Consider the following 72089-nt stretch of genomic DNA (forward strand, 5'->3'; position numbering starts at 1 on the left):
TCAACTGAGAGCAACCCATGACTGAGAAAGCAGAACATATGGCAGCCTACATATAGAACACGGCTCCCTCTGGTGGCTGTGTTACTCTGGTAGCACATATACTAAAATTGGAACGATACAGAGAAGATTAGCATGGCCCCTGCGCAAGGATGACACGCAAATTCGTGAAGCGTTCCTCATTTTCCTCTTCAAATGGAGTTTGTTATGTCAATAAACGGCTGAGATGTGATGAGAGTTTTCCAGGTGTTTTTGGCTTATTTGTGTGACAGCACCCCTAGTGGCAGCTTATTTACCTCACTGTATTAGCAAAGGACAAAGAACGGTGTTCCTTTGTGAAAGAATGACTGGGAAATGATTTTTTCAAAAGATATTCCATGTGTGTTTGGCTTTTGAGTGTCATTGCGCCCCCTGGTGGCAACAGGCAGGCCTCGAGGCAACAGACAAAAATCTAACTGAGATTTGAATTCTTCATGAGACATTCCAAGAAATCTCCTCTTAATGCAGATGCAGAAAATTTAGCCAATAAATCTGTCCCGACAGCAACACAGCATCGAGCCGGTTGGTTCTTACCGTCTCTTTTTAATGAAAAAAAGTCAATTTGAAGAGCAAAATGAGGAACGCTTCACGAATTTGCGTGTCATCCTTGCGCAGGGGCCATGCTAATCTTCTCTGTATCGTTCCAATTTTAGTATATGTGCTACTGAAGTAACACAGCTTTTGGGCGGAGCCAGGTGTCATATAAAGGCTGACATATGTTCTGCTTTCTCAGTCATGGTTTGCTCTCAGTCGGGCCACCACCAGCATTTTCCACAGAAAACGTCTCCGCATCACAATCAAACTGGAGGCCACAAAGCATGCTGGGACTTTTATGCAAAGCAGCTGTGACATCTTCTTTCTTTTCTTTAATCAGATTAATCACATGATTGTACATAGTTAATCATGATTAATCGCAAATTAATCGCATTTTTTTTTTATTTGTTCTAAATCTACCTTAAACAGATATTTTTCAAGTTTTGAATACTCATATCAACATGGGAGTGGACAAATACTTACTTTCTGCTAATACAGCATGTTTATTATTATTGCAACAATGACAAATACTGTCCAGAATCTCCAAGTAACAAAAGATGTAACAATAAATAAATAAATAAATAAATAAATAAATAAGGTGCACATACTAAAAAATTTAAGAAAAGGCTGAAATTATAAACTCAAGCCCAACAAATAACAGATGGGCATAACTGCAATATTACATTGTAATGATGTAGCCACACATCTGGCACCACTGTGGAAAGTTTACGGGTGGTAGAGGTGTCCATTGGCAGGGTTGCCAACTCTCATGCATTGGCCGTGACATTCAGCCTCAATAACACGCTCAAGAGAGAAATCTCACGCCAAATCTGACTTTTCTATTGTAAATTTTACCACTCATCATGTGTACTCATTTGTGACTATAAATAAGCTCAAGTCTTACATAGGCTCTAAACCACTCCAGTGTCTGATGTGTTCTCTGATTGTTGATTTGCTGAAAACATTACCGTCATTACGTCGGTGACGTCCGTCTGCTGCTTGGGTGCTGCTACTTTGCTGGTTTCAGTTGAGTTGTTTTTGTGTGAAAATGTTTAGTTGGAATTGAGTTTCAGTATTGCTCTTAGTTGTTTTATTCTAATCTTTATTCTAATCAGATTAGCTCTTCACTTTGTGAAGGCAGTGACTCCCAGTCATGTCCACATCCCAGTCTCAATAACCATCAGCAAAACTAAGCACACTTTTTGTCTAGTTTAGTAAGAACATCGTATGGCTTCAGTTAGTTTTCTTTATCTGTCTAACATTTATTTTTTATTTTTTATTTCAGTTAAATTTTTTTACACATAGTCGTAGTTTTTAGTTTAATTAACTTAGTTTAACCAACTTAGTTACACCTGCAGAGATGCAGTCAAGTTGAGACGACACCGAGATGAATCCTCCAAGATGAAGCATGACTTCTGGTTTGTTACTCCACAATGTAGTAAAAAAAAAAAAAAAAACATCATAATAATTATAAAATATCATTATATTTGTTGTTGTTGTTGGTGGTGGTGTTTTTGTTGTTACTAATCATAATGATCATGTATTGGAAAATGATCACAAAACAAGTAAAACATGGCGAGTTGAGGTAAATCAAGATGTAGAAAAAGCTAGATTATATCAAAAATCATAGCTGAAAATAAATGTTTTTTTAGGGATCTATAAGAAATGAAGGAGGATGAGGAAATCTTTCTACAAATTGTCCTCTGCTGCTGCAATGTGCAGGGAGGTGAAGATCTGACTGCTGTCTAGCTGAATACGAATAGAATGAATTAATGATTTTTTTTTAAAAAAGTATTTATTTTAATGTTATACCACCTAAATAGCTCATTCCACATGGGATTGCATTACACAATTATAGCAACACAGACAACACACTTCCAGATATTATTCCTATTTAAACAACATACAGTATATTTTCTTTGTTACCATTGGTCACCCAAACATTCTGCAACAGCAAATATATAAATAAAAAAGGACCTTCCCCATTAATCTTATCAAACAATTACTTCTTTAAATCGTGACATAAAGGACAAAATAAAAGAAAATGCTTTTAATTTTCCATTTCATTAAATCCACATCAGCGGCTAAGCCTTTCCATCTCTTCAGTACCAAAATAACGTGCAGTTTCCACTTTCTTGGTTCATACAGACGGAGAGGAAATCCAGTTCCAGAGGCCGACCAAGACTGGAAGCCACTGGCGCCCCCTACCTGGAAGGTGGAGCTGCACAGCTGCACACGAGGGATGGGCAATACCACACTTTTAGGATTCGATACGATACCGATACTTTTTCTTGCATTTTCATCGATACCGATACTGATACCGATATTGATAATTTCATACTGGCAATTTTTTTCATTCAAAATATTATTACATTTAAGACAGGTCACATAACAAATACAGACCATTTATACCATATATTATGGAAAATATATAATAGAAGTTTTGCCTCTTACTTATCCACATAATCAAATAGGGATGTACCTGGGTTAATCAAGTGTTCAGACTTCTTAAAATAAATGCATATTCACATAAACTGTGCATGATTACTTAAGCAAAATATTCAGTAAACATTACTAAAAACCAAAGCATGTTTTAAGTAATCAGTAATTATACAATACTGGATATAATTATCCTCTTCAGCTTAAGTGTCTGTTAAAATTAGATTGAGATTTCAATATTTATTGTCCTTATCACTACACTGGCAAAGGTAACTGTCTGTACCTGGATACACTTGGCCTTTTTGCAGACTCTCTTGTAGGGTCTTTTGCCAGACAGCAGGTGGTGCTATAGGCTGGATGTTAACGGCAGCCTGCCTTTTTTCAAGCTCACTGTGGCTCTCCGCATGTGTGGTCTTAACATGCTTGAATAAATTACTTGTGTTGCTGCTATGTGAAACTTTTTTTTTTTTTATCACACACTTGGCACCTTGCCGTCACTTTGTCGAGTGGTGAAATATAACTCCACACCACGCTTCTTTTTCTGTCTGCCATTATTTTCTGTGTGTTCCTCCGGCTCCCACATTCAACAGGAAACCATGTCTCAGGTTTCCTGTCACGTGACACGGGCCAGCTCAATACGCCGCCAGGCACAGGGGTGTCTCGGCACATAGTAAGTGAAGTAAGCTATCTAAAACAGCTGAAAGTTATGCAGGAACCCCCAATTCATATTTGTTAGTATCGACATTTGTTTAAGGAAACTGATGCCAAATGAGTAGCGCATGAATATTGATATATCAATACCACAGGAAAGATACGCCCATTCCTACTGCACACACACAAATCTCACAACAGATCCACACATTTTTCCCAAATGTTATAATTGACAAGACAACCACAGCATTTCTATGACCAAGTTGAATATTCACGAGATATACATAACCACATGACCAGACAAGCCAGTTCAGGTTATACTGAACCACCCAAACCAAGAACAGAACTACTTAAATCTACTGTTATCTATCGAGCTATTACAGGATGGAACTCATTGCCTAATTATATAAACAATACTAGTACAAAAATTAATTTCAAGAAAAAGTTAAAACAACACTTAATGCAAATAAGCCTGCACTAATCCCCAGACGCACAAAAAGTTCTTGTATTGTACGTGATTTTGGTGTATTTCAAATTGATTCTATCTTTATTTACTGTAGCATCTTTTTTTTTCCTATTTTTATTCAATTATTTAGAAGACTGGCGATTGCATAATCGTTAAATGAATGTTAATAGCTAACGGGGATCCTAATAAACAATAAACAATAAACACACACCAAAGCACAACAATATCAAATCGCTTGATGCTACTTTACAAACCTGTGTACAAAATTTTAAAACCGACTTAAATGACACATTAATGAGCCGTTAAGTGCATGTGTTCAAGCCTGGAAAAACATATTTACAAACCTCTGTATACATTTGAAAATATGGTATTATACTTGCAATAATAAAGTCCTGATTGTTTTTTTTTCCCCTCACAGAGACTGCCTGCTCTCTCTCTCTCTCTCTCTCTCTCTCTCTCTCTCTCTCTCTCTCTCTCTCTCTCTCTCTCTCTCTCCTAGTTTAGTCCAGATGACTGAAGGTCACTGTCCTCTCCTGGTCTTCAGGATCACAGCGACCACAGCGGCACACAGCACCAGCAGGACACCACTCAGCACCAGGGACCTCACCAGGTAGAAGGTGGAGTAAACCCCAAAAGGGTCTCTGTGGACCAGCAGCGTCTTGGCGGCTGACTCACACAGCTCCTGGCCGGTCCTGTTGACAGCTGCACACCAGTACTCCCCTCCGTCCTCCAGCGAGACGTCAGAAATAATGAGGCTTTTGTCAGGGAAGGACATCTTGACTCTGCCCTCAAAACCTTTGTCCTGCATGAGATTGTTTTTGATGTAGGAAGGATCTGATACATAGACGAGGCCCTCCACCTGGTCCTTCTTCCTGAACCACAGGACCAGGATGTTGTCACCGTGATCGTGGTCGCATCTGAGAGTGACCTCATCTCCTTTCGAGAAGAGCTGTACATCAGCTGGGGCAAAGTCAGGGCACACCACCAGGAAGTAAACTGCGTGTTGAGCACTGATGGAGAAGCACATGTTTACACTTGTATGTTTGAGTGTCAAAGATGGAAAGACCAGGGAGAAGTTCTGGTTGATCTTTACGTCCTGCGAATTCATCTGTGCTCCTCCTCGGTCGGTGACGTTACTGAAGAGCCCAGGGATGTCCTCACACAGCCTGCGCACCCTCTCACTGAATGTATTCCAGCATCTTTGCTCGTCACTAAAATCAGAGTTGTCACATTGCAGCACAGCACTGTCTCCCACCCGGTGGTAGATGATCTCCACCTGAAACGTTACCTCGACAGGATGACTGCTGATGCACTGCTGCTTGTCCATCACCAGACAGGTGTAGAGTTCAAACAAACTGACTCTGTAGTTGGTGAAATGAAGAGAGGAGTGGTCCTTCACCACCTGCGGCTTTTCTCCTCTGTTTTCCATCAGAAGTTTGTCATCATCCCCAAATAATCTGGTCCAACCAGAAAAACCCTCAGACAGCCACTGGACCATCAGGTTGTCATTTGCTCCTTCACATGTCAGGTTCACTGTCCCATCAAAACTCGTGTGGGCAGTTCTCATTTCAGTTATGGCACCGCAAACAATAACCTCGGTGATCATCTGGTACGTCATGTTGCCCTCGGTCCAGCACTCCATTCGGTACAGGCCGGAGTCTGAGAAAGTCAGATTGTGGATCACATAAAAGGAGTCATGTACGTCTTCACTGACCTGCAGGCGTTCCCTGAGGTCTTCAGGTAGCATCGAGTTCCTGGGCGACAAGTGCGAGGTGTTCCACAGCATCAGCGTCTCCTCACCGGTGGATCTGGACATCACACAGAAGTTGGCTGCACGGGGGGGCCTGAAGACATAAAAGTCATCCTTTGACATGACTTCGATGGTTTGCTCTGCACCAACGCCGTCAGTGAGAGCAACAAGCAGGAAGACGAGCTGTGCGACTGCGGCCATTCTGCTCCAAGGGTCAGTCGCAAATACAAGAGTGATTGTGCAAACCGCTCATGAACTTCACTTGACATGTTTATCTCAGCAGTATGGAGGTGCTTTCCATAATCTGACTCTGAATCAGCTATTTCCTGTTGAAATGAAAATCCTGTGTAGCTGAACTTGTGGTAAAACTATTTTGATGGCTCAAAGCTAAATCTGTTTCAGAATCAGAAACACTTTGTTGATACCAGAGGGGAAATTGGGTCAGTTGCAGTTGCTCAAATTATAAAGAGGAGAATTAAATTAAAAGAAATAAAAAATAATAAGAAATATAAAAATATGTGCCTTGCAACTTTGTAAAAATTGTGTGCATTATGTATAAAGCTGTATCAAAAGCATGTGCGTTATGTGCATTAAGTCTACATATGTGCACTCATCCAACAAAATATTTGCAGCAACAAATGTAGAAATAAAAAAATGAACATATTTAGGGCTGCGGAATCCGTGTATAATTCGTTCTTTCTATTTTCAATTGCCAATCAAAAATTTAAAAAATGAAAAAGTGACTGGTTATTTTGTTATTTGTTTTTTAATCTAACACCAAAATCCAAAATATGCCTGGTTTTTCACAGTTCAATTTTAGGCTCGGATCAAAAATATGAAATGGAAAAACGGGAATCAGGACTGAATTTGATGTCATTATTTATTTGGTCCGGTTTACGTGACCCGGAAGTTTGGTAATGAGTGGTAGCTTGCTAGCATCCATGCTTGCTAGCCACCACGATCGATCACAGCAGCCAGGAGCGTTCAGTCCCACCACCCTGATCACCCCCACCATGGATAGTTATTACGTGTTGTTTAATTGCAAATTAATTGCATATTTTTGATCTGTTCTAAATCTACCTTAAACAGATATTTTTCAAGTTTTTAATGCTCATATCAACATGGGAGTAGACAAATACATGGGCCTACTTTCTGCTAATGCAGCATGTGCACATAATAAGAATAAAGGCTGAAATTATAAACTCAATCTCACGCTCTCACGCTCAAGAGAGAAATCTCCCCCCTGTCCCATCTGATAACACAGAGGGGTGTAAGGTTTATGACCTATACTGCAGCCAGCCAGCAGGGGGCGTTTCTTTAAAACAGAAGTGGCTGAACTTTTAAAATGATTGACCAAAGTGGCAGTGTTGCTTCACGTAAAACTGTGGCTTATATAGCTTTCAGACTGACTCATGCATCATGAAACCTGGAGGAGAAAATGCATCATGGACTAAAGACTAACATGGCTGTCACAGAGATGAGCCACAAACACCTGAAAAAACCTTAAGAAAAAAGTCAGGTCTTAGCCACTTTTTGATGAAAAAAGGTCCATTTGAAGAGGAAAATGAGGAACGCTTCACGAATTTGCGTGTCATCCTTGCGCAGGGGCCATGCTAATCTTCTCTGTATCGTTCCAATTTTAGTATATGTGCTACCGGAGTAACACAGCTTTTGGGAGGAGCCAGGTGTCATATAAAGGCTGACATATGTTCTGCTTTCTCAGTCATGGTTTGCTCTCAGTCGGGCCACCACCAGCATTTTCCACAGAAAACGTCTCCGCATCACAATCAAACTGGAGGCCACAAAGCATGCTGGGACTTTTATGCAAAGCAGCTGTGACATCTTCTTTCTTTTCTTTAATCAGATTAATCACATGATTGTCCATAGTTAATCATGATTAATCGCAAATTAATCGCATTTTTTTTTTATTTGTTCTAAATCTACCTTAAACAGATATTTTTCAAGTTTTTAATACTCATATCAACATGGGAGTGGACAAATACTTACTTTCTGCTAATACAGCATGTTTATTATTATTGCAACAATGACAAATACTGTCCAGAATCTCCAAGTAACAAAAGATGTAACAAAAATGATAAAAAAAAAAAAAAAAAAAGAAAATAAGGTGCACAAACTAAAAAATTAAAGAAAAGGCTGAAATTATAAACTCAAGCCCAACAAATAACAGATGGGCATAACTGCAATATTACATTGTAATGATGTAGCCACCCATCTGGCACCACTGTGGAAAGTTTACAGGTGGTAGAGGTGTCCACTAGCAGGGTTGCCAACTCTCACACATTGGCCGTGACATTCACACATTCAGCCTCAATCTCACGCTCAAGAGAGAAATCTCATGCCAAATCTGACTTTTCTATTGTAAATTTTCCCACTCATCATGTGTACTCATTTGTGACTATAAATAAGCTCAAGTCTTACATAGGCTCTAATCCACTCCAGTGTCTGATGTGTTCTCTGATTGTTGATTTGCTGAAAACATTACCGTCATTACGTCGGTGACGTCCGTCTGCTGCTCGGGTGCTGCTGCTTTGCTGGTTTCAGTTGTTTTTGTGTGAAAATGTTTAGTTGGAGTTGAGTTTCAGAATTGCTGTTAGTTGTTTTATTCTAATCTTTATTCTAATTCTAATCAGATTAGCTCTTCACTTTGTGAAGGCAGTGACTCCCAGTCATGTCCACGTTCCAGTCTCAATAACCATCAGCAAAACTAAGCACACTTTTTATCTAGTTTAGTAAGAACACTGTATGGCTTCAGTTAGTCTGTCTAACATTTATTTTTTATTTTTTATTTCAGTTAAACTAAAATGTTTTTTTTTTTTTTTTTTACACATAGTCTCAGTTTTTAGTTTAATTAACTTAGTTTAACTAACTTAGTTACACCTGCAGAGATGCATTCAAGTTAAAACAACACTGAGATGAATCTTCAAAGACGAAGTATGACTTCTGGTTTGTTACTCTACAATGTAGTAAAAAAAAAAGATCATAAGAGTTGCAAAATATCATAATTATTTTTGTTGTTGTTGTTTGTGGTGGTGGTGTTTTTGTTGTTACTAATCATAATGATAATGTATTAGAAATGATCACAAAACAAGTAAAACATGGTGAGATGAAGGTAAATCAAGATGTAGAAAAAGCTAGATTATATCAAAAATCATTGCTGAAAATAAATGTTTTTTTAGGGATCTATAAGAAATGAAGGAGGACGATGATTTCACCAAATAATAATGATTCCATCATTTGGTACCTCTAAATCTTTCTACAAATTGTCCTCTGCTGCTGCAATGTGCAGGGAGGTGAAGATCTGACTGCTGTCTAGCTGAATACGAATAGAATGAATTAATGATTTTTTTTTTAAGTATTTATTTTAATGTTATAACATCTAAATAGCTCACTCCACATGGGATTACATGACACAATTATAGCAACACAGAAAACAGACTTCCAGATATTATTCCTATTTAAACAACATACAGTATATTTTCTTTGTTACCATTAGTCATCCAAACATTCTGCAACGGCGAATATTAAAATAATCAAGATCTTCCCCATTAATCTTATCAAACAATTACTTCTTTAAATCATGACATAAAGGACAAAATAAAAGAAAATGCTTTTAATTTTCCATTTCATTTAATCCACATCAGCGGCTAAGCCTTTCCATCTCTTCAGTACCAAAATAATGTGCAGTTTCCACTTTCTTGGTTCATACAGACGGGGAGGAAATCCAGTTCCAGAGGCCGACCAAGACTGGAATCCACTGGCGCCCCCTACCTGGAAGGTGGAGCTGCACAGCTGCAACACTAGGGATGGGCAATCCCACACTTTTAGGATTCAATACAATACCTATACTTTTTCTTGCATTTTCATCGATACCAATACCGATACTGATAATTTCTTACTGGCAATTTTTTTCATTCAAAATAATATTACATTTAAGACAGGTCACATGACAAATACAGACCATTTATACCATATATTATGGTCAATATATAATAAAACTAAAATTAAAATGAATAACACAAAACAGAAGTTTTGCCTCTTACTTATCCACATAATCAAAAAGGGATGTACCTGGGTTAATCAAGTACTCAGACTTCTTAAAATATACGCATATTCACAAAAGTTTTGCATGATTACTTAAGCAAAATATTCAGTAAACATTACTAAAAACCAAAGCATGTTTTAAGTAATCACCAATTGTACAATACTGGATATAATTATCCTCTTCACCTTACATGTCTGTTAAAATTAGATTGAGATTTCAATATTTATTGTCCTTATCACTACACTGGCAAAGGTAACTGTCTGTACCTGGATACACTTGGCCTTTTTGCAGACTCTCTTGTAGGGTCTTTTGCCGGACAGCAGGTGGTGCTATAGGCTGGACGTTAACAGCAGCCTGCCTTTTTTCAAGCTCACTGTGGCTCTCCGCATGTGTGGTCTTAACATGCTTGAATAAATTACTTGTGTTGCTGCTATGTTAAACTTTTTTTTTTATCACACACATGGCACCTTGCCGTCACTTTGTCGAGTGGTGAAAAATAACTCCACACCAAGCTTCTTTTTCTGTCTGTCATTATTTTCTGTGTGTTCCTCCGGCTCCACCATTCGACAGGAAACCATGTCTCAGGTTTCCTGTCACGTGACACGGGCCAGCTCAATACACCGCCAGGCACAGGGGTGTCTCGGCACATAGTAAGTGAAGTAAGCTATCTAAAACAGCTGAAAGTTATGCATGCACCCCCAATTCATATTTGTTAGTATCGACATTTGTTTAAGGAAACTGATGCCAAATGAGTAGCCCATGAATATTGATATATCAATACCACAGGAAAGATACGCCCATTCCTACTGCACACACACAAATCTCACAACAGATCCACACATTTTTCCCAAATGTTATAATTGACAAGACAACCACAGCATTTCTATGACCAAGTTGAATATTCACGAGATAGACGTAACCACATGACCAGACAAGCCAGCTCAGGTTATACTGAACCACCCAAACCAAGAACAGAACTACTTAAATCTACTGTTATCTATCGAGCTATAACAGGATGGAACTCATTGCCTAATTATATAAACAATACTAGTACAAAAATTAATTTCAAGAAAAAGTTAAAACAACACTTAATGCAAATAAACCTGCACTAATCCCCAGAGGCACAAAAAGTTCTTGTATTGTACATGATTTTGGTGTATTTCAAATTGATTCTATCTTTATTTACTGTAGCATCTTTTTTTTTCTATTTTTATTCAATTATTTAGAAGACTGGCGATTGCATAATCGTTAAATGAATGTTAATAGCTAACGGGGATCCTAATAAACAATAAACAATAAACACACACCAAAGCACAACAATATCAAATCGCTTGATGCTACTTTACAAACCTGTGTACAAAACTTTAAAAACGACTTAAATGACAAATTAATGAGCCATTAAGCGCATGTGCTCAAGCCTGGAAAAACATATTTACAAACCTCTGTTTACATTTGAAAATATGGTATTATACTTGCAATAATAAAGTCCTGATTGTTTTTTTTTCCCCTCACAGAGACTGCCTGTTCTCTCTCTCTCTCTCTCTCTCTCTCTCTCTCTCTCTCTCTCTCTCTCTCTCTCTCTCTCCTAGTTTAGTCCAGATGATTGAAGGTCACTGTCTTCTCCTGGTCTTCAGGATCACAGCGACCACAGCGGCACACAGCACCAGCAGGACACCACTCAGCACCAGGGACCTCACCAGGTAGAAGGTGGAGTAAACCCCAAAAGGGTCTCTGTGGACCAGCAGCGTCTTGGCGGCTGACTCACACAGCTCCTGGCCGGTCCTGTTGACAGCTGCACACCAGTACTCCCCTCCGTCCTCCAGCGAGACGTCAGAAATAATGAGGCTTTTGTCAGGGAAGGACATCTTGACTCTGCCTTCAAAACCTTTGTCCTGCATGAGATTGTTTGCGCCAAAGGAAGGATGTGATACATAGACGAGGCCCTCCACCTGGTCCTTCTTCCTGAACCACAGGACCAGGATGTTGTCACCGTGATTGTGGTTGCATCTGAGAGTGACCTCATCTCCCTTCGAGAAGAGCTGTACGTCTGCCGGGGCAAAGTCAGGGCACACCACCAGGAAGTAAACTGCGTATTGAGCACTGATGGAGAAGCACGTGTAATCACTTGTATGGTTGAGTGTCAAAGACGGAAAGACCAGGGAGAAGTTCTGGTTGACCTTTATGTCCTGCGAAGTCGTCTGTGCTCCTCTTCGGTCGGTGACGTTACTGAAGAGCCCAGGGATGTCCTCACACAGCCTGCGCGCCGTCTCACTGAATGTATTCCAGCATCTTCGCTTGTCACTAAAATCAGAGTTGGCACATTGCAGCACAGCACTGTCTCCCACCCGGTGGTAGATGATCTCCTTCTGTAAGTCTACCTCGACAGGATGACTGCTGATGCACTGCTGCTTGTCCATCACCAGACAGGTGTAGCGGTCAAACAAACCGACTCTGTAGTTGGTGAAACGAAGAGAGGAGTGGTCCTTCACCACCTGCAGCTTTTCTCCTCTGTTTTCCGTCAGACTTTTGTCATCATCGCCAAATAATCTGGTCCAACCAAGAAAACTCTCAGACAGCCACTGGACCGTCAGGTTGTCATTTGCTCCTTCACATGTCAGGTTCAGTGTCCCATCAAAACTCGTGTAGGCAGTTCTCCTATCACTTATGGCACCACAAACAATAACCTCGGTGATCCTCTGGTACGTCATGTTGCCCTCGGTCCAGCACTCCATTCGGTACAGGCCGGAGTCTGAGAAAGTCAGATTGTGGATCACATAAAAGGAGGCATTTACCTCTTCACTGACCTGCAGGCGTTCCCTGAGGTCTTCAGGTAGCATCGAGTTCCTGGGCGACAAGTGCGAGGTGTTCCACAGCATCAGCGTCTCCTCACCGGTGGATCTGGACATCACGCAGAAGTTGGCTGCACGGGGGGGCCTGAAGACATAAAAGTCATCCTTTGACATGATTTCGATGGTTTGCTCTGCACCAACGCCGTCAGTGAGAGCAACAAGCAGGAAGACGAGCTGTGCGACTGCGGCCATTCTGCTCCAAGGGTCAGTCGCAAATACAAGAGTGATTGTGCAAACCGCTCATGAACTTCACTTGACATGTTTATCTCAGCAGTATGGAGGTGCTTTCCATAATCTGACTCTGAATCAGCTATTTCCTGTTGAAATGAAAATCCTGTGTAGCTGAACTTGTGATAAAACTATTTTGATGGCTCAAAGCTAAATCTGTTTCAGAATCAGAAACACTTTGTTGATACCAGAGGGGAAATTGGGTCAGTTGCAGTTGCTCAAATTATAAAGAGGAGAATTAAATTAAAAGAAATAAAAAATAATAAGAAATATAAAAATATGTGCCTTGCAACTTTTGCAAAAATTGTGTGCATTATGTATAAAGCTGTATCAAAAGCATGTGCGTTATGTGCATTAAGTCTACATATGTGCACTCATCCAACAAAATATTTGCAGCAACAAATGTAGAAATAAAAAAATGAACATATTTAGGGCTGCGGAATCCGTGTATAATTCGTTCTTTCTATTTTCAATTGCCAATCAAAAATTTAAAAAATGAAAAAGTGACTGGTTATTTTGTTATTTGTTTTTTAATCTAACACCAAAATCCAAAATATGCCTGGTTTTTCACAGTTCAATTTTAGGCTCGGATCAAAAATATGAAATGGAAAAACGGGAATCAGGACTGAATTTGATGTCATTATTTATTTGGTCCGGTTTACGTGACCCGGAAGTTTGGTAATGAGTGGTAGCTTGCTAGCATCCATGCTTGCTAGCCACCACGATCGATCACAGCAGCCAGGAGCGTTCAGTCCCGCCACCCTGATCACCCCCACCATGGATAGTTATTACGTGTTGTTTAATTGCAAATTAATTGCATATTTTTGATCTGTTCTAAATCTACCTTAAACAGATATTTTTCAAGTTTTTAATACTCATATCAACATGGGAGTAGACAAATACATGGGCCTACTTTCTGCTAATGCAGCATGTGCACATAATAAGAATAAAGGCTGAAATTATAAACTCAATCTCACGCTCTCACGCTCAAGAGAGAAATCTCCCCCCTGTCCCATCTGATAACACAGAGGGGTGGAAGGTTTATGACCTATACTGCAGCCAGCCAGCAGGGGGCGTTTCTTTAAAACAGAAGTGGCTGAACTTTTAAAATGATTGACCAAAGTGGCAGTGGGTGTTCAAATAAAGCTGTGGCCTATATAGCTTTCAGACTGACTCATGCATCATGAAACCTGGAGGAGAAAATGCATCATGGACTAAAGACTAACATGGCTGTCACAGAGATGAGCCACAAACACCTGAAAAAACCTTAAGAAAAAAGTCAGGTCTTAGCCACTTTTTGATGAAAAAAGGTCCATTTGAAGAGGAAAATGAGGAACGCTTCACGAATTTGCGTGTCATCCTTGCGCAGGGGCCATGCTAATCTTCTCTGTATCGTTCCAATTTTAGTATATGTGCTACCGGAGTAACACAGCTTTTGGGAGGAGCCAGGTGTCATATAAAGGCTGACATATGTTCTGCTTTCTCAGTCATGGTTTGCTCTCAGTCGGGCCACCACCAGCATTTTCCACAGAAAACGTCTCCGCATCACAATCAAACTAGAGGCCACAAAGCATGCTGGGACTTTTATGCAAAGCAGCTGTGACATCTTCTTTCTTTTCTTTAATCAGATTAATCACATGATTGTCCATAGTTAATCATGATTAATCGCAAATTAATCGCATTTTTTTTTATTTGTTCTAAATCTACCTTAAACAGATATTTTTCAAGTTTTTAATATCATATTCATATCAACATGGGAGTGGACAAATACTTACTTTCTGCTAATACAGCGTGTTTATTATTATTGCAGCAATGACAAATACTGTCCAGAATCTCCAAGTAACAAAAGATGTAACAAAAAAAAAAAGAAAATAAGGTGCACATACTAAAAAAATTTTTTAAGAAAAGGCTGAAATTTTAAACTAAAGCCCAACAAATAACAGATAGGCATAACTCCAACATTACATTGTAATGATGTAGCCACCCATCTGGCGACCACTGTGGAAAGTTTACAGGTGGTACAGGTGTCCACTAGCAGGGTTGCCAACTCTCATGCATTGGCCGTGACATTCAGCCTCAATCTCACGCTCTCACGCTCAAGAGAGAAATCTCACGCCAAATCTGACTTTTCTATTGTAAATTTTCCCACTCATCATGTGTACTCATTTGTGACTATAAATAAGCTCAAGTCTTACATAGGCTCTAAACCACTCTAGTGTCTGATGTGTTCTCTGATTGTTGATTTGCTGAAAACATTACCGTCATTACGTCGGTGATGTCCGTCTGCTGCTCGGGTGCTGCTGCTTTGCAGGTTTCAGTTGAGTTGTTTTTGTGTGAAAATGTTTAGTTGGAGTTGAGTTTCAGTATTGCTCTTAGTTGTTTTATTCTAATCTTTATTCTAATTCTAATCAGATTAGCTCTTCACTTTGTGAAGGCAGTGACTCCCAGTCATGTCCACGTCCCAGTCTCAATAACCATCAGCAAAACTAAGCACATTTTCTGTCTAGATTAGTAAGAACACCGTATGGCTTCAGTTTTCTTTTTTCTCAAACATTTATTTTTTTATTTTTTTATTCAATTAAACTAAAGTGTTTTTTTTATACATAGTCTTAGTTTTTAGTTTAATTAACTTAGTTTAACTCACTTAGTTACACCTGCAGAGATGCATTCAAGTTGAGACGACACTGAGATGAATCCTCCAAGATGAAGTATGACTTCTGGTTTGTTACTCCACAGTGTTGTTAAAAAAAAAAAAGATCATAATAATTACAAAATATCATTATTATATTTGTTGTTGGTGGTGTTTTGTTGTTACTAATCATGATGATAATGTATTGGAAAATGATCACAAAACTAGTAAAGCATGGTGAGTTGAGGTAAATCAAGATGTAGAAAAATCTAGATTATAGCAAAAATCATAGCAGAAAATAAATGTCACCTCTAAATCTTTCTACAAATTGTCCTCTGCTGTTGCAATGTGCAGGGAGGTGAAGATCTGACTGCTGCCTAGCTGAATACGAATAGAATGAATTAATGATTTTTTAAAGCATTTATTTTAATGTTATAACATCTAAATAGTTCATTCCACATGGGATTACATGACACAATTATAGCAACACAGAAAACAGACTTCCAGATATTATACCTATTTAAACAACATACAGTATATTTTCTTTGTTACCATTAGTCACCCAAACATTCTGCAACGGCAAATATTAAAATAATCAAGATCTTCCCCATTAATCTTATCAAACAATTACTTCTTTAAATCGTGACACAAAAGACAAAATAAAAGAAAATGCTTTTAATTTTCCATTTCATTTAATCCACATCAGCGGCTAAGCCTTTCCATCTCTTCAGTACCAAAATAATGTGCAGTTTCCACTTTCTTGGTTCATACAGACGGGGAGGAAATCCAGTTCCAGAGGTCGACCAAGACTGGAAGCCACTGGCGCCCCCTACCTGGAAGGTGGAGCTGCACAGCTGCACACGAGGGATGGGCAATACCACACTTTTAGAATTCGATACAATATCGATACTTTTTCTTGCATTTTCATCGATACCGATACTGATACCGATACTGATAATTTCTTATTGGCAATTTTTTTCATTCAAAATATTATTACATTTAAGACAAATCACGTGACGAATACAGACCATTAATACCATATATTATGGAAAATATATAATAGAAGTTTTGCCTCTTACTTATCCACATAATCAAATAGGGATGTACCTGGGTTAATCAGCTGTTCAGACTTCTTAAAATATATGCATATTCACATAAATTTTGCATGATTACTTAAGCAAAATATTCAGTACACATTACTAAAAACCAAAGCATGTTTTAAGTAATCAGTAATTGTACAATACTGGATATAATTATCCTCTTCAGCTTAAGTGTCTGTTAAAATTAGATTGAGATTTCAATATTTATTGTCCTTATCACTACACTGGCAAAGGTAACTGTCTGTACCTGGATACACTTGGCCTTTTTGCAGACTCTCTTGTAGGGTCTTTTGCCGGACAGCAGGTGGTGCTCTAGGCTGGACGTTAACGGCAGCCTGCCTTTTTTCAAGCTCACTGTGGCTCTCCGCATGTGTGGTCTTACAGTTTTTTTCAATTGCTTACACACATTTTCAAAGCTCTGTGTCTTTTTCTCAAAACTTTACACACAAATCCAACTACTGCTAACACAAAATGCAAAATGCGCCCTATCTACTGCAAAATGAAACACATGGATTTTCTTGATATATTGCCATATAAGAGTGAAAATACAGTAGCATGCAAAAAGAAATCAACACATGCAATAATGGAACCAAAAATATTTAATTTTCTGAATAAGTCAGTTGCTGTTGTGGATGCAGCATTGTACAGCATCAAAGCAAAGTACACCAACCATCACATATGGAGGAGAGAGTGTGTGTGTGTGTGTGTGTGTGTGTGTGTGTGTGTGTGTGTGTGTGTCTGTGTGTGTGTGTGTGTGTGTGTGTGTGTGTAACTGCCGGTTCGGGGTGAAGCGCTCAGCAGAGACAGACGGTACCCCACATCTTGACCAATCACGTGCGGTTTTCGCAGAAAAAAAAAAATTTGGCTCCTGGAAAAAAAAAAAAAAAAAAACACAGCTCCCAATCAGGAGCCGGTCCGTTCGCAAACAACCCATCACTGTTCCAAAGCGTCCTCCACGAACCTGGACTCATCGTCCTCTGTGTCTTCGTCTGACTCCCCTGGCTCTCTCTGCATTGTTATCCATTGTTCAAGACAGATAGTTTTATAGGCCCATGTCAAGAGTGATTGGTTGGTGTTCAGTAAAGCAATTATTGTTTACACATGTGAGGACAAAGTCTGAGGTAGAGTTCTCATCGGGCCTGAAAATTAAGACCCGACCCGACCCGGGCCGGACTGGGCCAGCCCGAGGCCCGACCCGACCCGACTAATTAGCCGAACTTTAGGCCCGACAGCCCGATAAAGCCCGAAAAAAAAAAAAAAAAAAAAAAAAAAAAATCGCCAAATTCGCCATTATTTAGCAGAGCCGGTCGGCCGCGGCACCGGGGCACCATCAGTCGGTATCAGGCGAGCCGGCCGCGGCACAGGCCAGCATCAGGCAGCTCACCTGTCAGATCCGGCAGACCTGACGGGTGGGCGCGGTATCGGACGGTGCCGCGTCCAGCCCGCCTGATGCCGACTGATGGTGCCGCGGCATGTGCGGATCAATACGGTAGTCTAGATAACTGGAGATTTTTTTTTTTTTTCTCGTGCGCCCCCAAGTAGATTGCGCCCTGGGCAGTTGCACTGTCCATAGCAGAAACCGTCCCTGCTGCCGAGTCTGCCAGCACAGCAGGATACTGCTGCAACTCTCTCTCACTTGTTTGCGCTGCTCACGCACAGCTGGTTGTCTGTCTGTGAAAGTTTAGCCTCCAAATCCAATCCAGTCTCTCACTCTCTCCACCAGTCACATAAAAATGAAACGTCATAATCAATAACACAACACATAATTCTACTTTTTTATTTAAAAAAAAAAAAAAAAAAAAAAAAAAAAAATCCCCCACAGAACCCGAAGCCCGACCCGACCCGCCCAATTCACGTAAATTTTAGGTCGGGTCGGGTTCGGGCAGAATATGAGAACTCTAGTCTGAGGCACTGATGAATAAGTGTGGCATTTTGATTGGTTGTGTTTGAAACGGGAAATCAAGTTACTTCCTGATAGATTTTTGGGTGTTAGCTAGAGAATTGTGTGTACTGATTTGCAAAAAGTGAATAGCTAAATTGAAAACTGTGTCAAGGCTGAGAATTAGTTTATGGTTTTGCTGATTTGAGGTGAAGTTGTGAGGTTTGAGTGAAAGAGTTTAGAAATAGTGTGATATATAAAGGTTTTGTGTGTTAGCAATTGAAAAAAACTGTAACATGCTAGAAAAAAATTACTTGTGTTGCTGCTATGTGAAACTTTTTGATCACACACTTGGCACCTTGCCGTCACTTTGTCGAGTGGTGAAAAATAACTCCACACCAAGCTTCTTTTTTTGTCTGCCATTATTTTCTGTGTGTTCCTCCGGCTCCACCATTCAACAGGAAACCATGTCTCAGGTTTCCTGTCACATGACATGGGCCAGCTCAATACACCGCCAGGCACAGGGGTGTCTCGGCACATAGTAAGTGAAGTAAGCTATCTAAAACAGCTGAAAGTTATGCATGCACCCCCAATTCTTATTTGTTAGTATCGACATTTGTTTAAGGAAACTGATGCCAAATGAGTAGCGCATGAATATTGATATATCGATACCACAGGAAAGATACGCCCATCCCTACTGCGCACACACAAATCTCACAACAGATCCACAAATTCTTCCAAAATGTTATAATTGACAAGACAACTACAGCATTTATATGACCAAGTTGAATATTCACGAGATATACATAACCACATGACCAGACAAGCCAGTTCAGGTTATACTGAACCACCCAAACCAAGAACAGAACTACTTAAATCTACTGTTATCTATCGAGCTATAACAGGATGGAACTCATTGCCTAATTATATAAACAATACTAGTACAAAATTTAATTTCAAGAAAAAGTTAAAACAACACTTAATGCAAATAAGCCTGTACTAATCCCCAGAGGCACAAAAGTTCTTGTATTGTACGTGATTTTGGTGTATTTCGAATTGATTCTATCTTTATGCACTGTAGCATCTTTTTTTTTTTCCTATTTTTATTCAATTATTTAGAAGACTGGCGATTGCATAATCGTTAAATTAATGTTAATAGCTAATGGGGATCCTAATAAACAATAAACAATAAACACACACCAAAGCACAACAATGTCAAATCGCTTGATGCTACTTTACAAACCTGTGTACAAAACTTTAAAACCGACTTAAATGACACATTAATGAGCCGTTAAGTGCATGTGCTCAAGCCTGGAAAAACATATTTACAAACCTCTGTATATATTTGAAAATATAGTATTATACTTTTGCAATAATAAAGTCCTGATTGTTTTTTTTTTTTCCCTCACAGAGACCGCCTGTTCGTTCGTTCTCTCTCTCTCTCTCTCTCTCTCTCTCTCTCTCTCTCTCTCCTAGTTTAGTCCAGATGACTGAAGGTCACTGTCCTCTCCTGGTCTTCAGGATCACAGCGGCACACAGCACCAGCAGGACACCACTCAGCACCAGGGACCTCACCAGGTGGAAGGTGGAGTAAACCCCAAAAGGGTCTCTGTGGACCAGCAGCGTCTTGGCGGCTGACTCACACAGCTCCTGGCTGGTCATGTTGACAGCTGCACACCAGTACTCCCCTCCGTCCTCCAGCGAGACGTCAGAAATAATGAGGCTTTTCTCGGGGAAGGACATCTTGACTCTGCCTTCAAAACCTTTGTCCTGCATGAGATTGTTTGCGATGTAGGAATGATCTGATGCATAGACGGGGCTCTCCACCTGGTCCTTCTTCCTGAACCACAGGACCGTGATGTTGTCACCGTGATCGTGGTCACATCTGAGAGTGACCTCATCTCCTTTCGAGAAGAGCTGTACATCTGCCGGGGCAAAGTCAGGGCACACCACCAGGATGTAAAATACGTGTACAGTTCTGATGGAGAAGCATATGTTTATACTTGTATGGTTGAGTGTCAAAGGTGGAAAGACCAGGGAGAAGTTCTGGTTGACCTTTAGGTCCTGCGAATTCGTCTGTGCTTCTCCTCGGTCGGTGATGTTACTGAAGAGCCCAGGGATGTCCTCACACAGCGTGTGCATCATCCCACTGGACGAATGCCAGCATCTTCGCTTGTCACTAAAATCAGAGTTGTCACATTGCAGCACAGCACTGTCTCCCACCCGGTGGTAGATGATCTCCATTGGTAACTCTACCCTAACAGGATGACTGCTGATGCACTGCTGCTTGTCCATCACCAGACAGGTGTAGACGTCAGCCAAATAGACTCTGTAGTTGGTGAAATGAAGAGAGGAGTGGTCCTTCGCCACCTGCAGCTTTTCTCCTCTGTTTTCCACCAGAGGTTTGTCATCATCCCCAAATAATCTGGTCCAACCACGAGAACCCTTATACAGCCACTGGGCCGTCAGGTTGTCATTTGCTCCTTCACATGTCAGGTTCAGTGTCCCATCAAAACTCGTGTGGGCATCTCTCATTTCACTTATGGCACCGCAAACAGTAAGCTCGGTGATCATCTGGTGCGTCATGTTTCCCTCGGTCCAGCACTCCATTCGGTACAGGCCCGAGTCTGAGAAAGTCAGATTGTGGATCACATAAAAGGAGCCATATATGTTTTCAGTGACCTGCAGGCGTTCCCTGAGGTCTTCAGGTAGCATCGAGTTCCTGGGCGACGAGTGCGAGGTGTTCCACAGCATCAGCGTCTCCTCACCGGTGGATCTGGACATCACACAGAAGTTGGTTTCATGGGGGGGCCTGAAGACATAAATGTCATCCTTTGGCAGGATTTTGATGGTTTGCTCTGCACCAACGGCGTCAGTGAGAGCAACAAGCAGGAAGACGAGCTGTGCGACTGCGGCCATTCTGCTTCGAGGCTCAGTCGCAAATACAAGAGTGACTGTGCAAACCACTCACCGACTTCACTTGATAAGTTTATCTCAGCAGTATGGAGGGGCTTTCCGTAATCTGACTCTGAATCAGCTATTTCCTGTTGAAATGAAATTCCTGTGTATCTGACTTGTGATAAAACTATTTTGATGGCCCAAAGCTATATCTGTTTCAGAATCAGAAACACTTTGTTGATGCCAGAGGGGAAATTGGGTCGGTTGTGGTTGCTCAAATTATCAAGAGGAGAATTAAATTAAAAGAAATAAAAAATGATAAGAAATATAAAAATATGTGCCTTGCAACTTTGCAAAAATTGTGTGCATTATGTTTAAAGCTGTATCAAAAGCATGTGTGTTATGTCCATTACGTCTACATATGTGCACTAATCCAACAAAATATTGCAGCAACAAATGTAGAAATAAAAAAATTAACATATGTAAAAAGTAGGGCTGTGGATCGATTAAAATATTTAATCAGATTAATCGCATGATTGTCCGTAGTTCATCGTGATTAATCGCAAATTAATCGCATATCTTTGACCTGTTCTAAATCTACCTTAAACAGATGTTTTTCAAGTTTTTAATACTCATATCAACATGGGAGTAGACAAATACTTACTTTCTGCTAATGCAGCATGTGCACAAAAAAATAAATAAAAAAAGGCTGAAATTATAAACTCAAGCCCAACAAATGACAGATGGGCATAACTGCAATATTACATTGTAATGATGTAGCCACCCATCTGGCACCACTGTGGAAACTTTACGGGTGGTAGAGGTGTCCATTGGCAGGGTTGCCAACTCTCACACATTGGCCGTGACAGTCACACATTCAGCCTCAATCTCACGCTCTCACGCTCAAGAGAGAAATCTCACATCAAATCTGACTTTTCTATTGTAAATTTTTCCACTCATCATGTGTACTCATTTGTGACTATAAATAAGCTCAAGTCTTACATAGGCTCTAATCCACTCTAGTGTCTGATGTGTTATATTTTCTCTGATCATTGATTTGCTGAAAACATTACCGTCATTACGTCAGTGACATCCCTCTGCTGCTCGGGTGCTGCTGCTTCAGTTGGTCAGAGCAGAGAGGCACGGTGGCCAGATATGAAATTACAGCGGTTATCCGATAACCACTCGATATAAAGAAAAGTCGGTTTATAATGAAAGTACGGCAGTCTGTATGCGCAGCACACCCGTTCGATCCGGCAGACCTGGTGCCAGCCGGTCAGGTCTGACAGGTGCCTCTGGCTGTCAGATGGACGCTTTCTGAAGGAGGAAGAAGTTTCCTCCGGCCAACACCGCGCTGGCACCGGCCGCGGCAACCGGTCTGCCGGATCTGAGAAGTGCACCACGCACACAGACTGCTGTACTTTCATTATAAACCGACTTTTGTTTATACGCAGTTGCAGCAGCACAACGGACAATGACACAGACAACACGGTTGATTAGGGTTGGCCATGCGCCGGTAATCGTGCTGTGCGCATTAAACAATTTTGCAGAGGCAGGAGGAAAGTTGCATGATTTCACTTCCTGATTTCTCAAACCACAGAGTGGGCAAAGGTTCAAACACCACCGCATTAATCGCTGTTACAAAAATTGTTGCCGTTAAAAGGATTTTGCGTTAATTAGTTAATAACGCGTTAACTTCCTCAGCCATAGTAAAAAGTATACCTACATACACCTTGTATCCACAGGAATACTGCACTGTTGAATTGTTGTCGAGTCCTGCAGATATAAAGTATTGCACTGTTAAACGGTTAAATAAACTGGTTATAACAGTGTACTGTCATGCAGTTAAGTCTGACTATCTGACCCTCCACGGGAGGCGGTAAAAAGTCTGGTGGCCACAGGAGGGAATGACTTCCTGTGGCGTTTCTGTGCTGCATCTCAATGGAGTCAGTCCTCCACTGAATGCACTCCTGTGATTGGCCAGTGGGTCGTGGAGTGGGTGGGAGACATTGTCCTAGACGTCATGTAGTTTGGACAGCATCCCTTCTCCACAACCTCACCGGCCTTGTGGATCAGTTCGTTGATTCCGGTGGCGTCCGCTGCCCTCGGCCTGCTGTCCCAGCATGCAACAGCAAACAGGAGAGCGCTGGCCACCACACACTCATAAAACATCCTCAGCTTCATTCCACAGATGTTGAAGGACCTCAGCCTCCTCAGAAAGTAGATCCAGTTTGTCGTCCGTGTCCACTCGGAGGCGCCACGCCGATGACCCCCTGGATGGAGACAGGCTTGGCCCTCCTCAGGTCCACAACCAGCTCCTTAGTCTTTTAAAATTTATGGTAAACATTTGTTGTTGCTCTCAGAGATGTGTGAAGCACCATGTAGAGTTTGACACCGTGCAGGTGCATTTAAATTCAGGGACTCTGAAATAAAGCCCGTAAGAGATGACACACACTCTCACCAGATCGTTACTCTGCCACAAGACGTGATGTGAGAACCTAGTAACTCCAACCTGGATGATTTGAGCTCCAGATTAAAAATTACATGCTCCTGTCATGAAACACTTCTAGATATCACTGTGTAAACTCAGTAACTCACAATCAAAGAAAGAGCAATCCACTGACAGCACATGAGATGTCTGAAAATAGGGAAAAAAAATGGCACTAACAGTCATAAAACTCACTGCTTTTTAACAGAAGGTAGTTTACTTTTGTAGCATACCTATTCTCTAGTATGTTAGTTTCATATTTATTGAACGTGTGCTTGTTGTCTGTTTTAATTGTCTTGTTAACTGCACTGATCACAAGTGTCTTTATTGTCGCTGCGCTTGTACAATGAGTGCTTGTTGTTCTTGTTCTTTTTTCTTTTATGGTGTTTATCCAATTTTTATCATGACCAATGCATTTTAATTTCATTCTGCAGTGCATCGCTGATGTAATGACAAAATGACAATAAAGGAATCTGAATCTGAATCTGTGTTTTGATTTCTTTGTCCAGTCCCCCTCCTCCCTGCTGCTGCTTTTACAATGCTGGGAAACCAGGTCAAAGGTCAGGCAAGCATGAACGTCTCATAAAAAAAAACCTTGAAAAAGTCACATCTCACATCCAGTAAGTGCTGAAGGTCACAGACCGATGATGCCATTAGGACCACATCATCTGCGAAAAGCGCGACTCAATCCTCAGCCCACCGAACTGCAGCCCCTCTCCTCCGTGACGACGCCTCGATATCCTGTCCATGAAAATCACGAACAGGATTGGTGACAAAGCACAGCCCTGACCGAGGCCAACACCAACAGGAAACAGGTCCAACTTACTGTCGAGAATCCAGACACAGCTCTCGCTTTGGGTGTACAGGGATTGGATGGCGCTGAGGAGTGCCCCCCTCACCACATACTCCTGCAGCACCTACCACAGATTATCTCAGGGAGCCAGCTGGTGATCAGGACGGGCACAGCCCCCTAAAGCCCGCCTTTGAACGCGGATCTGATGCCGTGTTGTTGTCGGACCAGATTTCTTGGTGAAACTGTCTCCAATATGACACAATTTCTAGGTTACGTTATCTGCATCTGCAATAAGAGGAGATTTCTTGGAACATCTCATGAAAAACTCATATCTCAGTTAGTTTTTTGTCTGTTGCCATGAAGCCTGCCAGTCGCCACTACGGGGCGCTGTGACACTCAAAAGCCAAACACATGGGGGCTCTAGTTTCACAGACCGGGCGAGGCAGGGGCGCAGCTGCACTTTGCCAACTGGGTGTGGCCAGGTGGATTTTATAATTTTGGCGCGCCGTGCACGGTGGCGCACGTACTCTCAATAAATACCGACAAAAACCACTATTCAATGCTACTATGTCAATCAGCACATATATTTATCTCCATATCGACAGTCCCATCACATCTGATGTCAGATCAAAGGAGATTGGCACCGTTTGTGCTGATCGTGAGGTTTTGGTGACGTGTGCGCACAGCCTGCCAGTCAGCCAAACTTCCACTCCACTGGCTCCGCTCCGCCTTGCACTGAAAGTAGACGTGGTTTCAGATGGCAAGCTTTGGGCGCACCTCAGCGAAGCCTTTTGGCACGAAACTGTCACTGCACCAAGCTGAATCTGTCAACACCACCCCCCACTGCAATGCCATTCCCATCTCGTCGCACCTCGGTCTGCCAAAATACCAAACTGTGTGCCCCTTGGGTTGCGCTGGTCCAAACTAGCTCTGCGGGGGGTTCGCCTCAGTGCGCCTCACTGTGCTGCACCGGGAAACTAGAGCCCACGGAGTTTTGTTTGAAAAAATCAAATCTCAGTCATTTTTTCAAATAGCAACACCGTTCTTTGTCCTTTGTGAGGCCAGGAAGCTGCCACTAGGGGCGCTGTCACAGGATTGAGCCAAAAACATCTGGAATACCTTGAAAAACTCACTTCTCTGCCGTTTTTTAACAGCAAAAGCTCCATTTTAAAAAGAAAATGCGGAACGCTTCACAAATTTGCGTGTCATCCTTGCGCAGGGGCCATGCTAATCTTCTCTGTATCGTTCCAATTTTAGTAACACAACTACCAGAGGGAGCCGTGCCCTATATGTAGGCTGCCAAATGTTCTGCTTTCTCAGTCATGGTTTGCTCTCAGTTGCATCCAGTCTGCTCTGCTGGAGGCCGCAAAGCATGCTGGGACTTTTATGCAAAGCAGCTGTGACATCAGCCCGTGAGGATTGGTCGGCTGCAGGAGACAAACCAAAGGATCAAACTCCTGTCGCCCCTCCTCCCACATTAAATCCAGAGGGAAGCAAAATGGTGCCACATCTCAAAACTATGAAGAAAAACTCCTTTTTATGGATTCATTGTTGTTCATTTTCAAGAAAACCTTGAAAAAGTCACATCAAAGTCATATCACATTTGATGACAAAAACTGTATTTCAAGAGGAAAATGACACTGAAGTAACTCCATAAAAAAGTGCGGCTGAGCTGCTATAAGATGAAGTAAAAATCAGAGATGCTTTGCTACAAGCTGCAACTGCAGGAAGTACACAAACTATGGTGATGCAGATCTTCTTCCATGATGGTTCTCCTTGGAGCATCTATACTCTTGGAAACCCTTCTGCATCGTCAGCTGGGATCTCAGGCTCACAGGTGTTTGGCCCCTTGACCTGTACACCTCACCTGAGTGGGGCAGCACAGACTGACTGGCCTTCACCTGCAGGGGGCGTTCCAGCTGTGGCTCTCTTCAGCCACAGCCATCTTGAGCTGGTCTCAGATGCTGCAGCTGAGTCCTTTGTAGCTTTCTTCAGCTGTTGGGACTCCAGCCCAACCCTCTGGAGGAAGTAGTGCGTCGATTTTGCTGGGAACCCGCAGCAACCGACTTGGATGGGGAAGATGGTTGTGTGCCACCCTCTTCACCCTGTCATGTAACTGTGACTGTGTGGCTGAGCTGCTCCCCACCAACAGCTTCACCAAAGGCTTCAGTTCTTCGGTATTTTGAGTTTTTTTTTTTTTTTTTTTTTTGCTCCTCCTCCAAATTGTATCGCATCTTCTGTTTTTTTTTAGGGTTTTTTTTTCTTCATAATTTTGAGATGTGGCTCTATTTTTCTTCCCTCTGGAGGGAATGTGGGAGAAGGGGCAGCAGGAATTTGATCCTTTGGTTTGTCTCCTGCAGCCGACCAATCCTCAGGGGCTGACGTCACAAGTCCCAGCATGCTTTGCAGCCTTCAGCAGAGCAGACTGGACTCAACTGAGAGCAACCCATCACTGAGAAAGCAGAACATATGGCAGCCTACATATAGGGCACGGCTCCCCCTAGTGGCTGTGTTACTCTGGTAGCACATATACTAAAATTGGAACGATACAGAGAAGATTAGCATGGCCCCTGCGCAAGGATGACACGCAAATTCGTGAAGCGTTCCTCATTTTGCTCTTCAAATGGAGTTTGTTCTGTCAATAAACGGCTGAGATGTGAAGAGAGTTTTCCAGGTGTTTTTGGCTTATTTGTGTGACAGCACCCCTAGTGGCAGCTTATTTACCTCACTGTAGTAGCAAAGGACAAAGAACGGTGTTCCTTTGTGAAAGAATGACTGGGAAATGATTTTTTCAAAAGATATTCCATGTGTGTTTGGCTTTTGAGTGTCATTGCGCCCCCTGGTGGCAACTGACAGGCCTCGAGGCAACAGACAAAAATCTAACTGAGATTTGAATTCTTCATGAGACATTCCAAGAAATCTCCTCTTAATCCAGATGCAGAAAATTTAGCCAATAAATCTGTCCCGACAGCAACACAGCATCGAGCCTGTTGGTTCTTACCGTCTCTGTGCTGCTCAGTGATCAGAGCGTGGAAACGGCACCGACCGGGCCGACTAGGTGACTTTTCTTTGGCTGTTTCTCATCAGGACAGTTTCATTTCTTCAGCTTGATTGTTTAGTTTGTCCCCCTGTCCCATCTGATAACACAGAGGGGTGGAAGGTTTATGACCTATACTGCAGCCAGCCAGCAGGGGGCGTTTCTTTAAAACAGAAGTGGCTGAACTTTTAAAATGATTGACCAAAGTGGCAGTGGGTGTTCAAATAAAACTGTGGCCTATATAGCTTTCAGACTGACTCATGCATCATGAAACCTGGAGGAGAAAATGCATCATGGACTAAAGACTAACATGGCTGTCACAGAAATGAGCCACAAACACCTGGAAAACCTTAAAAAAAAGTCAGGTCTTAGACACTTTTTGATGAAAAAAGGTTCATTTGAAGAGGAAAATGAGGAACGCTTCACGAATTTGCGTGTCATCCTTGCGCAGGGGCCATGCTAATCTTCTCTGTATCGTTCCAATTTTAGTATATGTGCTACCAGAGTAACACAGCTTTTGGGAGGAGCCAGGTTTCATATAAAGGTTGACATATGTTCTGCTTTCTCAGTCATGGTTTGCTCTCAGTTGGGCCACCACCAGCATTTTCCACAGAAAATGTCTCCGCATCACAATCAAACTGGAGGCCACAAAGCATGCTGGGACTTTTATGCAAAGCAGCTGTGACATCTTTCTTTTCTTTAATCAGATTAATCACATGATTGTCCATAGTTAATCATGATTAATCGCAAATTCATCGCAATTTTTTTTAAAATTTGTTCTAAATCTACCTTAAACAGATATTTTTCAAGTTTTTAATACTCATATCAACATGGGAGTGGACAAATACTTACTTTCTGCTAATACAGCATGTTTATTATTATTGCAGCAATGACAAATACTGTCCAGAATCTCCAAGTAACAAAAGATGTAACAAAAAAAATAAAAATAAAAAAAATAAGGTGCACAAACTAAAAAATTAAAGAAAAGGCTGAAATTATAAACTCAAGCCCAACAAATAACAGATGGGCATAACTCCAACATTACATTGTAATGATGTAGCCACCCATCTGGCGACCACTGTGGAAAGTTTACAGGTGGTAGAGGTGTCCATTGGCAGGGTTGCCAACTCTCATGCATTGGCCGTGACATTCAGCCTCAATCTCACGCTCTCACGCTCAAGAGAGAAATGTCATGCCAAATCTGACTTTTCTATTGTAAATTTTCCCACTCATCATGTGTACTCATTTGTGACTATAAATAAGCTCAAGTCTTACATAGGCTCTAAACCACTCCAATGTCTGATGTGTTCTCTGATTGTTGATTTGCCGAAAACATTACCGTCATTACGTCAGTGATGTCCGTCTGCTGCTTGGGTGCTGCTGCTTTGCTGGTTTCAGTTGTTTTTGTGTGAAAATGTTGAGTTGGAGTTGAGTTTCAGTATTGCTCTTAGTTGTTTTATTCTAATCTTTATTCTAATCAGATTAGCTCTTCACTTTGTGAAGGCAGTGACTCCCAGTCATGTCCACGTCCCAGTCTCAATAACCATCAGCAAAACTAAGCACACTTTTTGTCTAGTTTAGTAAGAACACTGTATGGCTTCAGTTAGTCTGTCTAACATTTATTTTTTTATATTTTATTTCAGTTAAACTAAAATGTTTTTTTTTTTTTACACATAGTCTCAGTTTTTAGTTTAATTAACTTAGTTTAACTAACTTAGTTACACCTGCAGAGATGCATTCAAGTTAACACCGAGATGAATCCTCCAAGACGAAGCATGACTTCTGGTTTGTTACTCTACAATGTAGTTAAAAAAAACATCATAAGAGTTGCAAAATATCATTATTATTTTTGTTGTTGTTGTTTGTGGTGGTGGTGTTTTTGTTGTTACTAATCATAATGATAATGTATTAGAAATGATCACAAAACAAGTAAAACATGGTGAGATGAAGGTAAATCAAGATGTAGAAAAAGCTAGATTATATCAAAAATCATTGCTGAAAATAAATGTTTTTTTAGGGATCTATAAGAAATGAAGGAGGACGATGATTTCACCAAATAATAATGATTAAATCATTTGGTACCTCTAAATCTTTCTACAAATTGTCCTCTGCCGCTGCAATGTGCAGGGAGGTGAAGATCTGACTGCTGTCTAGCTGAATACCAATAGAATGAATTAATGATTTTTTTTAAGTATTTATTTTAATGTTATGTCATCTAAATAGCTCATTCCACATGGGATTACATGACACAATTGTAGCAACACAGACAACAGACTTCAAGATATTATTCCTATTTAAACAACATACAGTATATTTTCTTTGTTACCATTAGTCACCCAAACAATCTGCAACGGCAAATATTAAAATAATCAAGATCCTCCCCATTAATCTTATCAAACAATTACTTCTTTAAATCATGACATAAAGGACAAAATAAAAGAAAATGCTTTTAATTTTCCATTTCATTTAATCCACATCAGCGGCTAAGCCTTTCCATCTCTTCAGTACCAAAATAATGTGCAGTTTCCACTTTCTTGGTTCATACAGACGGGGAGGAAATCCAGTTCCAGAGGCCGACCAAGACTGGAAGCCACTGGCGCCCCCTACCTGGAAGGTGGAGCTGCACAGCTGCACACTAGGGATGGGCAATACCACACTTTTAGGATTCGATACGATACCAATACTTTTTCTTGCATTTTCATCGATACCGATACTCATACCGATATTGATAATTTCTTATTGGCAATTTTTTTCATTCAAAATATTATTACATTTAAGACAGGTCACATAACAAATACAGACCACTAATACCATATATTATGGAAAATATATAATAGAAGTTTTGCCTCTTACTTATCCACATAATCAAATAGGGATGTACCTGGGTTAATCAAGTGTTCAGACTTCTTAACATATATGCATATTCACATAAGTTTTGCATGATTACTTAAGCAAAATATTCAAAAACCAAAGCATGTTTTAAGTAATCAGCAATTGTACAATATTGGATATAATTATCCTCTTCACCTTAAGTGTCTGTAAAAATTAGATTGAGATTTCAATATTTATTGTCCTTATCACTACACTGGCAAAGGTAACTGTCTGTACCTGGATACACTTGGCCTCTTTGCAGACTCTCTTGTAGGGTCTTTTGCCGGACAGCAGGTGGCGCTAAAGGCTGGACGTTAACGGCAGCCTGCCTTTTTTCAAGCTCACTGTGGCTCTCCGCATGTGTGGTCTTAACATGCTTGAAAAAAATTACTTGTGTTGCTGCTATGTGAAACTTTTTTTTTGATCACACACTTGGCACCTTGCTGTCACTTTGTCGAGTGGTGAAAAATAACTCCACACCAAGCTTCTTTTTCTGTCTGCCATTATTTTCTGTGTGTTCCTCCGGCTCCACCATTCAACAGGAAACCATGTCTCAGGTTTCCTGTCACGTGACACGGGCCAGCTCAGTACACCGCCAGGCACAGGGGTGTCTCGGCACATAGTAAGTGAAGTAAGCTATCTAAAACAGCTGAAAGTTATGCACGCACCCCCAGTTCATATGAGTAGCGCATGAATATCGATATATTGATACCACAGGAAAGATACGCCCATCCCTACTGCACACACACAAATCTCACAACAGATCCACACATTTTTCTGAAATGTTATAATTGACAAGACAACCACAGCATTTATATGACCAAGTTGAATATTCACGAGATATACATAACCACATGACCAGACAAGCCAGTTCAGGTTATACTGAACCACCCAAACCAAGAACAGAACTACTTAAATCTACTGTTATCTATCGAGCTATAACAGGATGGAACTCATTGCCTAATTATATAAACAATACTAGTACAAAATTTAATTTCAAGAAAAAGTTAAAACAACACTCAATGCAAATAAGCCTGTACTAATCCCCAGAGGCACAACAAGTTCTTGTATTGTACGTGATTTTGGTTTATTTCAAATTGATTCTATCTTTATTTACTGTAGCATCTTTTTTTTTCCCTATTTTTATTTAATTATTTAAAAGAATGGTGATTGCATAATCGTTAAATGAATGTTAATAGCTAATGGGGATCCTAATAAACAATAAACACACACCAAAACACAACAATATCAAATCGCTTGATACTACTTTACAAACCTGTGTACAAAACTTTAAAACCGACTTAAATGACACATAGAGTTGCCTCTCTATGTAAGGTAGGCCCCCAGCCTGCCGGTTTTTAAATCACTGCTCAAAACTTACTTTTACTCCTTGGCTTTTAACCCAGCCTGAGAGCTGTATAATCTTGTATTTTATGGTTGTTATATTTTTATGTTTTGTTTTATGTTTTATGTTTTTATGTTTTATGTTTTTGTACTTTTATGTTTCATGTTTTTACACTTTTTATGTTTTATGTTTTTTTACATTTTTATGTATCTGCGTTTTCTTTTTATGATTTTATGTTTCTTCTATGTTCTGATGTCTTTTATCCCTATGTACAGCACTTTGGTCAACCTGGTTGTTTTAAGTGTGCTTTAAAAATAAATTTGGATTGGATTGGATTGGACACATTAATGAGCCATTAAGCGCATGTGTTCAAGCCTGGAAAAACATATTTACAAACCTCTATACATTTGCAAATATGGTATTATACTTTTACATTAATAAAGACCTGATTGTTTTTTCCCTCACAAAGACTGTCTGTGCTCTCTCTCTCTCTCTCTCTCTCTCTCTCTCTCTCTCTCTCTCTCTCTCTCTCTCCTAGATTAGTCCAGATGACTGAAGGTCACTGTCTTCTCCTGGTCTTCAGGATCACAGCGACCACAGAGGCACACAGCACCAGCAGGACACCACTCAGCACCAGGGACCTCACCAGGTAGAAGGTGGAGTAAACCCCAAAAGGGTCTCTGTGGACCAGCAGCGTCTTGGCGGCTGACTCACACAGCCTCTTGCCGGTCCTGTTGACAGCTGCACACCAGTACTCCCCTCCGTCCTCCAGCGAGACGTCAGAAATAATGAGGCTTTTCTCGGGGAAGGACATCTTGACTCTGCCTTCAAAACCTTTGTCCTGCATGAGATTGTTTGCGCCAAAGGAAGGATGTGATACATAGACGAGGCCCTCCACCTGGTCCCTCTTCCTGAACCACAGGACCATGATGTTGTCATCGTGATCGTGGTCGCATCTGAGAGTGACCTCATCTCCCTTCGAGAAGAGCTGTACATCTGCCGGGGCAAAGTCAGGGCACACCACCAGGAAGTAAACTGCGTGTTGAGCACTGATGGAGAAGCACATGTTTACACTTGTATGGTTGAGTGTCAAAGACGGAAAGACCAGGGAGAAGTTCTGGTTGACCTTTACGTCCTGCGAATTCGTCTGTGCTCCTCCTCGGTCGGTGACGTTACTGAAGAGCCCAGGGATGTTCTGACACAGCCTGCGCACCGTCTCACTGAATGTATTCCAGCATCTTTGCTCGTCACTAAAATCAGAGTCGTCACATTGCAGCACAGCACCGTCTCCCACCCGGTGGTAGATGATCTTCTTCTGTAAGTCTACCTCGACAGGATGACTGCTGATGCACTGCTGCTTGTCCATCACCAGACAGGTGTAGAGTTCAAACAAACTGACTCTGTAGTTGGTGAAATGAAGAGAGGAGTGGTCCTTCACCACCTGTAGCTTTTCTCCTCTGTTTTCCATCAGAGGTTTGTCATCATCCCCAAATAATCTGGTCCAACCAGAAAAAGCCTCAGACAGCCACTGGACCGTCAGGTTGTCATTTGCTCCTTCACATGTCAGGTTCAGTGTCCCATCAAAACTCGTGTAGGCAGTTCTCATTTCAGTTATGGCACCGCAAACAGTAACCTCGGTGATCCTCTGGTACGTCATGTTGCCCTCGGTCCAGCACTCCATTCGGTACAGGCCCGAGTCTGAGAAAGTCAGATTGTGGATCACATAAAAGGAGTCATGTACGTCTTCACTGACCTGCAGGCGTTCCCTGAGGTCTTCAGGTAGCATCGAGTTCCTGGGCGATGAGTGCGAGGTGTTCCACAGCATCAGCGTCTCCTCACCGGTGGATCTGGACAGCACGCAGAAGTTGGCTGCACGGGGGGGCCTGAAGACATAAATGTCATCCTTTGACAAGATTTCGATGGTTTGCTCTGCACCAATGCCGTCAGTGAGAGCAACAAGCAGGAAGACGAGCTGTGCGACTGCGGCCATTCTGCTCCGAGTCTCAGTCGCAAATACAAGAGTGGTTGTGCAAACCGCTCATGAACTTCACTTGACATGTTTATCTCAGCAGTATGGAGGTGCTTTCCATAATCTGACTCTGAATCAGCTATTTCCTGTTGAAATGAAAATCCTGTGTATCTGAACTTGTGATAAAACTATTTTGATGGCCCAAAGCTAAATCTGTTTCAGAATCAGAAACACTTTGTTGATACCAGAGGGGAAATTGGGTCGGTTGCGGTTGCTCGAATTATCAAGAGGAGAATTAAAAGAAATAAAAAATAATAAGAAATATAAAAATATGTGCCTTGCAACTTTGTAAAAAAAAAGTATGTGAATTATGTATAAAGCTGTATCAAAAGCATGTGCGTTATGTGCATTAAGTCTACATATGTGCACTAATCCAACAAAATATTGCAGCAACAAATGTAGAAATAAAAAAATGAACACATGTAAAAAGTAGGGCTGCGGATCGATTAAAATATTTAATCAGATTAATCGCATTATTGTCCGTAGTTAATCATGATTAATCGCAAATTAATCGCATATCTTTGATCTGTTCTAAATCTACCTTAAACAGATATTTTTCAAGTTTTTAATACTCATATCAACATGGGAGTAGACAAATACTTACTTTCTGCTAATGCAGCATGTGCACATAATAAAAAAAAAAAAAGGCTGAAATTATAAACTCAAGCCCAACAAATAACAGATTGGCATAACTGCAATATTACATTGTAATGATGTAGCCACCCATCTGGCGACCACTGTGGAAACTTTACGGGTGGTTGAGGTGTCAATTGGCAGGGTTGCCAACTCTCACACATTGGCCGTGACAGTCACACATTCAGCCTCAATCTCACGCTCTGACGCTCAAGAGAGAAATCTCACGCCAAATCTGACTTGTTTTCTGTTGTAAATTTTTCCACTCCATTTCTCCATCTCCACTTCATTTGTGACTATAAACAAGCTCAAGTCTTACATAGGCTCTAATCCACTCCAGTGTCTGATGTGTTATATTTTCTATGATTGTTGATTCGCTGAAAATATTACTGTCATTACGTCAGTGACATCTGTCTGCTGCTCGGGTGCTGCTGCTTCAGCTGGTCAGAGCGGCAGAGCAGAGAGGCACGATGGCCAGATATGAAATTAGAGCGGTTATCCGATAAGCACTCGATATAATCAAAAGTCGGTTTATAATGAAAGTACGGCAGTCTGTTGTTTGTTTGGTTTGCTCTCAGCTGAGTCCAGTCTGCTCTGCTGGAGCATGCAAAGCATGGAAAACCTTGAAAAAGTCCAAAAGAAAATAGATAGATAGATAGATAGATAGATAGATAGATAGATAGATAGATAGATAGATAGATAGATAGATAGATTTACTTTATTGATCCCAAACTGGGAAATTATCAAATGAGGAAAAAATGAGGAACGCGTCACGAATTTGCGTGTCATCCTTGCACAGGGGCCATGCTAATTTTCTCTGTATCATTCCAATTTCAGTTTGACCTTGTTCTTTCGGTCATGACCCATCGCTGTTCACCATAGGTGAGGGTAGGAATGAAGATTGACCGGTAGATCGAGAGCGGATGCAGTACCGCCCCTGCTGCTCCGATTCTCCAGCAAATCTCACGTTCCAATGTTCCCTCACTCGTGAACAAGACCCCGAGATACTTGAACTCCTTCAATTGGGGTAAGAACTCCTTCCCGAGCTGCAGTGGGCATTCCACCGGTTTCCTGCTGACAATCATGGCCAACCATGGTGCTGATCCTAATCCCAGCCGCTTCACACTCGGCCGCGAACCGGTCCAGTAAGTGCTGAAAGTCACAGACCGATGATGCCATTAGGACCACATCATCTGTGAAAAGCAGCGACGCAATCCTCAGCCCACCGAACTGCAGCCCCTCTCCTCCGTGACGACGCCTCGATATCCTGTCCATGAAAATCACAAACAGGATTGGTGACAAAGCACAGCCCTGACCGAGGCCAACACCAACAGGAAACAGGTCCAACTTACTGTCGAGAATCCAGACACAGCTCTCGCTTTGGGTGTACAGGGATTGGATGGCGCTGAGGAGTGCCCCCCTCACCACATACTCCTACGGCACCGACCACAGATTATCTCAGGGAGCCCAGCTGGTGATCAGGACGGGCACAGCCCCCTAAAGCCCGCCTTTGAACGCAGCTCTGATGCTGTGTTGTTGTCGGACCAGATTTCTTGGTGAAACTGTCTCCAAAATGACACAATTTCTAGGTTAAATTATTTGCATCTGCAATAAGAGGAGATTTCTTGGAACATCTCATGAAAAACTCATATCTCAGTTATTTTTTTGTCTGTTGCCATGAAGCCTGCCAGTCGCCACTACGGGGCGCTGTGACACTCAAAAGTCAAACACATGGGGCTCTAGTTTCACAGACCGGGCGAAGTGGGGGCGCAGCTGCACTTTGCCAACTGGGTGTGGCCAGGTGGATTTTGCAATTTTGGCGCGCCATGCACGGTGGCGCACGTACTCTCAATAAATACTGACAAAAACCACTATTCAATGCTACTATGTCAATCAGCACATATATTTATCTCCATATCGACTGTCCCATCACATCTGATGTCAGATCAAAGGAGATTAGCACCGTTTGTGCTGATTGTGAGGTTTTGGTGACGTGTGCACACTGCCCGCCTGTCAGCCAAACTTCCACTACACTGGCTCCGCTCCGCCTTGTACTGAAAGTAGACGTGGTTTCAGATGGCAAGCTTTGGGCGCACCTCGGCGAAGCCTTTTGGCACGAAACTGTCACTGCACCAAGCTGAATCTGTCAACACCTCCCCCCACTGCAACGCCATTCCCATCTCGTCGCACCTCGGTCTGCCAAAATACCAAACTGTGTGCCCCTTGGGTTGCGCTGGTCCAAACTAGCTCTGCGGGGGGTTCGCCTCACTGCGCCTCACTGTGCTGCACCGGGAAACTAGAGCCCACAGAGTTTTGTTTGAAAAAATCAAATCTCAGTCATTTTTTCAAATAGCAACCCCGTTCTTTGTCCTTTGTGAGGCCAGGAAGCTGCCACTAGGGGCGGTGTCACAGGATTGAGCCAAAAACACCTGGAAAACCTTGAAAAACTCACTTCTCTGCCGTTTTTTAACAGCAAAAACTCCATTTGAAGAGGAAAATGAGGAACGCTTCACGAATTTGCGTGTCATCCTTGCGCAGGGGCCATGCTAATCTTCTCTGTATCGTTCCAATTTTAGTATATGTGCTACCGGAATAACACAACCACCAGAGGGAGCCGTATGCTTTATATAGGCTGCCATACGTTCTGCTTTCTCAGTCATGGTTTGCTCTTAGTTGAGTCCCAATGCATGCTGGGACTTTGATGCAAAGCAGCTGTGACGTCTTCTTTCTGAAATGTGGTGCCATTTTGCTTCCCTCTGGAGGGAATGTGGGAGGAGGGGCAGCAGGAATTTGATCCGTTGGTTTGTCTCCTGCAGCCGACCAATCCTCAGGGGCTGATGTCACAGCTGCTTTGCATAAAAGTCCCAGCATGCTTTGCGGCATCCAGCAGAGCAGACTTGACTCAACTGAGAGCAAACCATGACTGAGAACGGGCACGGCTCCCCCTGGTGGTTGTGTTACTCCGGTAGCACATATACTAAAATTGGAACGATACAGAGAAGATTAGCATGGCCCCTGCGCAAGGATGACACGCAAATTCGTGAAGCGTTCCTCATTTTCCTTTGGACTTTTTCAAGGTTTTCCAGATGTTTTTGGCTCTTTTGTCTGATAGCGGCCCTAGTGGCAGCAGTGACAGTTTCGTGCCAAAAGGCTTCGCCGAGGTGCGCTCAAAGCTCACCATATGAATCCAGGTCTACTTTCAGCGCAAGGCAGAGCGGAGCCGGTGCAGTGGGAGTTTGGCTGACAGGCGCACATCACCAAAACCTCACAATCAGCACAAACGGTGCCAATCTCCTTTGATCTGACATCAGCTGTGACGGGACAGTTGATATGGAGATATATGTATGTGCTGATTATGATCGTAGCATTGAATAGTGTTTTTTTCGGTATTTATTGCATTGTTCATGTGCCTGACATTACGGAAGCCTGCCTGTGAGGTTTTGGTGACGTGTCCGCACTGCTCGCCGGTCTCCGCTCCGCTCCGCCTGCGGCAATAGACCTCCATGTCAATTCTGTAAACGTTCATTACGCCTTCTAAAGGCGAGGACAGGGGCTCATTTGATTGGTTAAATGTGAATCGGCTGTGTCAAACCCACTCCACGCCTTCTCTCCTCCCTTCTGCCGGTAGGAGGGACGGGGCAGTCCTTGCGCAGATTCCCTGAATCTGTCGACGCCTCCCCCAGCTGCAACGCCATTCCCATCTCGGCTCAACACGTTCTGCCAAAATACCAAACTGTGCGCCCCTCGGGTTGCGCTGGTCCAAACTAGCTCTGCGGGGGGTTCGCCTCACTGCGCCTCACTGCGCTGCACCGGGAAGCTAGAGCCCATAGAGTTTTGTTTGAAAAAATCAAATCTCAGTAATTTTTTCAAATAGCAACACCGTTCTTTGTCCTTTGTGAGGCCAGGAAGCTGCCACTAGGGGCGCTGTCACAGGATTGAGCCAAAAACACCTGGAAAACCTTGGAAAACTCACTTCTCTGCCGTTTTTTAACAGCAAAAAGTCCATTTGAAGAGGAAAATGAGGAACGCTTCACGAATTTGCGTGTCATCCTTAGTTGAGCCCCAAGGCATGCTGGGACTTTTATGCAAAGCAGCTGTGACGTCTTCTTTCTGACATGTGGTGCCATTTTGCTTCCCTCTGGAGGGAATGTGGGAGGAGGGGCAGCAGGAATTTGATCCGTTGGTTTGTCTCCTGCAGCCGACCAATCCTCAGGGGCCGACGCCCCAGCTGCTTTGCATTAACATCCCAGCATGCTTTGCAGCCTCCAGCAGAGCAGACTGGACTCAACTGAGAGCAAACCATGACTGAGAAAGCAGAACGTATGGCAGCCTATATAAATCACACGGCTCCCCCTGGTGGTTGTGTTACTCCGGTAGCACATATACTAAAATTGGAACGATACAGAGAAGATTAGCATGGCCCCTGCGCAAGGATGACACGCAAATTCGTGAAGCGTTCCTCATTTTCCTCTTCAAATGGACTTTTTGCTGTTAGCACATTAAACCATAAATATTCAGAGTTATTTCCCTATGTACAAACAAAACAAAGAGGAGTAACAATAACGCTGATGATGTGTAAATAAAAAATAAGTGCAGGCCTTTTGCTTTTTAATGGAGCATGTTTCATGATAATACTGCACTGTACACAGCTCCCAGAGGGGAAAGAGGATGGTAATGTCAGTGCTTCTCCAGCAGGGGGCGGCACTTTACTTCACTATAGTTTCCAAATGAGGCCTGAGACATTCAGTAGTATAATATTATGAGTAACTTCACTGAAACAACGCTGTGGGCTTAAAATTATTCCAAAACCCAAAATGTGACTCTGCAGCTCTAATGACAAATGTCCTCCAAATACAAATTCTTTTGTAAAATGTTAACCATTGAAATGCCAGTTTTGTATATTAAAAAAAAACAAAAAAAAAAAACATGATTTTGTTTTCCATATACAAAATTCTAAGTGATTTTTTATATATTATTCTGATGATTACAGTTCGTATGTCAGTGATTAGTAACAACATTGATTTTGATATATTATCATTTTTTGCGCAGTATGAGGTCAAAGTACAGCATTTTGCTCAGTTCATGTAAAACGTCTGTTATTGTGTTTTTATTCCTCCTGTCATCCTTCAAAGTTTTTACCTTCTGACCTTCTGATCTTCTTACCTTCTGCTGCTGACAATGAAAACAGCAGCAGCAAACATGAGAAATGGTGCAGTCAGCTGGAAAATAATAATAATTAACTTCACTTTGCAATCCTTAAGGACTGTAATGCATGATGTCATGCTTTATGGTGCTATGACCACAAGATGAGAAACTGGGCTATTTCTTCTCATGTATTTTGGATACACACATGCACATTTCACAACACACACACACACACACACACACACACACACACACACTCACATACACACACACACACTGCTTTAGGGGATCTTTCCTCTGCCAAGGGTGGGGGGCCACAAACAGTACCACCTACTGGACTGTAAATATGCCATTCATTCCATTCATTTGCCTATTTATTATATTACATTAAACTTTATGTTTATACTTGTATATAGGAGTGTATATATACTTTCTATTTGTATTTTTATTTTATTTTACTTGCACAGTGCCGAGTTGTTGCCATCACATTTCACTGCTGCTGTACATGTACATTCATGCATGTGACAAATAAAAATCTTGAATCTTGACATCTTGGACATTTCTTTTTTTTTTTTTTTTTTAGGGAAAACGATGGGCCTGAAAGCTTGACCTCGAAGAGTGCAGTATTTTTTTTTTTTTTTTTTAATATATATATATATATATATATATAAGAATAAGAACACCAGGGATCAAAATACACGGTTTTAAAGTGTTTCAGTTTCCCAGTTTGGGGAGTTAAGAAGCTCTCTGTGTTTATTCATGGACTTACATTTTTAAAATTCATGAAGAAACACAGAAGTGTCGTGCCCACAGGGTTTAGATCACCACACTGCATGCATTTATGAAACTGTCTGAGGAAATTTTGAAGTTAAAGAGGGTTCAACAGCATCGAGTCTTTGTTCTCAACTTTCTTGCAGCTAAAATGTGAGAAAAGTCACATGACAATGGAAACCCCTCATCGCCATGACAACAAAAGCCTCATTGTTTGGCTTGAGGACATCCTGCTGCCAAACTGATGAGGATGAAACTGTCCTGATTGACAGGCGGTGTAATTAGAGAGAGCTTCCTTTGTTGTGTAAACGCAGAGCGGCGGCGGCGGAGTTTTTGAGGGAAGCGTTTGTTCTTGGGTTTTGGTTTTCCGACGATCACATGACGCCGAGTCGAGGAGAAGATCCGCGACGATGAGACCGGAGGAAGTTCAGCACGCTTTGTGTCATGTGATGATGCTTTTTATTCAGAGGACTTCCCGGTGTCTCATACGGCCTCCCAGCAACTGAACCCCCAACCTCAGCAGGGCTGGTGCCTTGCTCATGGAGCCACACGGCACAAACACAACAGGTTGGTGGGTTTTCACAGAACTGATTCGGTCTCTGTCGGTGTCAGGAGGCTCGCCTTCGACATGTAACGGGTCACAGATTACTGGGTTCCCTAACCCATGCACTGACAAGATGCAGTGCATGGGTTTGGCATCCAGTTGTGCAGCCACAGGTCACTAGCTCCTCACAGGCATCTGGAACTGCAGGCAGTGACATGAGTTCAGGAACAAGCGCATTGTCCTCCATCTTCCATCCCATATTTTCAGGGGGTGGGAGCACCGGGTACTGCAAGTGGGCCTGCCGCCAGACCAAAGTCTGGAAGTGAACACGCTGGATGTGAAAGTTCAGAGCATCTCTGGTGGGTGGCAGTCTCTCTATGGTCATGCTCTTGACAAACATGTCCAAACAGACTTCAGTGATGATGTTTGTGTTGACTGCACCATATAATTTTATAATTTGCAGAAGAACACTTCTGCATCTATGATGGTGGAGTCATTCACCTCCGGACCTTCACCAAGCCCATTGAGTAGATCACTGTGCTGCCTAAACACATTCCAGCAGGTCTTGTCAGTGCCGAAAGTCAAGTGACCTTTGCATGAATATGTAATGCACTGAAGAAGAAAAAAAAATGTGATCACAAAAAAATTGTAATGCACTGCTGTTTTGATCCAATCATTATCACGTTCAGTTAATTTTTACTAATTAAATTTTTACTAATTAAATTGATGAAAAATGTCTACCTGGCCTTTGATTATTATTACATTTGTATTAGTAATAATATCATTATATCTACAGTAAACAATTGGTGAGGTCGTTTTTACGTAATGCTGGAGAATGAATGGAGGTGAATGGGCCTGAGTCAGTTACTGCTATTTTAAGGCTCACAATAACCTCTCACAAAGAAATAGTATGGGTATATCATACATTTCCTGAATCCTCAAAGTCCATTAGTACGGAAGCCCTAAAGGGCCATACATACATATATTTTATTTCCTCCGTTTTCTCGTGATAACGAGATAATTCCTCCGTTTTCTTGTGATAACGAGATAATTTTCCTCTGTTTTCCCGTGATAACGAGATAAATTTCCTCCATTTTCTCGTGATAACGAGATATTTTTCTTCCGTTTTCTCGTGATAACGAGATAATTTTCCTCCGTTTTCTCGTGATAACGAGATAATTAAATCGAGATCTCGAGAAAACAAAGCGATTGTCTTATTAAATTATTGCAGGGAACATCAGTCAAGTGTAGCAATGTCAGAGGAGCAGGAGAATATTGATCACTGCATCACTTATCTGTTCAATCAAGGCCTGACACAGGCTGAAATAGCTTTATGCTTTATGTCAGGGGTCACCAATCATGTGCCATGGAGGGCCGAGAGGCTGCAGGTTTTCATTCCAACCAAGACCTCCACCAGGTGATTTCACTGATCACCTGGAGCTAATCAGTGAAATCACCTGGTGGAGGTCTTGGTTGGAATGAAAACCTGCAGCCTCTCGGCCCTCCATGGCACATGATTGGTGACCCCTGCTTTATGTGTCCAAGGAGACGTCAGTCAGCATGACATGTCATGTATGATGGAAATCTCAGGCCTATCACGTTTCATTCATTCATTCAAAACGGAGGGAAAATATCTCGTTATCACGAGAAAACGGAGGAAAATTATCTCGTTATCACGGGAAAACGGGGGAAAATTATCTCGTTATCACGAGAAAACGGAGGAAATTTATCTCGTTATCACGAGAAAACGGAGGAAAATTATTTCGTTATCACGAGAAAACGGAGGAATTATCTCGTTATCACGAGAAAACGGAGGAAATAAAATATATTTATGTATGGCCCTTTAGGGCTTCCGGACATTAGGTATTGTGGATGTTGTGTTTTGGGTCCTTGATATCCCTTGATCCCACAGGGATAAAAGAAACTATATAGTTTAGGAGAAAAATGTGGGAAAATGTGTGTAATTTATGGTTCAAGGCGGTCATGTGACCTCTGTGTTTGTCAGAAAGAGACACCCATGGGCTTAAATGAAAGCTGAGAAGGTCCCCTTTACAATGATACCAAACAATCATATTTAGAATATTGATAAATAGGAAACTGATAGCCATTTCTGACTTTGGGCGACTAATCAATAATTATGCTAATTAATCAATAATTATGACTAAATTGTAACTTTTACAGCATGGCATACAGCAGAAATGGATTCAGCATTAAATAATCATACAGAAACAACAGATAAAGTGCTTTTCCTCAAAAATGCCTACCATGTTGTTTCCTAAGGGGCTTTTTCAATTTTCGGTCCTGACTATATGCTAGCTAGCTTGTTGGCTAGCTGGCTTGCAGTGGTGGTTGTGGTGGTGGGGGCAGAAAGTGTTTGAGATACTGAGTATGTATAACTGTATTTTTCCTTAATTTAATGAGTATTTACATTTTTAAAATATTTTAATGAATCATTTTTATATTTTTATTCATTTTAACAAATCAAATGCCTGCTATGGCTACTAGGGGCGGTTTTGTGATGGCCCAATATCCAGATTTGTTTGAAATATATCCACCAACACATCTACCAAATTTGGTGCTTTTATCACAAAATGAACGATTGTTGTGATATATTGAGCTAAGCCGCCCCACTACTGAGAAAAAAAGGAATGTCCGCCATTTTTCTTAAGGCTCTCGCTTCGGGGCTCGCGCATGCGCGCTGATCGCTCGCGCTGCTGGAAATTCGTAGGAATATGCACGAAAATTTGTGCATAACTTTTCGTATGATATCATACGAACCGTTTCATGAGAATACTTTGTGTCGGGACATGGAGACGGGTAAAGCTGCACAGCTAATTATAGGCAAATGGAGACTGCTAGATCATTTGGCCAAAGAGAGAGGGACTTCACTGCAGAGTGGTACAAGAATAGAGTGGTTAATCCTTTGCAAAACCACTAAGTGAGCCTTTTGTGAAATATGTAGATTTACTGCTGTCAAAAACCTCATCCCTTTCTCCAAATGCGGAGATGACAGCTTTGTAAAGTCCGCTGTCTTCAATGGGCATCATTTAGGCACAGCCCTTCTCTGCCTCTGTGGGTGGGCTTCCCGAGTTGGGAATGTGGGAATCCCGACAGGCCATGAACGCCCCACAAGGTCTAGCGATGCTGTTGTCAAGCGCAGTGCTTTTGGTTAGCAACGAAGATGGAGCTTTCCCATGAAAAGACTTTCTAACTTGATATTTGAGGAAAAAACGTAATATTAACTGGGAAACCGACACCCGACCTCAAGGATTTAATCCAAAGGATGGGACAAAAATTGTGAGGAGTTTTCAAACGGAATGGTACAAAAAGAAAGAGCAGGTTGTGTGGATGTAGTCAAGCTAGCAGGTTGTTGCTTTCGAGTCTCCTTTTCTCGGCGGGTCGCGGCACCGTCTGGCTGAGAGAGGCGGACTGAGACCCGCACAGCCTGCCGAGGCTTTGCTGGAGCACCAAACCACTACAGCCCACATCCGCTCTCAGATCCACCTGAACACCTCTGGGAAGAGCCGGACAGACACAGACACAGCGCTGGAGGAGCAGCTCAGGCTCCATATCACGAAAACGTAAGAGCTAACAGGGAGATTCAAAAGCTTCTCTCTCTCTCTCTCTCTCTCTCTCTCTCTCTCTCTCTCTCTCTCTCTCTGACTTTGCAGTGGTTTTAATATTGAGTTCTACTTCATATATATTTTTGTATACATGTACTATGCGATTCAAGCTCTGGCTGATCCTGCCTGCCCAGCCACGAATCTCACTGCATGTTAATATATGATATACATTGAAACGACACTTCTTAATTGAATCATGCCAACACACATTCAATCCTAGAGTGAGCATAAATAAATATAAGCTGTGTGTTGCCCAAAACATTGGGAGTATTCCTTTAAAAATCCTTGTCACACACAGCAACATCCTGATTAAACCAGAAAAGTCAAAACATGGAGGGAAGACACCTTCAAGACCAAGTTTCATCCTGGTCACGAGCACAAAAGCCAAAATTTGTAGTTTGGACTTTTATTTTGCAGGGTTACAGATGAACTAAATGACAGGACTTTGAGGAGTCCAGCTGCCACAGTCACACAGGGTTTCCTCTGTTTGGCTGCAGGGGCTGAGAGGGTTTAGTTGCTGTTAGCAGTTTCCGTCACTAGATGTCGCCACATACACATGAAAAGCCTAGGAGAGCCTCTGTAACTGTTCAGCTCTTACCTTGGAGAGAGAGAGAGCATGTATATGTATATACCTCCACTGGCATCTTCATTTATGCAAACTAAGTGGCAACACATATCTGGACCTTTTAATGTGTTCACTCCGATGTTGATTCATGAGTTTTGTCCGTCATTTCAGTCGATTTAATTTACACTTCTTTGCCTTTCTTTAAATTTCTTCAGGGCAGAGTTGAGGTTGTGTCACTTAGAGATTGCACATGCCAAAACACATTCAATCCCAGAGTGAACATAAATAAATTTAAGCTGTTTTTTTTTTTTTTCTAAAACTCTTGCATGTTTTCGCTCAACCTTTTATGTTATAGCAGCTCTGTTTCAGTGGTGTTTGTGTGATGAATACCATGGAACAGAAAACAATAGGCTATATTCTGTGTTTCACTCTTTACAGACGACAGAAAAAGCATTGATGTGAATTAAAGCATGAAACAATAATGATCTTTTATTCATTCATTCATTTATTTATATAAAACCACGGGAGGCACATTGAGGGCAAGCCTCATTTTCAGTGGTGCCGAGGTGCAATACAACAATATAAACAAAACCAGATACAAATTAAAGTCACAGAGTAAATCCCAAACAAAAATAAAAACAGTATTATCAAGACAGCAACAAGACTTGAAGGTTATAGGAATAACAGAAGCTAAAAACAAATACAGTTGATATCTGCAGAACTTGCCATCAGTCGACGGAACTGACTGAGTGGAATTAATGTGGATAACTTGAGTTTTTTCAGAAGCATGTTCCAAAGATACGCGGCGTAGTACCAGAAAGCAGATCTACCCAGTTCAGTATAAATCGGAGGAATATCCAAGGTGAGCTTTGTTTGGGAGCGGGTAAAATGAGTAGTGTCATCTCTCCCCAATGAAGCATGGATGACAGATAAGAGGAGAGCTTATTTAAAATGGCTTTGTAAATTAATAAATACAAGTGCTGATCCCTTCTGGTTTCTAGGCCAGGGAGCCTAGTTTTCTGGTACAGTAAGCAGTGGTGTGTGTCGTACTTGTCCCCAGTTATGAAGCGGAGTGCTGAGTGGAACACTGTGTATACGGGTTTGAGAGCTGTTGTGGTTGCCCGACCATAAACAACATCTCTATAATCTAATACTGAGAGAAAGACTGTCTCAACAATTCTTTTCCTCGTAAAATAAGGGAAGCATGATTTGTTTCTAAAAAGAAAACCTAATTTCTTTCTCAGCTGTGTTGAAAGCATGTCAATATGGACTTTAAAAGAAAGTTTGTCATCAGCACCAGAACGAATTTCAAGACTACCATAATCAATATTTCTAGCATTTGAAAAGAGCATCCATTTAGTCTTAGTACAGTTCAGTACCAATTTCAGATCTAGAAGCTGATTCTGGAGTTGGTTAAAGGCTAACTGACGAGTTTGAGTGGCAGCTTGAGGAGAGTCTGCAAAGGAGTAAATGATTGTGTCATCAGCATAAAGATGGTAATTTTACAGTTGTGCAAGGAAGAGGCAATGTTATTTATATATATGGTAAATAAGTCTGGTCCAAGGACTGAACCTTGAGGAACCCCCCTTTGTGATGCGGAGAAAAGTTAACTGAATGTTGCCAAATTTAACACACACAGCTACTGGACTTTCGTAAAGGTCATGTAAGAAAGCCGGGCCATTAAAATTTCTCAAGCTTCCTCTGACCACTTTATGTGAGTTTGTGGGTAACTGTTTCACATTTATGACTCAGACAATTGGGCAATGGTCATTTACACCAAAATCTAAAACACCAGAGGAACGGTATTTCTCTGGTCTGTTAGTTAAAATGAGATCAATTAAACTAGATTAAGCAGGATCCTTCAGATTGGGATGTGTAGGATGAAGTTAAAATAAAAAAAACAAACAAAACAAAAACAGTTCTTTGAGACTATTAGAAGCCGTTGAAAGCCAGTTCAGGTTCAAGTCACCAAAAATGTCCGTCTCACAATCAGCTAGTGGTGCAATTAATTCACTCAATTTATCAAGGGCTGCTGCGGGAGGTGTCCTATAGACACCAGCTACATTTATAAATGTATTATCGCCCAGATCAACTTTTAGAGAGAGAAATTCAAAATATTTGGGGATAGAGATTGAAGCCAGCACAAGAACAGGAAAAGATGATTTCACAAAGATTGCAACACCACCTGCTCTGCCGGCTCTATCTGCCCTAAATATGTTAAAATCATCTCAAGACACTTTTTTTTTTTTTTTTTACTATCAATGTGTTTTTTGTGTAATACACAATGCCCCTGAGGTGATTTATTTATTTTATTTATTCATGTTGGTAAAACAAATTAACAAAATAATTCACAAAATAATTTCCATGTTTATGACAGCCTGTCTGATGCACCAACATCTTTCTCACGATATCTCAGCGCTCTTGTTTTCATTCTAAACAATAACCGTCAGAAACAGCATGTGTGGGTTCTTCAGTCGTGTTCAAGGGGAACGCTTCACTCTTTGTGAAGGAGTGACGTGCCTCAGAGTCGACCGTCCTCTTTGCCGACGAGCCGCCCAGCTCCTCTGCTGGAGTGCATAACACTCTGAGTCTCTGGAAGGAGGAGGGAAAGAAAAGATCCCATTAACTCTCCACTACAGCAATCCATACTGCATTATATGAAACACAATATGGGCCCCATGAAACCTGTCGCTCATGCCACTTTTATCCCTCTGGGCAGTATCAGGGTAGAAAACACAGCATAGATGGTCTAAAAAGGGAGATATTCCACCTGCAAGAATATCTTGGGCCACCTCCAAGAACTGACTCTGAGCCCAGAACTGGCTAAACAGAGTCAAATGAAAAGGGACATGACAACAATTTCTGTTTCCAAGTAAAGTTTCAAGTAATTTTTCCATAAACCTAAAATGAAATGTAATACATATGACGCAAATCAATTTAAGCAGCAACATGGCATGAATACACATAGTTAATTAAAATGTTATTGTTTCCCATCACATCCAAGAGCTGGTCAGAACCCACTTGTGGTGCTCAAAGCTAACATGTGAAAGCTGTTCAGTATGCAGACTACCTGTCTCAGGGTCCCTGGGGTTACAGTCAAACTGTAGAGAAACCACAGAGGAACCAGAAGAATTGAGGACAAAGTAAGGAATATCCCGATGGCGTAGCCCCACCAGGGGTATTGGTAGGTGTTGTTGTATTTCAGAGGGGTGAACTTGATCAGGGAGATCAGCAATATGCCCTGAGTGAAACAAAGAGACAGAAAACATGAATGAAAAACAGGTTTTCTTTTAGCAGTAGAAGATGACAATCAGAGCCAAATTAATTGTGTAATTCTGGGTCAATATACATTTATTTACAGATGCACAGCCCACTCATTTTACCCCATTATCTCTCCATTGTCCGCAGGCTTAGAGAAGTCTTCATATTTACTTACTGTGCAGACAGCTGGTGTGATGTACTTCCAACAATATTTCATATAGGGCCAAGGGCGGTAGCCAAGCATGTCCTGAATATTATCGTAATAGTGATCGGCACCTTGGAGACAGATATTCATAGTCAGCTGTTGAAGCTCACTTGTGTGTGTGTGTGTTGAAGAGCAGCATCCTGTAACTCACCATACACCCATCCCAAACAAACAGGTTCCAAAATAGCAAAAAACATTAGTGGCATTCCACTGCAAGCGTAGTAGTCAAACAGCTGAAATATATAGAGTCCACCCTGCAAGAGTGAGAGAGAGGAAGAAACTTACAGACAGACCAAGAGATATAAATGCATCTAGGGCTTCATTCTTACTTTAGACTACACATGATAAAGAAAGAAACTGACTTACCTCAGTGACCATCAACAGTCCAACAAAGAAGCATCCGACACTTATGGCCAGCAGAAGTAGTTTACGTCGAGAACCACTCAAGAAGACGGAGGGATACATGTCTGATATGCCTGTGACAATGCCTTCTAGAAACACAAACTGTGGGGACAAAGTTTTGTTTCCTCCATTACTCATCAAAAGAAAAATAACTAAAGAGCATCAAACATAATGCTCCTCAAGCTTAATAACAATAATAATGATAATAATAATAATAATAATCATCATCATCATCATCATAGCTGAGTTTTATATAGCGCCTTTTTTAAACCTAAGGTCGCTTCACAAGGTCGGGTGGGAGGGGAGAGAAAAAAAGAAAAGAAAAAAGGGGGTGAACCGAACTGGTTACTGGGGGAATGCTAGGGTGAAAAGGTGTGTCTTGAGGGCTCATTTGAAGATGTCCAGTGTTGGAGCGTTTTGGACCTCAAGGGGGAGAGAGTTCCAGAAGGTGGGGCAGCCACGCTAAAGGCCCTGTCACCAAAGGTCCGTAACTTGGTACGGGCAGTGGAGAGGAGGCCTAGGTCAGGTCTGTGTTGGTGAAGGAGGTCAGACAGGTATTGGGGGGCAAGGGAGTGGAGGGATTTGTACGTCAGAAGGAGGAGTTTGTAGCAAATGCGGGACTTGACCAGGAGCCAGTGGAGATAGATGAGGGTGGGGGTGATGTGCTGCCAGGGATTGGTATGAGTCAGAACTCTGGCAGCTGAATTTTGAATGTACTGGAGTCTGTCCAGGGCTGTGCTGGAAGCCCCGAACAGGACTCCATTGCAATAATCCAGACTGGAGGTGATGTAGGCATTTATGAGGGTATCAGCCGCGGAGTGAGAGAGTGAGGGCCGGAGACGGGAGATGTTTTTTAGGTGGTAGAAAGCGGACTTGGTGACGGATTTGATGTGGGCCTGAAATGAGAGGGTGGAGTCGAAGATGACTCCCAGGTTACGGACCTCGGGAGATGGAGAGATGGAGCAGCCGTCAACATGGAAGAGGAGATCTCTGATGGATCTCTGATGGTGACAAGCTGCGTCCGGTTGGATAGATATGAGTGAAACCACGTAAGTGCTGTGCCGGTGATACCGAGGTTATTGGATAGGCAGTCCAGGAGGATGGAGTGGGAGATTGTGTCGAAGGCTGCAGAGAGGTCCAGGAGGATGAGGATGCTGATGTGGCTTACATCCTATTAGGATGTATTTACACAATTTAATGCTAACCACCCACCTGAGTGTCCAGTCCAAGGAGGACGATCATAATAAAGAAGAACACAGCCCAGAGCTGGGGAACAGGCATCATGGCTACTGCCCGAGGGTAGGTGATAAACACCAGGCCAGGGCCTGAAAGTAATCCATGCCAGATGCAGAGTGTTAGCCAAGGCCCCATAGGTGATGCAGCTTTCAGCTCCAACATTAATGAAATGCTCAGAGCCATTTAACATGGAGAGCTGCTTCATTTTGACAACCCCCCCCCCCCCCCCCCCCCCCCCCCCCCAAAAAAAAAAAACCCAGCATGTATAAAAAAATAACAGATCATGTATGTAATTGTGTTGCATCGCAAATACCTGATTCAGCCACTGCTGAGACGTCGACACCCAACTCATTCGCCATGAAGCCAAGAACAGAGAAGACTGCAAAGCCAGCCACAAAGCTGGTTAAACTGTTCAGCAGGCACAGGGCAAATGAGTCTCTGTAAGTGAGAAAGATGACTGTGTATCCTGAGTCATGTGAACAAGAGGGAGGTAATTAGACAGTACAGAAAAATATTTCTTTTGCTTACCTGTAGCAGTTGTTGTGGTATTTGTTGTAGCTTCCCAGACACTGCAAACACCCTAAGCACACACAATAGGAGAAAAATATCTGGCTCCCAGCATCCATCCACACCTTAAAACAAACAATGAAACATTTTAGTTGTTTTATCTTTTTTTTTTTTTTTATCTCCCCGTTTACATTTTACTAGTCATGCATTACGTTTATGATTACTCTGCTTTAGTGGTTCCTAACCAAACGACAAAAAAAAAAAAAAAAAAAAAAAGCAACCTAAAATTTCAGTGGATTTTAAATGGAGCAATCAAGACGTGATTGAAGTCCAGACTTTCAGCTTTAATTTAAGGAGTTGAACAAAAATATGGCATTGACCTTTGGACAATATCACCAAATTCTGAGTTTCCTCCCTTGAGATGCTCTGCCAAGTCTTTCCTGCAGCTCCTTCAGCTGCTGTTGGTTTGTGGGTCTTTCTGTCTTCAGTTTGGTCTTCAGCAGGTGAAAAGCAGCTCAGTTGGGTTGAGGTCTGAAGACTGACTTGGTCATTTAAGAATATTGCACTTGTTTGCTTTCAGGAACTCCTGAGTTGCTTTTGCAGTGTTTTTTTTTTTTTTTTTTTTTTTTTTTTTTACAAACTTTTATATTTTTACCAGATTGAGCCAGATTTATTCTGTTATTAGACTGATACTTAATATGTATAGATTCAGTCAATTAATGTATCAATCTGCTTAACACTAGTATTTATTTCATACTTAGCTCTTATGTATAATTTATTAATGTCTGTATGTCACTATGTTTTACTTAGATATTTTATGTGCATGCTGCTCCATACAATTTGACCCTAGAAGGATTAATTAAGTTTTTTGAAGTGAATTAAAATGAATTGAACAAGCAGGGATAACAGCATTGAGGAGCGACAAAGTCTGATGCAGCTGTGATTCCACCACAAAATAGGCCATTTTAAATAGGGATGTATAGACCACAATTTAGCCTCACTTTGAAGCTATTTTTAGCCCACTTGTTGAAGACTAAGCATGTTATACGTGGCACCATTGTGACATTGATTGTCTAGTTTCATATGATGACTGTCCTTTTACTGTGGCTTCAAAACTGAGTCCATTACATCCTATGAAAAACAGCATGTCAGCTGTGGCCGCCAACGGCCGAATGGAGCATAAGTGGTTGTTGTCATGGACAATTTTAAAAATAGTTATTTTTTTGTGGAAGAAGCACTGTAGAGTGGCCAATTTGCGCCAAAACTGGCTGACAATCTCATTAAGGTATGGGAAAGTATCGCCCTGAGTTTCGTGTAAATGGCACCAAGTGTTCTCAAGATACAAATAAATGAGCATAACAGCACCACCTAGCGGCAAATTTTGTACAAACCTTCAGCGTCCTATGTGTCACTACGCTACCAAATTTGGTGTTAAAAATAAAAAAACAAACAAACAAATGATTCAGGGTTCCCAGCACCACTGGTACTGGAAGCAACACTGCACTCGCGAAGCGTGACTCCCAGCCCAGTCGGGCTTGGACCCCTAAATATTGTGTCACTGTCCACATACTTATTGACCTACCTGTAAATCAGGCCTCAGAACAGTTACTCGCCTATATAGGAAAGTGTCTACAAACAGTAGGCACAACTATACAATACGGCTGAAATGTTAGTGTTAAGTGGAACAATGTATTGTTCAGTCTTTAATCCCACCTGAGGATCTGTGAGGCGGCCTGGATTAGGAAAGAGGTAAAATCGAACGCCATCTGAGGCTCCTGGTAACGTCAGACCTCGAATCAGCAACACTATTATCATCACAAAGGGAAAAGTAGCTGTGACATAGACGACCTGAGAGAGAGAACCACCAAAATACAACAATTACAAGAGGGGAGGTCAAGTTTCATTACAGATTATCATTACAGATTATCACTCCAATGTATAAATGGGAGAATGTTATGACGCATACAATACAATGCTGCATTTTTAACAGGCAGTTTTAAACATGCTGTGCAATTACACATTATTTACAAATAAACTCAATTAACACTGCGGCAAATGTGCATCTTAATGGTGATAGCATTATACTGCAGCCTACCTTTAAGTTGCAACCACTATGACCAATTATTTAGATCAGATATTGCATAATCCAAAAGGAAAAAAGAGAGAACTGGGTAAGGGTAACAAGGGTAACGTATGAACTCACCTTCCCTGAAGACTTGACTCCTTTCCAGACACAGAAGAAACAGATAATCCAGCTTAGCAGAAGAAACCCAGCCAGATCCCAGCGCATACTACCCATCTCCTCGATTCCTCCAGACAAGCCCAAGATCCTTCTTCTAAAAATATAAATATCAATGTAGTTTAAGGAAATTGTGCTTCTCAGTTGTGTAAAACAATCCCATCACTGATTATGTAAATGTGAATACGTACTGCCAGAATTCCTGAACCGAAGATGTTGCATTCCCCAAAATCTGTCCATTTGCTGTGTGATTCTGACCTAAATCAATGCAGTTCTCTTATCGTGGGAGAGTAAGAATAACAAGTGAGAATTTTGGCACTGTACAATTTATGTGTCACTTACAAAGGAGAGGGTGGTTAAACGTGTTCTGACCTGATTACCTCAAGAGCTCTCATTTGTTTTGTGAGGATTAAAAAAATGTCCTAAGACACTCAAATCCATGGCCACTGTACTTTCCTCTGGATCCTCACATATGCACCTGTCTAACCTAATGATTTTTTTTTTTTATTTTATTACAGCCTTTAGTTGGACAGAAATAACCCTTCAAAGTGAAAGACAAGAAAAGACATAGAAAAGCAAGTGCAAATTACTTATCATTTCAAAATTTGGCTTCCAAAACGTCAGTAATAGAAACCTGAAATGACGTGACAGGTGTGTGTACCTGTGTTCCAGGTGTTGTTACAGTTGGCCCAAGGAAGCTCGGTGTTGAAGGAAAAGAGGAGATAGAGGAAGGCCCAAGCCAGTATGACGATGTAATACATGACATTGTAGAGCAGGATCACTTGACTACCGTAGCCTATACCTATCGGCAAAAACGTGTCATTATCTGCAGATATGTGAAATATTACCATTTACAGTGTGAAAGTACTGCATGTACTGTGTTATATGCTGAACTAGGAGTACCTTGAAAGGCAGGACATATTTTCCTCCAAGATGTGACTCCACCCTGACTGGTTAACTGTCCCATAGACACCTCCAAAAAGAAAAGGGGGATTCCACAGGTAAACAGGAACAGGACATACGGGACCAAGAAAACTCCTAATGTGAAAAATTTTGTAGAAAAAGGAGGCAAATTTATGTAACACACATTACATTTGTAATAAATATCGTTACTGTAGTAATACTGAAATGAAATCTAAATTTGAATATAATTCATGCACTTCTTCTGAGTACTTTCAGTTATAAGAGTGAAACTTTATCTTTTACGCACTCACCACCTCCATTTTTGTAGCACAGATAGGGAAACCTCCACACATTACCCAGATCAACGATTGTTCCAGCAATGGCCAAAATGAATTCTCTTTTGCTGGCCCATTGTTCTCTTTCCTGAGACTCTGCTGATCGTGCACGACCCTGATCCTCTTCATCTGTCATCAGCTTCACCTCGCCTTTGCTTGCTGGCTGCATTGGGTCTGGTGGTGAACTGGGTTCTGCTGTTGTATTCAAACAGTATTGGAGTGATGAGAGGTGATCATTTTATATTGCTGTCTGTCATATAGCTCGTCTGTTCTAGGTAAGATCTACCTAAAGCTGTACATGTTGAACCTCATAACAAACTGTGAAAGCCCCAGAATCCAATTTTTTATTTCAGCATGTGGAGTATAAATCCACAGTCGTGCCTTTGTTAGAACTAATTTGATCACATCACTTGCCAGGGTGTCCTCAGTTTGAGCTGCTTCTAAATATCTCTCTTTGATTATGAAAGAAGGTTTGCAATAAAATGTTTAAACTTTGATTTAGGAGACATGTTCAAGTATTATCACTTCAGTAAGTATATAGTTTTTCTTTTTTTTTTTACAACTTTATTTATCATTTTTCATATCAAATGTATTGACAATATGAAAGCATTTCTTACAGAAGTTGTAAACCCCCCACCCCCTCCAGGTGGCATCCCCCACATATCTAGGTATCTCTAACATATCTAGGTACCCACAAAACCAAACGTACAAATGTCAAAAGGTAACAAATAGGCACTCACATAGATACACATAGATGAAGGCATAAATGTCCCTCCAATTTGTAACAATATACACTATCCAAACACATTAGTGCCTCAAGACGAAAATAAATATCTACAAACTAGTGCTGGGCAGTATGACCAAAAATGTATATCACGGTATTTTTCAAAATTATATCGGTTTCACGGTATATGACGGTATTTTCTTTTTCATGTACGACTGGGTGTTAACCACATTTTCTAATGATTTAGAGAAGAATTACTGCAGTAAATTAACTTAGAATTACCTATTTTACTGTCATGAGAAACGAATACTGGACACACCCTAGTATTAATACAGGTTTACATTGAAACACAAAATGATGCAAAGAGGTGGCACTCATGATTCTAATGAAGTGAAGGAATCAGAATGCATGACATTTGTAGTCAAAATACAGAACCTTTTTATTATGTAAATTTAAGGCCGCTTGCATTAATGTGCAGACTGATTTGACTGATTTAACAATATGTTAAATCATTATTATTTAAAAATGTGAATTACTTATCAAATAGACCTAACAATTCAGCTACCAATGAATGAGCAGTAGTATGCATGTGATAACATAGATTGAAAAATAAGCCGAAGTACTCAAGCAAATCTGTTTTGATTATTGTGTTTTTTTTGGACCTTTTGAAAAAAAAAAAATGAAATCTGACATCCATAATTCGAGAATCTAGAAATCTGAATCAGCAGCCAAAGAGAGACAATGAGGGATCAGGTAAAAGGCAGGTCCCTAATGTGAGTTATGAACCGTGACCAAGTTTTGTCATATTTATCCTCCAACCCACATACTGTATACCTAACTTTTTTTAAAATCTAGTCCCAGCATCACCTCCCTAATCCAATGGATATAGGCAGGAGGATTCTTTCCCTTCCAGTTCAACAATATCAGGTGGCGGGTATGCAGCGATGCATAAGCAATTGGATTTCTGTGGAGGCGGGACAACTCCAACTCACCCCAGCTATCCCAAAGATGGCTGTTAAAGGGTCAGGTGTTTTGCCAGATATCGCCGAAAGCAATTGAAAGATTGAAGACCAGAAATTTTGCAAAGACGGACATGACCAAAACATGTGTCCCAAAGGAAACGGGAATATTTATTATCTAGGACAGTCTGGTGCAACATTAGGGGATAATTTAGATAGTCTATCATTAGAGTGTTGCAATCTATGTACTACTTTGAATTGGATTAAGTCATGTCGGATACAAAGGTGTGTATATGCTGTATGGTATTTTTCCAGGAATCCTCAGGTAGAGTTTTTCCAAGGTCTCCCTCCCATGCTGCCTTAGCTTTATCCCATGTATGAGAACAGCTATTGAGAATTGATTTTTGATAGTGGTCACTTATTGAATGTATTCACATCAAGGACTGAATGCAGTAATTCTTTAGGGGGACCCAGACCACCCTCAGCTTCTCTCCAGGCTTGCCTTCTTTATGCATGCAGGTTTTTTATTCCATATGAAAGAAGATATAAGGTGATCCAAATGTGCAAAATAAGATTTGGAAGAAAAATAGGAATCATTTGGAATAAATAAAGAAACCTGGGCATTACGGTCATCTTCACTGTATTTATCTGTCCTGTAAGGGAGAATGGAAGTTTTGACCACCTATCTAAATCAGTTTTGGTACGATTTAAAATAGACCTGTAGTTATTGAAAAATAGCCTTAATTGAACCTGCGATTTCTATTCCCAAGTAAGTAAATCTGTTGTTTTTGATTTTAAAGGGCAGATGTTCATAATTGACCTGTCTCACCAGATAATTCAATGGAAATACTAAGGATTTTGATAAGTTAACTTTATAACCTGACATACTACCAAATACTTGCAGCAGCTGGAGAAGGTGTGGTATGCTCTCTATTGGATCTGATTAATAAAAGCAGGTCATCTGTGTTTAGCAAAGTATTGTGATTTGTTTCACCCCTTGAAATACTCTTAATCCTGCCATCTGATCTAATAGCATTTAGAGTTCTCATCGGGCCTGAAAATTAAGACCCGTCCCGAACTGGGCCAGCCCGAGGCCCTACCCGACCCGACTAATTAGCCGAACAGGCCCAACAGCCCGATAAAGCCCGAAAAAAAAAAAAAAATCGCCAAATTCGCCATTATTTAGCAGCGCCAGTCGGCCGCGGCACCGGGGCACCATCAGTCGGCACCAGGCGGCACCATCAGTCGACATCAGGCGAGCCGGCCGCGGCACCAGCCGGCATCAGGCAGCTCACCTGTCAGATCCGGCAGACTTGACCGGGTGGGCGCGGTATCGGACGGTGCCGCGGCCGGCCAGCCTGATGCCGACTGATGGTGCCGCGGCATGTGCTGGTCAATATGGTAGTCTAGAAAACTGGCGATTTTTTTTTTCTCATGCGCCCCCAAGTGGATTGCGCCCTGGGCAGCTGCACTGCCCATAGCAAAAACCGTCCCTGCTGCCGAGTCTGCCAGCACAGCGGGATACTGCTGCAACTCTCTCTCACTTGTTTGCGCTGCGCTCGCACAGCTGGTTGTCTGTCTGTCACTGAAAGTTTAGCCTCCAAATCCAATCCAGTCTCTCACTCTCTCCACCAGTCACATAAAAATGAAACGTCATAATCAATAACAGAACTCCATAATTCTATTTTTTTATTTAAAAAAAAAATCCCCCACAGAGCCCGAAGCCCGATCCGACCCGCCCAATTCACGTAAATTTTAGGCCCGACCCGACCGAATGTCGGGTCGGGTCGGGTCGGGTCGGATTCGGGCAGAATATGAGAACTCTAATAGCAATCGCTAGCAGTTCAATTGCAATGTCGAACAGGAAGGGTGACAGACAACAACCCTGCCTTGTACCTCTGTTAAGTGGAAAATAATCGGAAATCAGGCCATTTGTTCTGACTGCAGCCATGGGTGTTGAGTAAAGAACTTTGATCCACCTGCAGAAAACGGGCCCCAATCCAAACTTTTCTAAAGCTGCGAAAAGATCCAGGTCCATTCGACTCTGTCGAACGCCTTTTCGGTGTCAAGGCTTAGAATAACGTCGGGTTGTACTGTTGAATGTGGGGAAAACATCACATTAAACCGTCTCATATTAAAGAATGATTGGCGTCCAGGAATAAAGCCTGTTTGGTCCTCGTTAATAATGGTGGGAATAATAGGGTCTAAACGCTGTGCCAAGGCTTTAGTTAAAATTTTATAGTCGCAGCACAGAAGACTGATTGGCCTGTATGAGCTTCACTGTTCAGGATCCTTTTTTAAAAAATACTGAAATTGTTGCCTGGTTATGTGTTCGTGGTAGTTTTCCATTAGCCAGTGATTCATCGTACACTGATTTTAGGACAGGTACGAGTTTCGAAGAGAATTCCCTATAGAACTCCATAGGGAATCTGTCCAGGCCTGGTGCCCCTCCTGTTTGAGACAACTTGATGGCATTCACTATTTCCTCAGGCAACAATGGCTGTTCTAGGCATGACTGAGCATCTGGGGCAAGTTTTGGGACATCCAGAGAGTCAAGAAATGAGCTGATTTCAAACGAGCTAGTATCTACTTCTGATTGATATAGGACCCAATAGTTAGATAGATAGATAGATAGATAGATAGATAGATAGATAGATAGATAGATAGATAGATAGATAGATACTTTATTCATCCCGCAGGAAATTCGCAGTTTTTCAGCAGTATCCACAGATTACAGATTAAATAAAATAAAAAAGATAAAAAAATATAATAAAATAAAATAAAATAAAGAATAAGATCTAAGTACAACAGAATAAGATCTGAGTACCCAACCCAGTGTGCAAAAAGCAATGTGCAAAAAAAAAAAAGTATTGCAGTATTGCAGTAAGTGTATAATGAGTTATTTCCTCCGGGTGGAGTTAAAAAGCCGCATGGCGTGGGGGAGGAATGATTTCCTCAGTCTGTCGGTGGAGCAGGACAGTGACAGCAGCCTGTCACTGAAGCTGCTCCTCTGCCTGGTGATGGTGCTGTGCAGTGGATGCAGTGGATTGTCCATGATTGACAGGAGCCTGCTCAGCGATAGTATTGCTGAATGGGGCGGCACACTTGTAGTTTCTATTGCGGGGGATCGCTACAAGCCTGTAGCCTTGTCTGGGTTACCATAAACAAAAGTAATCATCTAACTGTAAAATTAAGGAGGTAAAGTTCACATTATGGAATCCATCTTGGACTCAAACGTGGAGAGAGCGGTAAGCGAACCAAGCCAAAAAAAATATTTTTTTGTTGCCAAGTAAATTACTCACTAAAGATATCAGCCTTGTATCTTGATCAAAATAGGTAAGTTTTGGTTTTGGATGTTATTACATGTTAATTCAAGACAGTGTCCCATGATTGTGTTTGTGTCCCATGATTGTGTGTTTGTGTTGTTTTTCTCTCCATTGTCATGTATTTCTTTTTCCTTGCTGCTGCTTGTGACATTTTAAATTTCCCCTTGGAGATTAATAAAGTAAGTTATGAACTCAGCATAATTTAGGATTTGAGCCCCTGTGGGCTACATAAGTACAGAGTAACCTGTACATTTATTTTCTGATTTTCTACAGATGAGATCAAGATGCTAAGGCAGTACAAAAAAGACAAATAGTGGCTCACCTTCTTTGGATGGTCTAAAAAAAAGCAGCAAGGCAAGTGTCCGAGGGGAGATCCATTCACTCTGTGGCAAAGGATGGCATGATAGGCAGGATGGCACTGAAGAGGTGTATCAACAAAACAAGTAAGGGAAGTTTCCAGAACAGGTTATGCAAAAGCTGATTGCAACCGGTTTGAGCTCCTCAGAAAGACTTTTTGTCTTTGTTAAATTGATGGTATTAATAACATCCAACTTCCAATAATGACAAAATTGTCTCTAAATTATTTGATTTTGTGTCATTATTATGTCGGTAATCAACAGTGGTACATATTAATTAGATAACTTGTTTTCATTTCCATGGGTACACAACAACCCTGAGGTATATAATGTAACAATTATTTGAAACAAGTACACATTTATTTTGCAGTAAAATCATCAAATTTAAAAAGTGGGTCCCCTACAGAGCTTTGAAATTTCACTGCAATACTGACAAAATCCACTGTGGTGTTCTTCTGAGAAAGGAAAAAGCAAAACAGTTGATTCAAGAAAAATGAAGGGTTGGTCATAACAAAGTTTTTAGAGCAGGGAGAGCTAAGAATGAGACTTCCTCCAGGCTCAAACACTTGCATACTGCCACTTTTATGAATTGGATCGCTTCTAGCAACGCTGACACCAGTGTACAGTGGCCAGTTGGTTTTCCTGAGGCATTCAAGACTTTTCTGTGTGCCAAAATCATGCACCCCTCCCACCCCCCACCCCTCCCCCCACCATAAGCGTATCTGGAGTCAGTGTAAATGGTGACAGTTTTTCGTGCCACCAATTTGCAGGCCTCTGTCGGTGCCACCAACTCAGCGGCCTGGGCAGAGAAAATTGCAAAGTGTCCTGACTGCTCCTGCAAAACTGGTCTGGGCGAAGACACCTGCGCAATGGTGGCAGCGTCATGAGTTTCACAATTGTTGCTGCGGGGAGAAGACTGGCAGTATTTATTGCTGTGACATGAGGCGTTTTCATTTAATAAAGTGTGGTATGTTAGTAACCTGGCTGCTGACAGGTTTGTTGTTTTCTGTTGCAAGAGAATAACAGAAAAGGAATGAGGAACCAGCAAAGTCTAATCTGAGTGACCTAACAAGTCCCTGGAGACCAAAAGTTGAAAACTGTGGATATCCCTGTGGACAACGAGTCCATGTCCAGCTTTTCCCTTCAAATGAGAAGGCAAATCAAAACTGATTATCGGGATGTACTTTGATGCTGAAAAATGCATTTGCCAAGTCAGTCACTACAAAAATGTTGGGTTGGTTTGGCACCTTGGGTGCTTGTGCGTTTATTGCAGCTTTTACTACTTGTAAATCTTGCACAAAATGCCACTCAGAGGGATGAGCTTTTTCTCTAATTTTCTTAAAATGAAGAATTGGTGAGCACCAAGTGGAATTTTCCAACAAAACAATTAGGCTATTCCTGTCTTCACCAGACAGTCAAAAACTGGTTTGATTTTTTCCAGATCAGGTTTTGTTGCCCATAGATGTTTTGGGATGCCTTCCAATTGTGATGAATCAGATGTTAAAGGCATAACAGGAACCAGATCAAAGGTGCGATCCAGCCCTACCTCTTTGGACTAACTGCTTCCTATCTATCTATCTATCTATCTATTTATTTATTTATTTATTTATTTATTGACAGGAACAGTGCATAGCTCTCAGCCATACCAGAATTAGCTACTAGCTAATTTACATCTGTAGTCTAGAGTTCTCATATTCTGCCCGAATAAAATTTACGTGAATTGGGCAGGTCGGGTCGGGCTTCAGGTTCTGTGGGGGATTTTTTTCTTTTTTTTAATAAAAAAATATAATTATGTGTTCTGTTATTGATTATGACGTTTCATTTTTATGTAACTGGTGGAGAGACTGAGAGTAGTAACATGAAAGGGCGCAAGCCAGTAATTTCGCCTAGGGCGGCAACACCGCCACTGCTCGGCAGAGTCATAAATCAAAGACACTTTACAACAGAGAAGTAGAGAATGGAGAAATTACAGTTTTTCTCCATTGGTTTGGCTCATTTCTTGAAACTGAAATGACATTCTCAAAATAACATGGACAAAACTCCAAACCTCTTAGCAATTGTTCAAAACATACTGGAACTTCTCATTTATTTCATAAAATTGCAAATGTCTTAGTACATGTCTCAATGTCTCAGTACATCTTTGCAAATGATTTAGTACAGTTAGCCTACAGTTAGCCTACAGTTAGCACAATTTCCAAGTGAATAGATCTTGTCGATCTAAACTGACTGTTGGGTTCTCAGTCTAATGGTTGTTCTCTCCAAAACATGTCAGCATCATTTCATTGTATAAGTCATCACATGCACAATAGTCTGTTCAATTGTCAAAATTAGTCAAGAACATAATACCATGAATAATACCATATATGAATCTCTTGGAACATTTGATAAATTGTTTAAAGTTTTTTCATTCGCTTTTTCCAGTATAATGAAACTGGGATCCACTTTGTCGTCATCTTCACCTCCAAACCACAGCAGAAGTTTTCTTTTGTAAATGTGTTCATACCTTTTCATTGGATTCACACATTTTTCACGTTCTTTTGCACAACACTTCTCACATGTGTCATTTCCATGGCCCTGACTCCATTGACTTCACTGTGGTAGTCAAAAGCAAAACATCTGCTCACAGCTGATAGAAATGAGCTGCATCGCTGTGAACTCACTAGTGCACCTGCATCACTGCCCTTTCCACAAATCACCATTCACCAATCAATCAGAATGCACCTACAGAAAAGGGGCCTATAAATTGTATTCTGTATTTTTTTTTTCAACTCCTTTGAGTTTTTCTGTGTAATACTGTATGTAAATTATAGTATTTCAGTTTTTCCATCAATACAGTAAAATTTCACCTCAAAGTCTTTTTGAGTTTGGATGCAGTTCTTTACTGTAACTTCACATTTGAATGTGCAGTTCACAGGAGAACCTTGCTCAAACTGATAGCTGTATTTTGTATTCTGCTGTCAGCTGTGTTACAGTACAGTAGAGCTGACTGAAGGAATCTACTCATTTGGGCAGAAGTTGAGTTGTTTGAGGGAAATATTGGCTTTTGCTAGTTGCTTTACAATATGTAACTATGGAAATTACCCAAAAAAAATATGACTGCAATCCACACAGGAAAAAGTAAAGTGGAACCTGCTCAGACTGAAAAGGGTGTGTTGCATTTTGGTGTTGAGTATGAAGTGAGTGAGTGGCTGGATTCACTCACCTGACTGTAAGTTGTATTGGGCGGTGACAAAATGTGCTTTTGCTGCATGTTTGAAATGTTTTGTCATGGTAAGAGCCTTTTGCAAACAAAATGTGTTATTTTGGGAAGAGCGCCTCTCATTAGGCCGATGGATTTACTGTTTTGATACCAGGGTTTCTGAGTTGACAGAGGAGGTAAAGCGATTGGAAAAAAAAAAACTGTGATGGTTACAATTTCCTTGGCAGTATGAGTGCAATGTGTGATGTCAAACCTTGGAGGCTACTCTTACCGTAAAATCCTTTTTTTTTTTTTTTTTTTTTTTTTTTTTTTTTTTCAGTTTTATACACAATTGTATTCTATTAGCTAGACAAAAAAAATAGAACAGTAACCACTGTCAGTGAAGGACTGGGCTAAGACTGAGAGGTGGACATGAGGGATATTTCAATGGTCCTCTGCCATAGTGACAAAACATCTAAACATTTTGACTTGCAGTGCTTACACAATGCCAAAGGGACGATGCATTTTAGGGGCACTGACTATTGATATGAGAAGGAAACTTCATTTTGACACATGAGTGAGCTGTTTTGGGAGAGATATGAGCTTTTGCAGGTGAACCATGGTGTTATGCTGAACCATCCAGGTTATTTTGGCAAAAGCACCAAGCGTGTTGAGAACGTCTGGTCTGTTTCAAGAAATGAGCCAAAGCAATTGAGAAGGATCTTTCTCATTTTGGGGGCACTGACTATTTATATGGGAAAGGAATTTAGTTTTGAAGCATGAGTGAACAGTTTTGGGAGAGATATGAGCTTTTGCAAGTGAGCTATGGTGTTGTGCTGAACTGTAAGACTGTTTTGCCAAATTAACTTGAAGTTTTGAGAATGTAATTTCAGTTTCAAGAAATGAGCCAAACCAATAGAGAAAAACTGTAATAGCCTACTTTTATGTTTTATGAACAACTGAACATTTGAAGCTGCCTTTCGCCAACTATTATGTCCGTTCTCTCACTGCTACTAGAATTTGAGCCACCGGCGCTGCTAAATAATGGCGAATTTGGCGATTTTTTTTTTTTTCGGGCTTTATCGGGCTGCCGGGCCTAAAGTTTGGCTAATTAGTCGGGTCGGGTCGGGCCTCGGGCTGGCCCAGTCGGGCCCGGGTCGGGTCAGGTCTTAATTTTCAGGCCCGATGAGAACTCTACTGTAGTCCCTGAGTAGGAACATAAAACACAAAGTGTTAAGACAGAAATCTAACAATATAGTGCAAAACAGATAACACATACAGATAAAAACAAATATAAAAACATCTTCACAAAAACAGCCTTTTCAGACAACAACAGTAACAAGGTTTCACACTCTTAGAACACAACAACAACAATAAAATCACAATGTTAAGACAAGACAATACAATGTTAAGACATGACACTAACAAGATTACAAACCAGTGAATTGTGAGCCAGTGTTTGAGTTTATGATTGATGAGTGCATGAGTTGAGTATATTTCCAGTTACTTATTAATGACATTCTTTTTCATCCAAAAGCCACTGTCACGCCATTTATCTGACTGTGGCTTTGCTGGTGACGTGTGTAGAAGACTTCCCTATATGTCAAAATGTCTTTTTCGCTCATCACTTAGTTTCACTGCTGCTGCACATCTGCTCACATACACTTTCTCCTTCTCTCTACCTTGCCTGCAGTAGAGTTTCTTTTCAAACTTTTCATCGTGTCCTTCTGACACGTTGGGCAATGCAAAGTGTCTGCTGTCACGCAATCTGAATTGTGTCTGTGTTCAGTTGCAAATGCTGCCAATTCTTAATTAACTGGAAGCAATTGGGTTTGGAGCCTGTTTGCTCTCTAAGCATGCAATAGCTGTATGTATCAGTTGTGATGTAAGCTGCTCTTCATTGCTGTGTGTGTGTGTTTTGCGTGCTCATGTGTCTTGGAGTTGACTGGCTGGTGGATCCCCGTCCCTGTGTCTGTATTTCCTCTGTGCTCGGGCGGAACTGTCTCAAATTCTCTGAATGGAGTTGCAAATTCCTCGCCATCTTCTGAAATAGCCATCACGCGAGCGGCTGCTTCCCTCCGTGTCCACAGTAGGGTTGGGTACCGAAATGCGGTACCAATAAGTCACCAGTTCCGACGTAAGCAGTAGTCTAGTAGTTTAAGTCTAAGTCTAGTAATTTAATGCCAACCGCAAATCTTGCGTATCAAGTAGGCTAGCAAACACCGTTGCCATTCAACAGCGTGTGTGACAACGTGTGCTATGTCCAATACTTCCACTCAGTACACTGAGTTTATTATTACCTTATATTACTTGTATTTATATTTTTTAAAGATTTAAGTTAATATTGTATTCAATTTGGCCCTGGAAATAAAAGGGTATTGCTTTTTGACAAAGTGTGTGCGTTTTTTTTTTTTTTTTAAGTTCCGATTTGAGAACTGTTTAAGCGGATAAAACCCAGCCCATACCCAACTCTAGTCCACAGCCTGTAAACTGATTGTCCTGCTCCTTGACCATCAGGGACTTCCACCATCGGGGCCTGAATGACGAACGTGTATGGACTTATGGTCTTGTCTCTGTGTCCGTTGTCTCTTCTATATTTCATTCCAGTCCAGGTGAGTGATGGGGAGAGTACTGGGGCGGCCGACGTGACTGATGTACCTGCTGGTGAGGACTCTGCAGTAGGCCGGGTGGGGCTTGACTTCTTCTTCTGGCTCATCGTTGGACAGGAGGGCCCTGGCTCTGTCGTACAGTCCAGGTTTTAGCAGACTTATTGGTAATGGTGGCTAGGGGTGTCCCGATCCGATATTGATATCAGATATTGGTCCGATATCAGCCAAAAAACGAGGATCGGACTTTATCGGGCTGGATCTAAAATCTCCGATATTAGCACTCTGATACAAGCAGTCCATTCCAGTAGTCCGCTCCAGCACTTCAGTGCGCTCCAGCACTTCTATCCTGCAGCACCTGGATCCAGCATGCAGAGCCCACGTGATCACAACAACAGCGTGTGCTAACAAAGTGGCAAGAAGTAGGAGTGATGTTGGCTGTGTGGCAGTACTTTTCGTTAAAGTCTGAAAAAGACATAGCAGCTGAGTGCAAAACTTGTCATGCGCAAGTTTCCCGTGGTGGCACAGATCAGGGGAAGTTTAATACGACCAACCTCATCGCGCATTTGAAGCAGCATCACAAAAAACAGGAGGATTTTCGCAAGACCACGGAGTCGAAGAAACAAACCGCTGGCTCCCTCAGACAACCAACGCTGTCCGAAACATTTGCAAAGCGTGACCAACTCCCACGGGACGGCAAAAAGGCATTAGCTATAACAGAAAAGATAGGCCAGTTTATTGTGCTCGATGACCAGCCCGTCTGTGGTGAGTAATGTCGGGTTTAAACGTTGAAATGGAGAGCTACCTCTGTGAGGCTCCTATTGACCGTAAGAACAATCCTTTACATTACTGGAGAGCCAACCAAGCTCGACTCCACACCCTGGCAGCTAAGTTCCTCTGTGCTCCCTGCACGAGTGTTGAGAGTGAGAGGCTCTTTAGCACAGCATCAGTTATCATTGAGGAGCACAGGAGCAGGCTGACAGCTCAGCATGCCAAAATGCTTATCTTCTTAAAAAAGAATCTCCACATCATGCTCGGACCACAGAAAGTGGAGATGGAGCAGTAGGGGTAGCCATCGATGTAGTTAACTGACTGATTTGTTTTCTGCTCTTGTTATTAGAGTGATATGTTTATTTTGTTTACACTCTATTGTTTTAGTGAAGACTAAGAGCAGCGATCACATTGTTTCGGGCACAGTCAGTGAAATTGGAGCTGCGGAGTCTTAACTTTGAACAGCTGGACAATGGACAATATTGTTGTTGTTTTTGTCCCCACCCTCAGTTGTTCCCACCTTATAGCAGCACCAGGCTGGCACTGACTGACAATAAAAAAAAAAAAAAACTGAAGTGAACTTGAATTGTTATTTTGCACTTTAAAGGAAATCTCCCCATAGGAACTGAAGCACTGGACATACAGAGGTGAAAATGTCTGGTCTCACTCAGGGGAAGTCGGGGATTTTGCCCAAAACTTTGGGAGTATTCCTTTAAAAATCCTTGTCACACACAGCAACATCCTGATTAAACCAGAAATGTCAAAACATGGAGGGAAGACACCTTCAAGACCAAGTTTCATCCTGGTCACGAGCACAAATGCCAGAGTGTTTGGACTTTTGCAGTTTTTTTCAATCGCTTTACCTCCTCTGTCAACTCAGAAACGCTGGTATCAAAACAATTAATCCATAGGCCTAATGAGAGGCACACTTCCCAAAATAACACATTTTGTTTGCAAAAGGCTCTTACCATGACAAAACATTTCAAACATGCAGCAAAAGCACATTTTGCCACCGCCCAATACAACTTGCAGTCAAGCGACATAATCCAGCCACTCACTCACTTCATACTCAACACCAAAATGCAACACACCCTTTTCAGTCTGAGCAGGTTCAACCTTACTTTTTCCTGTGTGTATTGCAGTCATATTTTTGACAATTTACATACTTACATATTGTAAAGCAAGTAGCAAAATCCAATATTTCCCTCAAACAACTCAACTTCTGCCCAAATGATTAGATTTCTTCAATCAGCTCTACTGTACTGTAACACAGTTGACAGCAGAAAACAAAATACAGCTCTCAGTTTGAGCAAGGTTCTCCTGTGAGCTACACATTCAAATGTGAACTTACAGTAAAGAACTGCATCCAAACTCAGAAAGACTTTGAAGTGAAATTGTACTGTATTGATGGAAAAACTGAAATACTATAATTCACATACAGTATTACACAGAAAAACTCAAAGGAGTTGAGAAAAAAAAATACAGAATACAATTTATAGGCCCCTTTCTTGTAGGTGCATTCTGATTGATTGGTGAATGGTGATTTGTGGAAAGGGCAGTGATGCAGGTGCACTAGTGATTTCACAGTGATGCAGCTCATTTCTATCAGCTGTGAGCAGATGTTTTGCTTTTGACTACCACAGTGAAGTCAATGGAGTCAGGGCCGTGTAAATGACACATGTGAGAAGTGTTGTGCAAAAGAGTGTGAAAAATGTGTGAATCCAATGAAAAGGTATGAACACATTTACAAAAGAAAACTTCTGCTGTGGTTTGGAGGTGAAGATGATGACAAAGTGGATCCCAGTTTCATTATACTGGAGAAAGCGAATGAAAAAAACTGCAATTTGCAGGGTTACTGATGAACTAAATGACAGGACTGTGACGAGTCCAGCTGCCACAGTCACACAGGGTTTCTTCTGTTTGGCTGCAGGGGCTGAGAGGGTATAGTTGCCGTTAGCAGTTTCCTCCACTAGATGTCGCCACATAAACACACATGAAAAGCCTAGGAGAGCCTCTGTAACTGTTCAGCTCTCAGCTTAGAGAGAGAGAGAGCATGTATATGTATATACCTCCACTGGCATCTTCATTTATGCAAACTAAGTGGCAACACATATCAGGGGGTCCTTTGCACATTTATAAGGTTTTTTCATAGGTTTATTTTTAATTTGTATTAATTTAATGATTATATGTTGGCCCATGCCCTACAAAACCAGTTGTCCTCAGATAGGAGATAATCATTTCAACTTGATTAAAACAACAAAAAGTAATAATTTCATTGAATAATATCTTTACCACATGAAAGAGTACATCATAATATATAAAAACTACAAACGATGGGTTTTGAACAATATTTACTATAATGATATACCTTCAGATTTTGTAATTTAACGCACTTTTTTTTTTCCAAAATTAAAACCTGTTTTATCCAAATTCCCAAGAATCAGTGAGCTCTGTTTCAGTGGTGTTTGTATGATGAATACCATGGAACAGAAAACAGGCAATATATTCTGTGTGTCACTCTTTACAGATGACAGAAAAAGCATTGATGTGAATTAAAGCATGAAACAATAATGATCTTTTATTCATTTATTCATTCATTTATTTATTTAAAACCTCGGGAGACACATTTGCCCCTTTTCCACTAAAAAGCACTTGGTGCTATTTCGGTGTTGGTGCTAGAGCTGGTGCTTAACTGGTTCCAACAAAGAACCGGTTTGCTTTTCCACCGGCCAAGAGCCAACCGGAGCCAAGTCAGAGCCACGTCATTACATCAGCGGAAAACGTGATGGCGTGGGTGTGTAAGCGCCTGATTCCGTGCAGAATCATAATAACCAACATGGCCGACAAATGGACGTAGCGATGCAAATACTGCTTGTGTCTTTACAAGCCTAAATTGCGATCCAGAGGCGAAAAACGCAATTATTGCTGGCTACCCGTCGTATTCGTGGCCTGAACTAATGAAAGCTATATTTAGCTATATGTTTATAGCATTCGCTGTTCCCATTTGGGTCTTTAACCCCGCCCACCAATGACGTGGTGGGTTGCGTCATCGGTTCTTTCTCTGGCCCCTGTTTAGCCCCTGCTCGATGTTGGTGCTTGCCTGGAAACGGTTTGGAACCAGTTTGGCCGGTGCTTGGGCGGCGGAAAAACAAAAAACTGATGCTAAGTCAGGCACCGGCTCTGAACCAGCCCTGGAACCGCTTCGGTGGAAAAGGGGTAATTGAGGGCAAACCTCATTTTCAATGGTGCTGAGGTACAATACAACAATATAAACAAAACCAGATACAAATTAAAGGCACAGAGTAAATCCCAAACAAAAATAAAAACAGTATTATCCACACAGCAACAAGACTTAAATGTTATAGGAATAACAGAAGCTAAAAACAAATACAGTTGATATCTGCAGAACTTGCCATCAGTTGACAGAACTGACTGAGTGGAATCAATGTGGATGACTTAGGTTGTTTCAGCAGTATGTTCCAAAGATGCGGGGCGTAGTACCAGAAAGTAGATCTACCCAGTTCAATATAAATTGGTGGAATATCCAAGGTGAGCTTTGTTTGGGAGCGGGTAAAATGAGTAGTGTCATCTCTCCAATGAAGCATGGATGACAGATAAGAGGAGAGCTTATTTAAAATGGCTTTGTAAATAAATAAATACAAGTGCTGATCCCTTCTGGTTTCTAGGCCAGGGAGCCCAGTTTTCTGGTAGAGTAAGCAGTGGTGTGTGTCGAAAGCTGTGTTGAAAGCAAGTCAATATGGACTTTAAAAGAAAGTTTGTCATCAGCACCAGAACGAATTTCAAGACTACCATAATCAATATTTCTAGCATTTGAAAAGAGCATCCATTTAGTCTTAGTACAGTTCAGTACCAATTTCAGATCTAGAAGCTGATTCTGGAGTTGGTTAAAGGCTAACTGACGAGTTTGAGTGGCAGCTTGAGGAGAGTCTGCAAACGAGTAAATGATTGTGTCATCAGCATAAAGATGGTAATTTTACAGTTGTGCAAGGAAGAGGCAATGTTATTTATATATATGGTAAAAAAGTCTGGTCCAAGGACTGAACCTTGAGGAACCCCCCTTTGTGATGCGGAGAAAAGTTGACTGAATGTTGCCAAATTTAACACACTGTGATCTGTCGCTGAGATAATTCTTAAACCATAGTCAACTGGTATGGTCAAAACCTATAGCTGACAGTTGTTGGAGAAGCAGAGGATGATGGACAGTGTCAAAAGCTTTGGCTAAATCAATGAACAGAGCAGCACAGTGTTTTTTAACATCAAGCGATGACATTATATTATTCAGAACCACAGTGGCTGCAGAGATGGTGCTATGCATAGGCTGAAAAGTAGAAAGTATGCAATGAGTGGATAAGAATGTTTTTAACTGTTCATTGACAAGGGGACCAAGAATTTTAGCAAGGCAACATAAATTAGAAATTGGACAATAGTTATTTAGGTCAGATTTGGAACCACTCTTGTGAAGGGGAAGAACATAGGCAGTCTTCCATGCAGTTGGAATGATGGAAGATGCAATACTTAGATTAAAAATGTGACTTACATAACCAGAGACCAACTGCGCAGATAATTTTAAAGCAAAGGGTTCCAACTTGTTATCATCGACTGATTTCCTGGCATCAGTATTGCCTAATACATCAGCTATCATTCTACATGACAAAGGAGTGATTGTGTACAGTAGAAGTATTATCAAGGAGTGGCATTTGCTCACAGACATGACCATTAGGATGGAAATTTTCAAATAAATGACCAGAAGTGTATGTTGAAAGCAGTGCAAATTTCAAGGTCATCATATATTTGAGTGGAGCCATCAACAACACGGGCAGGTACAGAAGTGCAGGTGTTGTCTGAGACAGACTTAACTATTTTCCAAAATTTGCTGGGGTTATAGGTTGAGTCTGTATATGAACGTAAATAATAACCAGATTCAGCCTTTTTGACAGCAGCAGTGCACTTATTCCTTAATTTCCTAAAAGCACAGTCCATACTTTTTTCTAGAATAAAATAAATTGTAATGTTCAGCAGAGAACCAGGGAGTAGTTTTACATTTTGTCCTAATCTTTTTGAAAGGAGCGTGTTTATCTAAAACCTCATTAAAACAGTTGAAAAATAACTTAAAGTGTGTCAGCTACTGGACTTGAGTAAAGGTCATGTAAGAAAGCCTGGTCATTAAAATTTCTCAAGCTTCCTCTGACCACTTTATGTGAGTTTGTGGGAAACTGTTTCACATTTCTGACACAGACAATTGGGCAATTGTCATTTACACCAAAATCTAAAAAACCAGAGGAACAGTATTTCTCTGGTCTGTTAGTTAAAATGAGATCAATTAAACTAGATTTAGCAGGATCTTTCAGATTGGGATGTGTAGGATGAAGTTAAAATAAAGTAATAATGATAATAATAATAATAATAATAATAATAATAAAAAAAACAGAGGCTATTAGAGGCTATTAGAAGCCGTTGAAAGCCAGTTCAGGTTCAAGTCACCAAAAATGTCCGTCTCACAATCAGCTAGTGGTGCAATTAATTCACTCAATTTATCAAGGGCTGCTGCGGGAGGTGTCCTATAGACACCAACTACGTTTATACATGTATTATCGCCCATATCAACTTTTAGGGAGAGAAGTTCAAAATATTTGGGGATAGAGATTGAAACCAGCACAAGAACAGGAAAAGATGATTTCACAAAGATTGCAACAC

General features: G+C 41.3%; 1 protein-coding gene and 11 non-coding genes across 12 annotated transcripts; 4 read left to right on the forward strand and 8 right to left on the reverse strand.

Moving 5' to 3' along the window:
• The first annotated feature begins 78 nt into the window (after positions 1-78).
• On the forward strand, positions 79-184 carry LOC115377219 (U6 spliceosomal RNA). The gene has a single exon (XR_003929967.1). It is a non-coding gene; the product is annotated as a U6 spliceosomal RNA (small nuclear RNA).
• A 422-nt stretch (positions 185-606) lies between these two features.
• LOC115377213 (U6 spliceosomal RNA) lies at positions 607-712 on the reverse strand. Its single transcript, XR_003929962.1, has one exon. It is a non-coding gene; the product is annotated as a U6 spliceosomal RNA (small nuclear RNA).
• A 6724-nt stretch (positions 713-7436) lies between these two features.
• On the reverse strand, positions 7437-7542 carry LOC115377209 (U6 spliceosomal RNA). Its single transcript, XR_003929958.1, has one exon. It is a non-coding gene; the product is annotated as a U6 spliceosomal RNA (small nuclear RNA).
• A 6798-nt stretch (positions 7543-14340) lies between these two features.
• LOC115377210 (U6 spliceosomal RNA) lies at positions 14341-14446 on the reverse strand. The gene has a single exon (XR_003929959.1). It is a non-coding gene; the product is annotated as a U6 spliceosomal RNA (small nuclear RNA).
• An 11531-nt stretch (positions 14447-25977) lies between these two features.
• LOC115377239 (U6 spliceosomal RNA) lies at positions 25978-26084 on the reverse strand. The gene has a single exon (XR_003929986.1). It is a non-coding gene; the product is annotated as a U6 spliceosomal RNA (small nuclear RNA).
• A 1228-nt stretch (positions 26085-27312) lies between these two features.
• On the forward strand, positions 27313-27418 carry LOC115377228 (U6 spliceosomal RNA). Its single transcript, XR_003929976.1, has one exon. It is a non-coding gene; the product is annotated as a U6 spliceosomal RNA (small nuclear RNA).
• An 828-nt stretch (positions 27419-28246) lies between these two features.
• Positions 28247-28352, reverse strand: LOC115377226 (U6 spliceosomal RNA). Its single transcript, XR_003929974.1, has one exon. It is a non-coding gene; the product is annotated as a U6 spliceosomal RNA (small nuclear RNA).
• A 7120-nt stretch (positions 28353-35472) lies between these two features.
• LOC115377243 (U6 spliceosomal RNA) lies at positions 35473-35577 on the reverse strand. Its single transcript, XR_003929990.1, has one exon. It is a non-coding gene; the product is annotated as a U6 spliceosomal RNA (small nuclear RNA).
• A 1634-nt stretch (positions 35578-37211) lies between these two features.
• LOC115377200 (U6 spliceosomal RNA) lies at positions 37212-37317 on the reverse strand. Its single transcript, XR_003929950.1, has one exon. It is a non-coding gene; the product is annotated as a U6 spliceosomal RNA (small nuclear RNA).
• Positions 37318-37672: 355 nt separating this feature from the next.
• LOC115377205 (U6 spliceosomal RNA) lies at positions 37673-37778 on the forward strand. The gene has a single exon (XR_003929954.1). It is a non-coding gene; the product is annotated as a U6 spliceosomal RNA (small nuclear RNA).
• Positions 37779-39080: 1302 nt separating this feature from the next.
• Positions 39081-39186, forward strand: LOC115377206 (U6 spliceosomal RNA). Its single transcript, XR_003929955.1, has one exon. It is a non-coding gene; the product is annotated as a U6 spliceosomal RNA (small nuclear RNA).
• Positions 39187-44532: 5346 nt separating this feature from the next.
• LOC115377002 (sodium- and chloride-dependent GABA transporter 2-like) lies at positions 44533-54463 on the reverse strand. The gene is made up of 15 exons (XM_030076855.1): positions 54431-54463; positions 54120-54254; positions 53878-54018; positions 53408-53492; positions 53181-53313; positions 52691-52825; positions 50999-51102; positions 50784-50908; positions 50447-50559; positions 49199-49336; positions 48984-49086; positions 48803-48903; positions 48437-48607; positions 47887-47958; positions 44533-44682 (listed from the first exon to the last, which is right to left on the reverse strand). The coding sequence occupies exons 2-15, from the start codon at positions 54181-54183 to the stop codon at positions 44533-44535; spliced, it is 1635 nt and encodes a 544-aa protein (XP_029932715.1). The 5' UTR covers positions 54184-54254; positions 54431-54463.
• Between the last annotated feature and the right edge of the window lie 17626 nt (positions 54464-72089).

The sequence above is a fragment of the Myripristis murdjan genome, chromosome 18 (assembly GCF_902150065.1).
Source record: "Myripristis murdjan chromosome 18, fMyrMur1.1, whole genome shotgun sequence".
Lineage (NCBI taxonomy): Eukaryota > Metazoa > Chordata > Actinopteri > Holocentriformes > Holocentridae > Myripristis > Myripristis murdjan.

What these genes read in the sequence shown, in the direction of transcription:
- LOC115377002 (XM_030076855.1), bottom strand. Translation starts at nt 54,183, where the DNA reads ATGGGACAGTTAACCAGTCAGGGTGGAGTCACATCTTGGAGGAAAATA. An exon ending in GAGTCAAGTCTTCAGGGAAG is followed by an intron (nt 52,826 to 53,180) that starts GTGAGTTCATAC and finishes TCTCTCTCTCAG; the next exon opens with GTCGTCTATGTCACAGCTAC. An exon ending in CCCCAGGGACCCTGAGACAG is followed by an intron (nt 47,959 to 48,436) that starts GTAGTCTGCATA and finishes TCCTCCTTCCAG; the next exon opens with AGACTCAGAGTGTTATGCAC.